The sequence below is a fragment of the Rana temporaria genome, chromosome 9 (assembly GCF_905171775.1).
Source record: "Rana temporaria chromosome 9, aRanTem1.1, whole genome shotgun sequence".
In the NCBI taxonomy this organism is placed as follows: domain Eukaryota; kingdom Metazoa; phylum Chordata; class Amphibia; order Anura; family Ranidae; genus Rana; species Rana temporaria.
In genome coordinates this window covers 19362528-19415304 of record NC_053497.1, presented here as the reverse complement: position 1 = coordinate 19415304, position 52777 = coordinate 19362528, and the positions used below count along the sequence as shown (strand labels likewise).

Sequence of the window (52777 nt, the reverse complement as noted above, 5' to 3'; positions counted from 1 at the left end):
CCTAGGTGTGCTCAGTGTTTCACGGGCTGCTGTTCTGCCACTTCTCCCTCTCTTTTAGAGGCTTTAAGAATAGTGGGAAGAAGAAGGGCAGAACAGGCAGACTGAATATTTATAGGGGCTCAGCCAATCCCTGGGAGGTGCACCCAGAAGGTGGACGGAAAGCCCATAAATGGGCCGAGGCCTGGGCAGTGTTCCTGGGTCCAGTCCGGTAGGAGGAGACCCCTGTGGGGGGGGGGGGGGGAAGTGCTAGAGACGCTTATGTGAAGACTAAGGCTTAGCTGGGGGGGGCCTGTTTGCAGATCCATTGTCCAGGGATCAAGCTAGTCAGGGGGGAAATCACTGGAGAGAGCCAGGAGGAAGCTGGTGGGAGAGAGTCCAACTGTCCTCTGGTGGTGTGAGCCTACATCGCCCACACTAGCAGGGCTGAGGATTTTGCCAACATGATGCTCAGGGATGGACTGGCCATTGGGACTACAGGGAGTTTCCCGGTGGGCCGATGGCTCAGTGGGCCGGCTTTAGTGACAGCGGACCGCCACCCCCCTCCGCTCCTCTGTCTCTCCCTTCCTGCAGCACTCACCTCCTCTCCCTCCCCGCAGCGCTCACCTGGGGGGGGGACAAAGAAGCAGAGGGAGTACCAGGGGGGACAACAGAGGAGCATGGGGGAGGGGACTGACAGCTGACTCAACAGCTATGGCCTGGGAGTTTCTCACTTCTGCCTAATCTTGTCCCATAAGGGGGGCATCAAACTGATTCTTTGCCCCGGGTGAAATAATGTCTAGCTTCCCCACTGGTACTGCCTATAAGAGTACCAGTACCAGCCAATATAGAAAGTAGAACAGCTAGTGAAGGGGGAGAGGGGGCTTGGGTGGCCGGGGGGGGGGGGGGGGTGCGGGAGTTGTCCGGCCACCATGGGAGAGACCTTTCAGAGTGGGCCAGTCTGGATGAAGTCCAGGGCCAAATGTTTGTCCCAGTCCAGCCCTGATGATGCTCATACATCTGAGGGGCGGTGCACAGTTTGGCCTGTTCACCCTGGGCTCTAGGTCAGTGGTCCTCAACCCTGTCCTTTAGGGGGGCCCACCAACAGGTCAGGTTTTATGTATTACCTTGGGGAGATGCAGACTAGAATACTGCAATCACTGAGCAGCAAATGATTGCACCTGTGATGTAGGGTGACCACATTTCCAAACTGCCATTCAGGGACACCCCTCGTCCCCCTCACCTTCCCCAAAAAAGATGAGGGGGGGGGGACGGGAGAAATGTAGTCTCGGGGTTGATGGGGAATTTGGCAGTGGGTTATTTGCCAGCTGAATGTGCCACTTGCCATTAGATGCAGTGCCGCTTGCCACCCATAGCCTGCTGCCAGATGCAGTACTGCTGTCACTCCCTTTGCATGAGGCCCGTGCATTACAGGAAAGGAGTGGAGTCGCAATCTGGAGAGTGAAGATCACACCAGTCCCTGCTGCTTGCCGCTAGGTGCCGGAGAAGGAGAAGGTGCCGAGGTGGGTGGGGATAGTAGCGCTGCACTAGGCGCAGGCCTCGCTCCCGGCCTCACTGTCTGAGAGTAAATTGTCACTGGTTGCAAGATGCCAGGCAGCGTCAGACCCTTGCAACCAGTTCCGGAAATATAGTTATTAGTTAGTAGGGGGTAATTGTGTCTTCTATTTCATTCTGGGACACTGTATTGTCCCGGAATGAAGGTGCCCGGGACCAGGGACAGACATGTCAATTGCGGGACAGTCCCGGGCAATCCGGGACACGTGGGCACCCTACTGTGATGTATTTCAGTTATCTTGCAAACCTGGCCTGTTAGTGGGCCCTGAGGACAGGTTTGACGACCACTGCTCTAGATGACCTTCATTCGGCACCGTCTTGTTCCCCTGTTTAGAAAGCCAGCTCCATAAAGACATGGTTTGACCAGTTTGGCGTGGAGGAATTTGACTGAAAAAAAAACAAAAAACATTTACAACCCCTTTAACCTTTGTCACCGAAAGTGAAACCTGCATTCTAGGTTGTCACCAGAAGAATAGAGGATGAATCTAACAATGGGGACACTAGTTCTGGGATTTCCTCACTTTGGATGGATTTTCTCTCACTTCCTGTTAGGACCATGAGACAGGAAGAGAAGGCGAATCTCCCTGCACAGCCAAAAAAAATTCACAGGGCTTATAACCCTCCCTTCACAACCAAAAACATAAATAAATGTTGCACCTTAATTGCCTGCAGTTTCCTGCTTGTGTTTCTTACCTCCTGTGTTCCTCTATCCTGATCCCATCACATGTGTGGTTTGGCTGTGCTCACTTATGGGCGTTGTCTGCTTTTCTGTGGACTTTTATTTCCTTCCCTTACATACCTTCCTGGCCCACCTCCTAATTTGCTTGCCTAGATAAGCCATGCTCAGTGGAGAACCACATTGCCTGTTTGTGTAGTGCTTGGCTAGCTGGTGCCTGCCTGTCTTGAGCGCGGCCCCTGCCTGTCTTGAGCGCGGCCCCTGCCTGTCTTGAGCGCGGCCCCTGCCTGTCTTGAGCGCGGCCCCTGCCTGTCTTGAGCGCGGCCCCTGCCTGTCTTGAGCGCGGCCCCTGCCTGTCTTGAGCGCGGCCCCTGCCTGTCTTGAGCTCGGCCCCTGCCTGTCTTGAGCTCGGCCCCTGCCTGTCTTGAGCTCGGCCCCTGCCTGTCTTGAGCTCGGCCCCTGCCTGTCTTGAGCTCGGCCCCTGCCTGTCTTGAGCTCGGCCCCTGCCTGTCTTGAGCGCGGCCCCTGCCTGTCTTGAGCGCGGCCCCTGCCTGTCTTGAGCGCGGCCCCTGCCTGTCTTGAGCTCGGCCCCTGCCTGTCTTGAGCTCGGCCCCTGCCTGTCTTGAGCTCGGCCCCTGCCTGTCTTGAGCTCGGCCCCTGCCTGTCTTGAGCGCGGCCCCTGCCTGTCTTGAGCGCGGCCCCTGCCTGTCTTGAGCGCGGCCCCTGCCTGTCTTGAGCGCGGCCTCTGTACATGCAAGTGGTTTCTGCATCATCAGCTGGATGTACCTGGGAGGCCATGACTTGGTTCCAGATTGCTGCAAGTCCATCCCCACCATCAGGGCCTCTGGTGAAGAATCAGGCTGGGGCTTAGACTCTGTGCCCTGGAGAACCCTGAGTTGGTGAACTACAAGGGCTCACTACCACAGGCTCCTGACACCCGTAAAAAAAATAAAAATTAAGTTCCCGTTGCAGGATTTGAATAAAGCAATGGAGGGTTATAACTTTGGTCTGTTTTTCTGCCATCTGTGTCCCATTGGGGAGATTTCCTTTCACTTCCTGTCCCACAGCTGAACAGGAAGTGAGAGAATTTTCTGGTTGTCACCAGAATTAATGATCCTATTGAAATCTCCTACTGGTATGAGCGCCGAGTGGGAGTGTTGCTACTCTGGGGGCCACAGTGAATAGCGAAGGGGCGACACTGAGTGTAGGAGGGACCATTGAGTGTAGGAGGGGCTACACTAAGGGTAGAAGGGACCAGAGTGTAGGAGGGGCTTCACTGTCATAGGAGGGACCACACTGAGTGTAGGAGGGGCCACACTGTGCATAGAAGGGACCACTGAGTGAAGGTGGGGCTACACTGAGGGTAAGAGGGGCCACACTGTGCATAAGAGGGACCACTGAGTGTAGGAGGGGCTACACTGAGGGTAGGAGGGGCCACACTGTGCATAAGAGGGACCACTGAGTGTAGGAGGGGCTACACTGAGGGTAGGAGGGGCCACACTGTGCATAAGAGGGACCACTGAGTGTAGGAGGGGCTACACTGAGGATAGGAGGGACCAGAGTGTAGGAGGAGCCACACTGCATAGGACTCGGGACCACAATGAGTGTAGGAGGGGCCACACTGTGCATAGGAGGGACCACTGAGCGTAAGAGGGCCACACTGAGCATAGGCGGGACCACTGAGTAGAGGTGCCACACTGAGCGTAGGAGGGACCACTGAGCGTAGGAGGGCCACACTGAGCATAGGTGGGGCCACACTGTGCGTAGGAGGGACCACTGAGTGTAGGCAGGGCATGACTTCCTGCATTGCAGCAGGGAATTACGCTGAGCATCATTCAATAGACTGAGGACATCTAGTGGTGGAAAAAGGGCACTGCTGGTGGCATCCCCAGTGAAGGGCTCAGAATTGCAGCCAAAGGTGTTTTATTTTACACAGGTAGGGGGACACTAAAAATAAAACAGTTTCCCCCCTTTATTTAGTAAACCGCCTCACTATATGAAATCAGCAGAAGACAGGACTGAATCTGCTCTGTCATGTGAGCAGTCTAACTGGGGGAGCAGAAATCTGCACATGCGTATTAAAAACTTTGATCAGCAACTCCGGAAGGCGATGTGCGTTGTACGTGGTTTCCATAGATATTCGGACGCTCAGGCGCTGACGTATTAGTGGCGCGCCAGAAGCGGAAGCAGGTTGCCCCGTCGCGGATCGGTGACGCGTAGAACTGAGACTCCACGTCACAACTATCCACAGTGGAACCGGAGACATGGCGGAGAACGAAGAAAACCGGGAGGAGAGCGGGACGCGGCTGGTGAGAGCACTATGCATGTGATGGGCGGCTGTGCTGCATGACAGCTGTGCAGGCGCCATTAAAGGGACTCTGTCACGTGTACAGAGGTAGAATGACAGGTTCTCTTTAGAGGGACACTGCCGCCTGTACCATGCAGCTGGTAAGAATAGATTCTGGGGGTCATGTGACCTCCCCTGGGAGGGGCCCAGCGACCTAGCAGGCCAGAGTGTGGTCACATGACCAGGGGGTGACAACACAGGTACTCTTTCGGGTCACCTTCATCACTGGGGGGCCTGCATGAACAGAATCTCTTTAAACTCCCCCAAACCCACCCATAATCCCCTCCCCAGCCCAACCATACTCCCTCCCCACCATACTCCCCAACCATACTCCCCCTCCCCACCATACTCCCCAACCATACTCCCCCCACCATACTCCCCCTCCCCACCATACTCCCCAACCATACTCCCCCTCCCCGCCATACTCCCCAACCATACTCCCCCTCCCCACCATACTCCCCAACCATACTCCCCCCACCATACTCCCCCTCCCCACCATACTCCCCAACCATACTCCCCCCACCATACTCCCCCTCCCCGCCATACTCCCCAACCATACTCCCCCTCCCCACCATACTGCCCAACCATACTCCCCCCACCATACTCCCCCTCCCCGCCATACTCCCCAACCATACTCCCCCTCCCCGCCATACTCCCCAACCATACTCCCCCTCCCCGCCATACTCCCCCTCCCCGCCATACTCCCCAACCATACTCCCCCTCCCCGCCATACTCCCCAACCATACTCCCCCTCCCCGCCATACTCCCCCTCCCCGCCATACTCCCCAACCATACTCCCCCCTCCCCGCCATACTCCCCAACCATACTCCCCCTCCCCGCCATACTCCCCCTCCCCGCCATACTCCCCCCTCCCCGCCATACTCCCCCTCCCCACCATACTGCCCAACCATACTCCCCCCTCCTCACCATACTGCCCAACCATACTCCCCCCTCCTCACCATACTGCCCAACCATACTCCCCCCTCCTCACCATACTGCCCAACCATACTCCCCCTCCTCACCATACTGCCCAACCATACTCCCCCCCCACCATACTCCCCAACCATACTCCCCCCCCCACCATACTCCCCCTCCCCGCCATACTGCCCAACCATACTCCCCCTCCCCACCATACTCCCCAACCATACTCCCCCCCCACCATACTCCCCCTCCCCGCCATACTGCCCAACCATACTCCCCCTCCTCACCATACTGCCCAACCATACTCCCCCTCCCCACCATATTGCCCAACCATCCTCCCCGCCATACTCCCCAACCATACTCCCCCTCCCCGCCATACTGCCCAACCATACTCCCCCCTCCTCACCATACTGCCCAACCATACTCCCCCCTCCTCACCATACTGCCCAACCATACTCCCCCTCCTCACCATACTGCCCAACCATACTCCCCCTCCCCACCATACTCCCCAACCATACTCCCCCCCCCACCATACTCCCCCCTCCCCGCCATACTGCCCAACCATACTCCCCCTCCTCACCATACTGCCCAACCATACTCCCCCCTCCCCACCATATTGCCCAACCATCCTCCCCGCCATACTCCCCAACCATACTCCCCAACCATACTCCCCCTCCCCGCCATACTGCCCAACCATACTCCCCGCCATACTGCCCAACCATACTCCCCTCCCCACCATACTGCCCAACCATACTCCCCTCCCCACCATACTGCCCAACCATACTCCCCTCCCCACTATACTGCCCAACCATACTCCCCTCCCCACCATCCCCCCCCCTCCCCGCCATACTCCCCCCCCCCCCCCCGCCATACTGCCCAACCATACTGCCCTCCCCACCATACTGCCCAACCATACTCCCCTCCTCACCATACTGCCCAACCATACTCCCCTCCCCACCATACTGCCCAACCATACTCTCCTCCCCAAACCCAACCTAATCACACTCTCCTCCGTAAACCCAACTAGGGTGACCACATTTCCAAACTACAATTCAGGGACACCCTCCCTTCCCATAAATCAGCTTGTGCTGTAACGAATCACAGCACAGTGATTGGACACAAGAGGCAGTGATTGTGCTCGTCCAGGCTTTCCCGGCCAGGACAAGTACTGTCAGTGAGTAAAGCGGTGATGTGGCGGCCTTTTTTGGGGGCATCAGATTGGCCGCGGGGGGGGTGGCTGTGTCAGTTTCATTCCGGGACACTGTATTGTCCTGGAATGAAGGTGCCCGGGACAGACCTGCAAAATGCGGGACAATCCGGGACACGTGGTCACTCTAAACCCAACCATACTGTCCTCCCCAAACCCAACCCAACCATACTCTCCTCCCCAAACCCAACCCAACCATACTCTCCTCCCCAAACCCAACCCAACTATATTCTCCTCCCCAAACCAACCCAACCATGCTCTCCAGCCCACCCATGTTCCCCTCCCCAAACTCAACCCAACCATACTGTCCTCCCCAAACCCAACCCAACCATACTCTTCTCCCCAAACCCAACCCAACTATATTCTCCTCCCCAAACCAACCCAACCATGCTCTCCAGCCCAACCATGCTCTCCAGCCCACCCATGTTCCCCTCCCCAAACTCAACCCAACCATACTGTCCTCCCCAAACCCAACCCAACTATATTCTCCTCCCCAAACCAGCCCACCCATACTCCCCTCCCCAAACTCAACTCAACACTACTACCGCCCTAACCCAATTATACGCCCCCCCCCCTTTACCTAACTTCACTTCACCATACTCCCCTTCCCAAACCCAATCCAACTCAACCATACACCCTATACATTACCCCCCCCCCCCCCCGACTCATCCCAGCTATACTAAATTCATTATTATTATTATGGATTTATATAGCACTAACAGTTTGCGCAGAGCTTAACAAAATGTAGGATGACATTAGTCGTATTACAAGAGGAATCGGAGCACCCTGCTCATTAGAGCTTACAATCTAAAAGATCCTTGGTCCTTCCCCCAAACTCAATCCCAACCCAGCTATACCCCCAACTATTCTCCACTCAACTGAACCATACCAAGTAAAGTAACGCAGTGCAGAATAGCAAAAAATGGCCTGGTCATGAAGGCTGTAAAACCCCCCAGAGCTGAAATGGTTAAGATAAAATGTGCTGATAGAATATAAAATGTCACTCAAGTTTTATGAGCTGGGATTAACGACGTGTGTTCTTCTTCAGTTTGCAGGACTGTCTGATGTCTCTATATCTGGAGATATTCCCGTGGAGGGAGAGATCACAGTGCCGATGGCCTCCCAATCACAGGATGACGATTTCTCCACATTGGACGAGCCCGTCAAAGACACCATTGTACGTGAGACAACCGAAGCAGAAAATAAAAACCTAACAACTAAAGATAGGAACTGTATACACCAAACCTAAATGTATTTACATGTTTAACTCTCCCAATGCTGGTCCCACTTTATTTAGCTTTTTTTTTTTTTTATTTGGTAAAAAAAACGAAATGTTTTAATATTACAATGCTAAAAGTATTGGGACACCCCTCCACATAATTGGATTCAGGTGTATAAAATCACACACCCGCGCATGCAGATTGCTTCTACAAACATTTGTGAAAGAATGGGCCACTCTCAGGAGCTCAGTGAGTACAAGCGCGGTGCAGCGATAGGTTACCACCTGTGCAATAAGTCCATCATGTGAAATGTCCTTGCTACTAAATATTTCACATTCAGCTGTTAGTGGTATTATGACAAAATGGAAGCAACTGGGAACAGCAGCCACATAAAATGACAGAATGGGGTCAGCACATGCTGAAGCTCAAAGTGTGCAAAAGTCGCCAACTGTCTGAGGAGTCAATTAGGGCTGCAACTAACGATTATTTTCATAATCGATTAATCGGCCGATTATTTTTTCGATTAATCGGATAAAATCATTAAAAAAACGTAATGTGGAATTTTTCGTTTATTTTACGGTAATAATGAAAAAACTGAGTGTTGCACTCAAACGGCAGATTAAAAAACGTTTAACATTACACAACTTTGCAGCAGTACTATTCCTCCTGGGAACGCCAATGCTGGGGCACTATTCCTCCTGGGAACGCCAATGATGGGGCACTATTCCTCCCGGGAACGCCAATGATGGGGCACTATTCCTCCGGGGAACACCAATGCTGGGGCACTATTCCTCCCAGAAACGCCAAATGCTGGGGCACTATTCCTCCCAGAAACGCCAAATGCTGGGGCACTATTCCTCCCAGAAACACCAAATGCTGGGGCACTATTCCTCCCAGAAACGCCAAATGCTGGGGCACTATTCCTCCCAGAAACACCAAATGCTGGGGCACTATTCCTCCCGGGAACACAAATGCTGGGGCACTATTCCTCCCGGGAACACAAATGCTGGGGCACTATTCCTCCCGGGAACGCCAATGATGGGGCACTATTCCTCCGGGGAACACCAATGCTGGGGCACTATTCCTCCCAGAAACGCCAAATGCTGGGGCACTATTCCTCCCAGAAACGCCAAATGCTGGGGCACTATTCCTCCCAGAAACACCAAATGCTGGGGCACTATTCCTCCCAGAAACGCCAATGCTGGGGCACTATTCCTCCCGGGAACACAAATGCTGGGGCACTATTCCTCCCGGGAACACAAATGCTGGGGCACTATTCCTCCCGGGAACACCAATGCTGGGGCACTATTCCTCCCGGGAACGCCAATGCTGGGGCACTATTCCTCCCGGGAACGCCAATGCTGGGGCACTATTCCTCCCAGAATACCAATGATGGGGCATTATTCCCCTCCCAGGAACACCAATGGGGCACTATTCCCTCCCCCACCCAGGAACATCAATGATGGGGCACTACTATTCCACCCACCCCCCGGAACACTAATGATGGGAGTTAGGAGGATGGGTAATTGTTATAGGAATGCATGTCATGTACTCATAAACTAGACAAGTAGGTTTTTCTACCTTTCACAGACGGTGCAGCTCGGCTCTCCTCACCGCTGCTTCTAGCCTCTGTTCCCTCGAGGCAGCAGCGGGCGGGGCTGAGATCAGTGGGGAGCTGACGTCAGGAGAGGCGTGGACATGCGGCGCGGACGTGCCTCGTAATACGGCGGCGCCTTGTACACATACGAGGCACGTCGGCGCTGCATGTCCTGTGTAATACGGCGGCGCCTGTTATCACGGGACAGGAGGATTTTTTGAATGGGCGGACGGAAGGTGCGGACCAACTAATCGATAATGAAAATCGTTGACAACGATTTTCATTATCGATTTTTATCGATAATATCGATTAATCGTTTCAGCCCTAGAGTCAATAGCTACAGACCTTCAAACTTCATGTGGCCTTCAGATTGGCACTACAACCGTACATAGAGGGCTTCATAGAACGGGTTTCCATGCCTGAGCAGCTGCATCCAAGCCTTACATCACCTAGTGCAATGCAAAGCGTTGGATGCAGTGATGTAAAGAACGCCGCCACTGGACTCTACAGCAACGGAGACATGGATGAGCGAGTTTGGGGGTGGAGGAACTTGAGCTCAATCCGACAGAATACCTTTGGGATGAATTAGAGCGGAGACTGTGAGCCAGGCCTTCTTGTCCAACATCAGTGCCTGACCTCACAAATGCACTTCTGGAAGAATGGTCAAACATTCCCATAGACACACTCCTAAACCTTGTGGACAGCCTTCCCAGAAGAGTTGAAGCTGTTATAGCTGCAAAGGGTGGGCCAACTCAATATTGGACCCTACAGACTAAGACTGGGATGCCATTAACTACTTAAGATTCTGACCTTTATGCAGGTAAAGGACCTGGCCAGTTTTTGCGATTCGGCACTGTGTTGCTTTAACTGACAATTGCGCGGTCGTGCGACGTGGATCTCAAACAAAATTGGCGTCTTTTTTGTCCCACAAATGGAGCTTTCTTTTGGTGGTATTTGATCACCTCTGCGGTTTTTATTTTTTGCGCTATAAACAAAAATAGAGCGACAATTTTTGAAAAAAATCTATATTTTTTTACTTTTTGCTATAATAAATATCCCCCAAAAAGATATAAAAAAAACTTTTTTTTTTTTCCTCAGTTTAGGCCGATACATATTCTTCTACCTATTTTTGGTAAAACAAATCACAATAAGCGTTTATCGATTGGTTTGCGCAAAATTTATAGCGTTTACAAAATAGGAGATAGTTTTATTACATTTTTATAATATTATTATTTTTTTTTTTTTTTTTTATTTTTTTTACTACTATCAGCGATTTATTTTTTTTTTTCTCGTGACTGCGACATTATGGTGGACACATTGGACAATTTTGACAAATTTTTGGGACCATTGTAATTTTCACAGCAAAAAATGCTATAAAAATGCATTGTTTACTGTGAAAATGACAATGCAGTTTAGGAGTTAACCACTAGGGGGCGCTGTATTGGGTATGTGTGACCTCATTTGTTTTTTCTAACTGTAGGGGGGCAGGGCTGGATGTGTGACGTCATTGATCGTGTTTCCAGCAGCAATCGGGACTCCAGCAGCGATCAGGTCCCATGGCCGCGGTCACGGAGCTTCGGCTGGGCACTTAAAGAGGACGTACCTGTACGTGCTTGTGCCCAGCCGTGCCATTCTGCCGACGTATATCTGCAGGAGGCGGTCCTTAAGTGGTCAAAGTTCATGTGCGTGTAAAGGCAGGTGTCCCAATACTTTTGTAATATAGTGTGTGTGTGTGTGTGTGTGTGTGTGTATATATATGTATGTATGTGTGTGTGTGTGTGTGTGTACACACACATATTCGCGCACGCATGTTTATGTATATATTCCAAAAGAGAGCGGCACTCACGGGTCTTGAAAGGTGAATGCACAACACATAATGAAGGTTTTATTTCGACGAGGCACAAGCTCGTCTTCCTCAGGACGCCAGTATACCAATCGAATACTTTCTGTTCACCAGTACCCATTTATCATTGTACTTTTTTTTTTTTTTCTCAGATGCGGGACCTGAAAGCTGTGGGGAAGAAGTTTTTCCATGTGATGTACCCTAAAAAGAGCACAGCCCTTCTCAGAGACTGTGAGTATACTGGAGCGGGGGGGGGGGGGGGGATTTACTAAAACTGAAGCACTGAGAATCTGGTGCAGCTGTGCATGGGAGCCAATCGGCTTCTAACTTCAGATTGTTCAATAAAGCTTTGACAATGAAACCTGGAAGCTGATTGGTTTCTTTTTTTTTTTTAAAGTGTATTTTGTGCGTGTACTCGAGAGAGGAGCTGGACTGCAGGAGTTGGGAGTAGGCAGGCCTCCCCCAGAGGCAATCTGCCACCTTTCTCCATGCCCCGGGTGGCAATGGTGGGTGTGTGAGGGGGTCCTCCCACACAGCCCGCCCTAACTGCTCCGCTTTGAAGCCCAACGGGGCAGAGGGACTCCCTATAAGGGAGTGAGAGGATTTGCCCACTCAACCAGCCCCATTAGTCCTTCGCCTCTCTTTTTAGAGACCGCGTGGTCAAAGTGCGTGATGTTGGCCCAATTTCGAGTGCGTGTAAGTGTGGTGGTTTTTGTGGGAGGGGGGTGGGCGTACTAAGCGCAGGCTTACCTCGCATAGCACACCCACCGGGAGCCGGGCTGAGACCACCAAACTCAATTCACATGTAGCCGAGACCGGGATACGAACCCCTAGCTGCAGAGGTGAATGGCTTGTCAGCGCAGTGCCAATCGTGTTGAGCCACCGCAACAAAATATTTTTTTTATCGGGACTGCGACATTGTCAGACACTTTTTACACTATTTTGGCACCATTGTCATTTATACAGCGATTAGTGCTATAAAAATGCACTGGTTACTGTGTAAATGGCAGGGGAGGGGTTAAACACTAGGGGGGGGGGGAGAGAAGGGGTTAAGTGTGTGATTCAAAATGTGTGTGTGTGTGGGAGGGGGTGGGCTACCAGTGACACGACACTGATCACCGCTCCTGATAACAGGGAGCAGACGATCAGTGTCCTGTCACTAGGCATCTCCCCGTTCTGCCTCTTCGTCTCACAACGGCAAATACAAAGGGACATACAGGTACACCCATTTGCCTGTACGGGCCATTCTGCCCACATATATATGTGTGTGTGGTGGTCGGTAAGTGGTTAAGGGGGTAAATCTCCGGGCCTGAAGTGGTTAATTTCTTGTTTTTATAATGGACTATTTCTGATGGTATTTTCCATGTAGACCAGTTGTGTGTTCTGCTGTATACAGTATCTGGAACACCGAGGACATCTAGTGGTGAAAAGGAAATACTACAGGGACAGCATCACAAGGCACCAGGACAGAACTATAATTTGTTTGTTTTAAAAACCTGCTATGAGGCTATTTAATAAAAATTGGCCTGGGTTTTCAGTTTTACTTTAACATTTTTAAAGGTTAACTGGCTTTTCATAAAATTGGCCGTAGGCAGGGTGTTTGTGAGTGTAGATTTGTCCATGTTTAATGCGGTGTACTTTGTTCTCTTTCAGGGGATTTATGGGGCCCTCTTGTGCTCTGTGTCTCACTTGCATTGTAAGTATTTTATTTATTCCGCCCCCCCAATGTATGCTGCGTGTTTTTACCATTTTTTTATTTTTTTTTATACAGTGGAACCTTGGATTACGAGTATAATCCGTCCCGGGAGAATGCTTTTAATCCAAAGTACTCGCAAATCAAAGCGAGTTTCCCCATTGAAGTCAATAGAAACGAAGATAATTTGTTTTGCATTGACTTCTATGGCATATAATACTGCATGTGGCCAGAGGTGGGGGGACGACACCAGAGAGCCCCGGAATTACTCGGGGACAGCTCGGCTGATGTCGAAAACCCTCAGGAACAGAGTTTTACCGAGTATTTCCGAACAGCTCCAGCGCCCCCGCATCTCTGGCCAAATGCGCTACTGCACACCGCTGTGGCTTGAATTCTGCTAGTCAACACTCGCAAACCGAGTCGGGATTTAAAAAAAAAAAAATCCTCGTATTGCGAAACGCTTGTTAACTGCGTTACTCTAATTCCGAGGTTTCACTGTATAAGGATTTTTTTTTTTGAGTAATGAGGACTTCACTAATACAGCCATTCTGGCTAATTCTTTATTCTACTGAAAGTAAGCCAATGTTTGTATGTTTTATCTGCAAATAATTAAAGTATGGCTGTTACTGATTAAAATTTGTCGTGTTCGATTAATCTTTTTTTTTTTTTTTTTTTTTTTATTGATTAATTATAACGCACATACATTTTTCGGATCACCACCATATATAGTCCCCACTGTAATATCCACAGACATCTCCCTCACTGTAATATCCCCTGCTGTGGGGAGGAGCCGCGACAGCCGCCGAGGGACACCAGAAGACCATGATTGGGGCCACAGTGTGCAAAACAAACTGCACAGTGGAGGTAAGTATAACATGTTTGTTATTTAAAAAAAATCTTTTACAACCCCTTTAAGATGGCTCCATTCACTTACATTGATTTTCTCATGCAGTATGACTTGGGGCGACTTGAAGTCGGATCCAAAGTCGTCCCTGTGTGAATGGGCTCTTGAGGTCCATATTTTGTATATGTAGTGCAAGGAGCTGGCTGATTGAAAGAAAGTGTTTAGGTCTGACCTCCGTATTATATGGTTTTGGTAAATCTAAAGGACAAAATCTAAAGAAAATTGTATCCAGCTTAAGGCCCCTTTCACACTTATGCGACTTGTCCTGCGATTTGTGATGGCAAAGTAGCATGACAAGTCGTTTCCCATGATTTCCAATGACAACCACTCATATTAGTACGACTTCAAGTTGTTCTGACTTCAAAGTCATCCCTGCCCTACTTTGGTCCGATTTTTGATGCCACTTACACTGGTATTCCCTGAAATCGCGGCGAAATCGCATGACTTTGAAGTCGCAGTAGTGTGAAAGGGGCCCAAGTCATTTATCTGACTGTCAAGCTATTAACCACTTCCAGACCGCTGTACGACTATATACGGCGGCACTTTAAAGATACATATCTCGGTAACGCCAGCAGCTGCTGCCACAACCGAGGTATCTATCTTTACTGTCAGCGGTTCTGGTAACGATAACGGCGGTCTCCGCGGCGGATGCGCCGCGAGATCGCCGTTATCGGTGGCGGGAGAGGGGCCTCCCGCCGCTCTCCCGCGTCCTCCGCCGCTTACCGGAGCCGTCGGTAGCGGCGGAGGAGATCGCGACCGTTCGGGAGCTGAGCGGGGACGAGACTGAAGGAAAAATCTCCTTCGCCCGTCCCCATAGCTCGGCTGGGCGGAAGTGACGTCAAAACGTCAGTCCCGCACAGCCTCTTAAAGAAACAATATTTTTTTTGTCATTTGAAAAAATGACATTTTCCAATTTTTTTTTTTTTTTTGCATTTTAGTCTAAATATAAGATCTGAGGTCTTTTTGACCCCAGATCTCATATTTAAGAGGACCTGTCATGCTTTTTTCTATTACAAGGGATGTTTACATTCCTTGTAATAGGAATAAAAGTGATCATTTATTTTTATTTTTTTTTTCCAGTGTAAAAAATAATAAAATAAATAAAAATAAATAAGAAAAAAAAAAAAAAATTTTTTAAAGCGCCCCGTCCCGACGAGCTCGTGCGCAGAAGCGAACGCATACGTGAGTAGCGCCCGCATATGAAAACGGTGTTCAAACGACACAAGTGAGGTATCGCCGCGATCGTTAGAGCGAGAGCAATAATTATAGCCCTAGGCCCTAGAATTTTTTAAACGTCGCCTATCGAGATTTTTAAGGGTAAAAGTTTGACGCCATGCCACGAGCGGGCGCAATTTGTAAGCGTGACATGTTGGGTACCATTTTACTCGGCGTAACATTATCTTTCACAATATATAAAAAAATTGGGCCAAATTTATTGCTGTCTTATTTTTTAATTCAAAAAAGTGATTTTTTTCTAAAAAAAGTGCGCTTGTAGGACCGCTGCGCAAATATGGTGTGACAAAAAGTATTGCAATGATCGCCATTTTATTCTCTAGGGTATTAGAAAAAAAAAAATATATAATGTTTGTGGGTTTTAAGTAATTTTCTAGCAAAAAAATATGTTTTAGTCTTGTAAACGCCAAATCTGAAAAACACCCAAAGTAGAGAAGTGGTTAAGATTTGTTCTTTTTCTTCTTCCATAAGAATGCTACAAGGTGGTTACGCCAACAGCAAAGAAGACGGAGGACCCCAGTTTGCGGAAGTTTTTGTAATCATCTGGTTTGGAGCCGTGGTCATCACACTGAACTCCAAGCTTCTCGGGGGAACCATGTAAGACCTTCCTGCCTATTAGTCATGAAACACATATTACTATTACACTATGTACACTCACCAGACACTTTATTAGGTACACCTGTTCAATTGCTTGGTAACACAAATTGCTAATCAGCCAATCACGTGGCAGCAACTCAATGCATTTAGGCATCTAGATGTGGCGAAGACAACTTGCTGAAGTTCAAACTGAGCATCGAAATAGCATTTTGTTGCTAAATGACCGGGCCACTTTTTGCGATTCGGCACTTGCGTCACTTTAACTGACATTTGCGCGGTCGTGCGACATGGCTCCCAAACAAAATTGACGTCCTTTTTTGGATTGGGTTGAGCTTTCTTTTGGGTTTTTTTTAACCTGCGGTTTTTATTTTTTGCGCTATAAACAAAAATAGAGCGACAATTTTGAAAAAAATAATCAATATTTTTACTTTTTGCTATAATAAATATCCCCCAAAAATATATAATAAAAAAAAAAATGTTTCCTCAGTTTAGGCCGATGCGTACTCTTCTACATATTTTTGGTAAAAAATAAATCGCAATAATCGTTTATTGATTGGTTTGCGCAAAAGTTATAGCTAATCAAGGTGGTGATATCCTCATCCAACAAGACGGAAGCATCCCTCCTTGATTGAGGTGGTCGTTTATCGTTGACGGCAGGCTGATGCACACGCTCTAGAGATCTCTATAACCTGAGATCCTCTCAGTCTGGTAAGCGGCAGTAATATTACACTCTTTTGGCTGAAAATAAGACCAAGGCTCCTTCCAGATACTCCATTGAATATTGCAGGAGCTATTGGATTAAATCCTAGAAGTGTCCTATTTTTATGCTTTGGGACTTTGTTCTTTTTTTCACACAATGAACATTTATCACATAATTTACTTTGAATACATTTGCCTCCTTGTTGTTCACTGTTTTTTTTTTTTTTTGCATATTTTTATATTCACAATCGTCACTGATTTGACTATTTCACATAGGGATTTCTATAATGACACTTTATTGAAATTTTGGTTGCGCGCTTGTTTATAATTTATTATATCTATTTATATGCGAAAGTTATAGGGGCAGATCCACAAAAGAAGTACGCCGGCGTATCTAGTTATACGCCGGCGTAATTTCAAATTTCCCGCGTCGTATCTTTGTTTTGAATCCTCAAAACAAGATACGACGGCATCCGGGTTAGATCCGACAGGCGTACGTCTTCGTATGCCTTCGGATCTTGGATGCAATTCTTCGGCATCCGCTGGGTGGCGTTCCCGTCGTAATCCGCGTCGAGTATGCAAATTAGCTATTTCCGACGATCCACGAACGTACAAGCGGCCGTCGCATTCTTTTACGTCGTTTCCGTTCGGCCTTTTTCGGCATATAGTTAAAGCTGCTATTTGGTGGCGTACGCAATGTTAAGTATGGCTGTCGTTCCCGCGTCAAATTTTAATTTTTTTTATTTCGTTTGCGTAAGTCGTCCGTGAATCGGGCTGGACGTAATTTACGTCCACGTCAAAACAATGACGTCCTTGCGACATTTAGCGCAATGCACGGCGGGAAATTTAGGGACGGTGCATGCGCAGTTCGTTCGGCGCGGGGATGCGCTTCATTTAAATGAAACACGCCCCCTACTGGCCAATTTGACTTGCGCGCTGTTACGCCGCGAGAAATACACTACGCCGCCGTAACTTACGGCGCAAATTCTTTCTGGATTCAAAGCTTTGAAAAGCAAGTTACAGTGGCGTAGCGTATCTCACATACGCTGCGCTCATGCAAATGTACGTGAATCTGCCCCATAGCGTCTACAAAATAAGGCATAGTTTTATAGCATTTAAAAAAAATTATATTAGTATTGGCGGTGATCTGCGATTTATTCGTGACTGCGACATTATATCGTACAATTGTGACACATTTTTGGGACCGTTGTAATTTTTACAGCGATCAGTGCTATAAAAATGCACTGGTTACTGTGAAACTGACACTGGCAGTGAAGGGGTTAACCACTAGGTGGCACAGTAGGGGTTGAGTGTTCCCTAAGGCGTGATTCTTACTGTAGGGGGTGCGTGGCTGTGTGCGTGACGTCACTGATCGTGTTCCCGATGACAGGGAACACGATCCGTGACAAAGTCACTAGGCCGAACGGGGAGATGTTGTGTTTACACTAACATCTCCCCGTTCTATGTCTCCGTGAGACGATCGCGGGTATGCCCGTGGCGATCGAGTCCGCGGGAACCGCAGGCGCACTCACGGAGATCGCGGTGCGCGCCCGCAACAACCGCTTCTTAAAGGGGACGTATATATACGTCCTTCTGCGTGCGGCGGGCGGCAATCGTTTAATGTGGTTATAGCTCATTATAAATTACTTGCCTTAGATCGAAGCCCCCTGCAGCGGTCCTCGGGGGGGGGGGGGGGGGGGGGGGCCCTCTGGCGGCGAAATCCCCCCCCCCCCCCCTGGGTATTGTGTGTCTGGTGGTGTGATTGGCCGGCAGCCGCCGGTAACGGCACACGGACTGAAGTAATGGCACATACGTGCCATTGCTCCAGTTTGCCCCAGTGCGCATGTGCCGATGACATTGGCACATACAGGGGATATCTCCTAAACCGTGCAGGTTTAGGGGATAAGGAGATATGCTGAGTAGCTACAGGTAAACCTTATTATAGTCTTACCTGTAGCATAAAGTGGTCTGTAAGGGTTTACAACCACTTTAAGTGACTTTGAACGTGGCATGGTTGTTGGTGCCAGATGGTTTGAGTATTTCAAAAACTGCTGATCTACTGGGATTTTCACACACAACCATCTCTCGGAGTTTACAGTGAATGGTCCAAAAAAGAGAAAATATCCAGCGAGCGGCAGTTGTGTGGGGGGAAAATGCCTTATTGTTGTCAAAGGAGAATGGGCAGACTGGTTCCAAATGATAGAAAGGCAACAGTAACTCGAATAACGACTCCTTACACGGAAGGTATGCAGAATAACATCTCTGAATGCAAAGCGCATTGAACCTTGAAGTAGATAAAGCAGCAGCAGAAGACCACACCGGTAGTGCTGCGCTATATGTGGAGGATGGAAAGGTGGAAAGGAAGTGAAGGGTGGTCTGACTGTGACAGTACAAACAAAAATGGCATCAAAAAGAGCCGATCAGTGAGCGGGCTGACAAAATTATAACCATTCTAAGCAAAGGTGCAAATAGCATAACTTCATACGTTCTTCTTAGTAAAATGGAATACACAATCAATAAAGGTGATGAGAAGTGCAAATAAAGATATACAATCTGTGTAACACAACACCCAAATAACTATGATGGGCTCAGTGATGAGCTAGTGAAAAAAAAGTCCATAAAGCAGTAAACTTGTGATAAAGATCGATAAAGCAAAACTTTAACAATAACAACAGAAATCTAAATAATAATTGAAAGTCCAAAATTGGGAAGTGCTGGTGTGGGTCCGAATAAATAATGTGAAGGAAAGGTGGATATCCAGTGATCCTTTTAAGGTGACTGAGGGTGTCCTCTTACCTTACTGCTGTAAGGTAACAGCATATGAATCCAACCACATATGGTTATCCAAATGGGCTCTGGTCCAGGGAAACTGGGTCCTCCTTGGAAGTCGCGTCCCAGGATGGCCAATGTCTCGCGCCCAGAGGGATAAAACCACCAATAGTGTGATATCGTTTTAAAACTTTTAATCAGCATAAAAATATAAACGAGGGTACTCACATGGTTAAAATTAAATCAGGCATATAAAAAAGAGGGGCAATCGTTCGCCAACGTCGCCTCCGGTACCTCTCAGTGGGCTCTTACGCGTATTCGTCACGAACGTGACTTCTTCAGGACTCCTGAAGAAGTCACGTTCGTGACGAATACACGTAAGAGCCCACTGAGAGGTACCGGAGGTGACGTTGGCGAACGATTGCCCCTCTCTTTTATATGCCTGATTTAATGCTTTATGGACTTTTTTTTTTTCACTAGCTCATCACTGAGCCCATCATAGTTATTTGGGTGTTGTGTTACACAGATTGTATATCTTTATTTGCACTTCTCATCACCTTTATTGATTGTGTATTCCATTTTACTAAGAAGAACGTATGAAGTTATGCTATTTGCACCTTTGCTTAGAATGGTTATAATTTTGTCAGCCCGCTCACTGATCGGCTCTTTTTGATGCCATTTTTGTTTGTACTGTCAGTCAGACCACCCTTCACTTCCTTTCCACCTTTCCATCCTCCACATATAGCGCAGCACTACCTTCCCCATTATTAATACTTATGGTCTGATACACCTTCCAGTGCCGCAGCTATACCTCACCCCACCCCCTCCCCACCCTCCCCTTGATAGCGCGGTAATACCCACTCTCACAGAAGACCACACCGGGTGCCACTCCGGTCGGCTAATAACAGGAATCTGAGGCTACAACTCACACAGGATCACCAAAATTGGACAATGGAGGATTGGAAAAACAAAAAGTCTCGATTTCAGATGTGACATTCAGATGGTAACCACTTGCTGACCAGCTGCCATCATTATGCGGAGGCAGGTCGGCTCAATCCATCAAATTGCCGTAGCTGTATGTCAGTCCCTTTTTAACAGCTATAGCACAGGTGCACGCAGCACGGCGGGGGAGCTGATGCGCTTGGCTGGCAGGCACGGTGTCCGCCGACCTCCCACGATCAATCCGGATCTGTCAGTGTAAACAAAGCCGATCCCCGTTTTGTCAAGGTGGTGTACTGAGTGATCGTCTGTACCTAGTGATTAGGAACAGCGATCTCTCTGTGCTCTGTCAGTCCGCTCCCCCCACAGTTAGAAACACCTCCCAGGGAACACCTTTAACCCCGTGATCGCCCCCTCTAGTGTTAACCTTTTCCCTGCCAGTCACATTTTTACAGTAATCTGTGCAGTTTTATAGCACTAATCGCTGTATAAACTAAACTAGTCCCAAAAAAGTGTCAAAAGTGTCCGATCTGTCACAGTAAAAGAAAATAATAAAAATGCTATAATACAGGGACGGTTATGTGGAAAGTAGTCTGCAGATGATGCTCTTATAGTTTGTTCATTTTATTTATATATAATTAATTTTTATTATACTTATATTGTATTGGTGGTGTTAACACTAATGTAGTTTATTTACTCACCCTATGGATGTATCATTAATCAGCACATCTGATTGCACTTGATCTTTGTATTAGGTATCACATTAATTAGTTGTTTTAGCGCATATGTATATTATTTCACTATAATTCTATCCCCTATTTTGTAGACGCTATAACTTTTGTGCAAGCCAATCAATATTGTGATATTTTTGGTTAAAGTCGCAGAACACATATTGGCCTAAACTGATGAATACATTTTTTATATATATTTTATTATAGATATCTATCCTCTATCCTCTATCCTCTATCCTCCATCTCTATCCTCTATCTCTAATCTCTATATAGATATATATTGTAGTAAATAATATTGTTTTAAAAAATAAAATTGTCGCTTTTTCTATAAAGCAAAACATTTAAATTGCAGGTGATCAAATACCACCAAAAGAAATCTCTATTTGTGGGGAAAATGTTTGTTTGGGTACAGCGTAGCATGACCGTGCAATTGTCAGTTAGAGCGACGCAGTGCCATATCGCAAAAAATGGCCTGGTCGTTAAGGGGGTCCATCTTCCGGGCCTGAAGTGGTTAATTTCTCGTTTTTAATAGACCATTTCTGATGGTAGTTCCCATGTAGACCAGTTGTGTGTTTTGTGTCTCTTTGCAGCTCCTTCTTCCAGAGTCTGTGTGTGTTGGGGTATTGTATTCTGCCCCTCACCGTGGCAATGCTGGTCTGCAGATTGTTGCTTCTAGCAAGTGTAAGCATAGTGACGTTCGTCCTGCGGCTGGTCGTGGTCGTTGTTATGTTCGCTTGGTCTACATTTGGTAAGTACCGCAGTTTCATTTTATATAACTCAAAATACGAAATTTTTAATAAAAGATTTGAACAGCGTCACTATTTCTATTTGCAAGAAGCTGTATTAAAGGGTTAATTCGCCTTTTCGGGAAAAAGGAAAAGGTAAGTGAACACCCCTCCCAACCCCCAGTCCTCAATGTACCTACCTCTGTGGAAGATGATCTGTCAGTGTCCATGCAGCGAGTGTAGCGCTCCAGGGATTTGAAAGCCCTGCTCCTCCCCCTCCCCTCATTTTTCGGTAGGGCTTCCAGTGACTCTTGATTGTTCACATGACCAGTTTGACCAATCGGAACGGCTCTGAATGCTCTTATTTGATCATTAGGACTTGCAAGACAGAGGAAAAAAAGACTTAGCAGAGCGGGGATTTCAAATCCTAAGACTGCGACACTGGCTGCGTGGGGAGAGATGATGGCGCTCTAAAAACTGCCGATCCCTTGGCTTTGCTTCCGTCCCACTAAACCAAAAGGGTGCTGGCTATGCACAGGTACATTGGATAGAAGAAGATCCTGGACTGTCGCACTCCTTAAAACAATGGGGCAGATCCAAAAAAGAATTACGCCGGCGTATCTCTTGATACGCCGCATAATTTCAAATTTTGCGAGTCGTATCTTTGTTTTTTATCCACAAAACAAGATACGACGGCATCGCGGATCGATCCGAGAGGTGTACGTCTTAGTACACGGTCGAATCTCAGGTGCATTCTTTCGGCGGCCGCTAGGTGGCGTTTCCGTCGAATTCCGCGTCGAGTATGCAAATTGGCTAGTTACGGCGATCCACGAACGAACGTACATCCAGCCGGCGCTTTTTTTTACGTCATTTGCGTTCGGCTTTTTCCGGCGTATAGTTACACCTGCTATATGAGGCGTACTCAATGTTAAGTATGGCCGTCGTTCCCGCCTCGCATTTTCACTTTTTTACGTTATTTGCGTAGTATGACATCACCGTCGTAAGCATTGGCTTGTTCCGGTTTAATTTCGAGCATGCGCACTGGGATACCCCCACGGACGGGTCATGCGCCGTTCAAAAAAACGTTGTTTACGTCGGGTCACGACGTATTTACATAAAACACGCCCCCATCACATCGTTGTGAATTCTGCGCCCTTACGCCGCCAAAGATACACTACGCCGCCGTAACTTACGGCGCGCATTCTTTGTGGATTTGAAAAAAAAATAATAAGTTACGGCGGCGTAGTGTATCTTAGATACGCTGCGCCCGGCGGAGAAATGCGCGGAGGTACGTGGATCTGCCCCAATATCTTTGTTGTACAAATGAAATCCAAAAACAACCAAAATGATACAGTCAAAACAAAGTGAACAACAGGAAAAAGGTGGCTGACATGTTTCACATCATGTGATGCTTACTCATAACTGGCTGCGTGGGCACTGATTATCACCCCCAGAAATAAGCACAGCGGGGGCTGGGAGGTAGGGTGTTCACCTTTTTTTTTTTTTTTTTTTTTTTTTTTTTTTTTTTTTTTTTTTTTCCCGATAAGGAAAACTTACACTTTAACCACTTGCCAACGGGCCCATAGTAACTTTCACGTAGATAACGGTGTTATGGCAGAAGCTAGTTGCCATTACCCTGGTATCGTTTTTTTACTAGGGGCGATTCTGCGGTGGGAGAGGTGCGATTCTGCGGTGAGGCAGCGGGAGAGGTGCTACTCCCCGGAGTCGTCGGTACAGCCCAGGAGCGATCCAGTGTGGCCGTTTGCTGGACAGGAATTTGAGTGAGGGCAATATGGCCCCCACTCGGCTCTATGCCCTTGGAAGACCGGAGTGACCTCTGACATCACTTCTGGTTCTCGGGCCAAAACAAATGCAAAAACTATTTTATTTTTCTCTTTTGCTTTTAAACGTAAATTAATTATTATGAATGTACTATTGTGGTGATCTCTGATTGGTCACAGTGATCACATGGTACAGACAATCGCAGGTAATCGGAAGAAAAAAAAAGGTAAAAGTGTACCCCCAGTACTATGGGACTATTAAAGGGGTTGTAAAGGTAAAAAAATGTTTTCGTAAATAGCTTCCTTTACCTTAGTGCAGTCCTCCTTCACTTACCTCATCCTTCCATTTTGCTTTTAAATGTCCTTATTTCTTCTGAGAAATCCTCACTTCCTGTTCTTCTGTCTGTAACTCCACACAGTAATGCAAGACACACTCTCTACGTTGCAGATAGAGAAAGGAGCTGTGTGTTAGTGGGTGTCCTGACTCTCCCGTAGTCCAAGGGAGGGGGTGAGCACGACACTCCACACCAGGGAGAAAGCCTCGCATTACTGTGTGGAGTTACAGACAGAAGAACAGGAAGTGAGGATTTCTCAGAAGAAATAAGGACATTTAAAAGCAAAATGGAAGGATGAGGTAAGTGAAGGAGGACTGCACTAAGGTAAAGGAAGCTTTTTCCCTGTTAAAAAAAAAAAAAAAAAAGATAAATTAAGCTATTTAGGAAAAACATTTGTACCTTTTATAGCCCCTTTAAGGCAGACTCAAATGTAATTTTGATATAATAAAAACGTGCAATGTTTATTTTTACATAATAAAAACATTGGCGCATACATCGCCATCAATTTGTATAAAACGGGTTTAAACATGGGTTCATCAAGACCTGGTTACTGGTGTCGTTTTCTCTTCTTGTTATGCCCGACGCATTTCAGGAGCAAAGTCTATCCCTTCTTCAGGGTCAGCCTGCTGACTGGACAGTGAAAAAACAGCAGCATACTGATTAGGTCATCTTTCGGCTTCCCCCCCCCCCTATCCGTATGCTCCTGGTCAGCACATACATGCAACCCACCTGATTGGGTCCCGGTCTTGCCACTTCCTCTCCTATTTCTGAGCTCTACTGTACAGACATTATATATATATATATATATATATATATATATATATATATATATATATATATATATATATATATATATATATATATATATATATATATATATATATATATATATATATATATATATATATATATATAAATATATATATATAAATAAAATCAGGGCTCGACAAATCCCGGTCGCCATGGCGACTAGTAAAATTCTTTTTTTTTTTTTTTTTTTTTGTGAGCTGGGGCCATCTGGTGGTGAGCCGTTGGTATTACAAGTTATTACCACCAGATGTGAGCTGGCGCCATCTGGTGGTGGCCGTTGGTATTACAAGTTAAGCATTACAAGTTAAACAGCAATTCTAATGTTGATTTTCACTGCCATCTTCTTGCCTCTAAATAGAACCCCCAAACATTATATATATTTTTTATCCTAACACCCTAGAGAATAAAACGGCGATCGTTGCAATACTTTCTGTCACGCCGTATTTGCGCAGCGGTCTTACAAGCGCGCTTTTTTTGTGAAAAAATTACACTTTTTTTTATTAAAAAATAAGACAACAGTAAAGTTATCCCCATTTTTTTAATATTATGAAAGATAATGTTACGCCGAGTAAATTCATACCCAACATGTCACGCTTCAAAATTGCGTCCGCTCGTGGAATGCCGACAAACTTTTACCCTTTAAAATCTCCATAGGCGACGTTTAAAAAAAAATCTACAGGTTGCATGTTTTGAGTTACAGAGGAGGTCTAGGGCTAGAATTATTGCTCTCGCTCTACCAATCGGGGCGATACCTCACATGTGTGGTTTGAACACCGTTTACATATGCGGGCGCTGCTCACGTATGTGTTCGCTTCTGCGCGCAAGCTCGTCGGGATGGGGTGCATTTTCTGGCTCCTAACTTTTTTACCTGGCTCCTAGATTCCAAGCAAATTTGTCAACCCTGGTGTGTATGTGTATATGTATATGTATGTGTATGTATATATATATATATATATATATATATATATATATATATATTACTTTTTTATTTTTATTTTTTTTATATGAAGCCTTTATGTGTATTTTTTTTTTTTTTTAGCCTCAACTGCCTTTTTAGCGGAGAGTCAGCCACCAAACCGCAGAGCCCTGGCCGTCTATCCCATCTTCCTCTTCTACTTTGTGATCAGCTGGATGATTCTGACCTTCAACTCTTCTAAGTAGTTCTGGGGATCGGGGGGGATTCTATTTTCTAGTTGGATGGACTTGAATAAGCTTGGAGGACGAGCTGAGAAGGACCACCTATGGACAGGTGTCTAACTGACCAAAGTCACCAGTGCTGAATGGAGCTGCCCAGACTCCGGGCCTGTGCTTGCTATGTGGCGTTTGTATATAACCCTCCGCATATAGTTACTGATTCCTATTTTCTACAGCTACAGATGCTGTAAGTGGGTGTAAGCTCTTCATTCAAGACCTGCTGGGGCAAGGGATAAGGCCCTAATCCATGGTAGGCAACCTGGGGCCCTCCAGCTGTTGCAAAACTACAAGTCCCATCAAGCCTCTGGGATTAATTGTAACTGCCAGCCTTGCAATGCCTCATGGGAAATGTAGTTTCACAACAGCTGTAGGGCCCCAGGTTGCCTACCCCCTGTCCTAAACAGTCTACTTTATGTTTACATAAGGTATGCAATGTAAGCATATTTCACTACTGATAATTGGCATCCTTTTTATGTTTAAAAATGTTTTTCCCCCTAAAAAGATGAGAATTGAAAAGGGTGCCATCATGTCCTAGTATAGCAGAAGGGGTATTACATTTGTAGATGCCCAATGTAGCTCTTAAAATAAACCTTGCACTAAAAGTTTCACTAATTACATTAATCCCCGCCGCCCCCTTTACAAATGGCTACCTGATACTTGTTAGAGGGCTTTTTCACATCTACTTTGATCTCTTAAGAGCGATCCGTGTTTGGATCTCTCTTCAGAGAGGATTTGGCAGTCAGTGAGGAAACGTTTAACCCCCTTGAACTAAACACTAGCGTGCCACAACTTGACGAGCGGCACTATAAACTTGAACGGGTCCAGACCCCTTCCGCCGGGGTCCCCCCCTCCTCGGGAGGGCCCGTCCCCCTTCTACCCATCGTGGGGCCGCGCGGCTGTCTGTGGCCTAGCCATGCAAGGCTGTTCGCGCGGCCCCCCGCCTGCGGTCCTTGTGCCATGTTTCTGGACTGGAGAGGGCGGCATCACAATCCTTATGGCAAGATCCTGGAATGGATAATCCGAAATCTTGCCAGCTACAGCACATTGCAAGTCTTCTTTTCTCAAGATTTGGGATCCTCTGCGTTCCAACATTTCACCGGAAGGATTGTAATGCCACGTTCCCCTGGTGCATATTTTCACACGTGTTATATATATATATATATATATATATATATATATATATATATATATATATATATATATATATATATATATATATATATATATATATATATATATATATATATATATATATATATATATACACATTTTTTTTTCTTTACATAAAAATGTATTTGTACAATATCATATATACATTTTTTTTTTTATATTATATATATATATATATATATATGAGTTGCATCTTGATATAGCGCGCTCATTTACCCCGTAGGATCCTGACACGCTGGTACATATACTAGGGCCAATTTAGACTGGAGCCAATTAACTTGCCAGCGTGTTGGAGGAAACCGGTGTACCTGTAGGAAACCCACACAGGCAGAACGTGCACACTCCAGACAGATGGTGTCGTGGTCCGGATTTGAACCAGCGACCCTTTTTGCTGCTAGGTGAAAGTGCTAACCACTACACGTGTGTGTTATGTACATAATTAATTAATATAAATATATATATAAAATTATAATAATTTTTTTTTTTTTTTTTACACGGGTTTCAAGTATCAAATTCTAAAGGGGTGGGGGACCTGATGTAATAAGTAAACCCTTCCCTGTTAGTGCAAGGTGTATTTTAAAAATCATTCCCATGCACCTTTATTAATCCATAGCTTACTCTGCCCACATAGCTGTACAATCTTCGTATTGGAAAATTCTAAGACTTAAAGTGGAAGTCCATGCAAAAACTAAAATCCCTGCATCTATAGACACCACAGATCTAACACTAACTTCTCTATCCATGTAAAAAATAAATGAGTATACGTACCTTTTTGGGAAGCCGATCTGACTCTCTCCGACCTGATCTCCAGCACCGGAAGCTCCGCAGAGGAAACGGTTGACAATGGCTGTGAAATGAATGGGAAATGATGTCGCACATAGACTTACTATGGGGGTTTTGTTGTCGCTGCCTCCTCTGCACCCATTTCCACAGTGAAGCTGTAGCTGACAGCTCGGCGTGGGATCCGGTCAGACCGGCTTCCAAAATGATACGTATACTAATTTTTTCTTTACAGGGATGGAGAGGTTCGTGTTGGATCCGTGGTGTCTATAGATCAGGGGTCTCCAAACTTTTCAAACAAAGGGCCACTTTATTGTAGAGCTGCACGATTAATCGCGGAGAGAATCGCAATCTCGATTCTCCCCGTGGGATGACCCATGATTCTTCTGTTTCACGGCCGGTTCCATGTAACCAGCGTGGAACGCAAATGGCGCCGATATCGGAACCGACGTCAGCAGCCTGCGCCGCTGGATGGATAACTGGGCTTCTTTTGCAGATCTGTACAACTGTAGTGTGTATCCATGCGCCACCCAGTGGTTGCCAGCGGTACTGCTTCTGATGTATAAAAAAGAGACCAGTGATATGTCTATAATGTTAAAGACCATATAACTCCTATGAAAAAAGCAGAATCAAAGTTTGATTCTGCTTTTTTCATAGGATTTATATGGTCTTTAACATTATAGACATATCACTGGTCTGTTTTTTATATATTCATATTTTCAGATAAATCACAGGTTTGTTTATTTATTGGGGGGGGGGTTTCTGGCATTCAGTTTTTGAGAATCGTGATCTTTAGTCTAAGCAAAAGAATCGTGATTCTCATTTTGACCAGAATCGTGCAGCTCTACTTTATTGTCCTTCAGACTTTAGGAGGGCCGGATTGTGGCCAGCAGGGGCAGAAAATGTCACGGGCCCAACATCAGTGAGAATAAATATGGCCTCAGGGTTGGTGGTCAATAGGAGGAGGCGTATTCCCCCTATTAGTAGGAGGAATAGTATTCCATCATTGGTATCGGTGAAATATATAGTGCCCCATTGTTGGTGTCAGTGGGAGAAATAGTGCCTCATATCAGTAGAGGGAATTGTGCCCCAAGGCTAGCAAAGGGCCACAGTTTGGAGACCCCTGCTATAGATGGTGTCTATAGATGTAGGGATTTTAGTTTTGCATGGAATTCCACTTTAACAATTAAAGTGCTGCCACCAAATGGAGAATATTACTAGGTAATTGGGAAGTTTAAAGTGTAAATCGAGGCAAAAGTATTGGATAATGTGGGGGAAAGAATTAGAACCCCTGTCAGATTTTTGCTACTATTTATGGCGCCTCTAGAAGGATCTCTCCTCCCTTACTGTCCTGATGATAACATTTTGACAAGACAGTGAAAAATGCAACAGGGATGCAGTCGGCAAAAAAAATAAAAAAAATAAAGGATAAAGATCTGTACAGAAATATAAATGCGGTTACCAATAGATTAGCATATAACAATATCTTTATTTTTGCAAATATGCACAGATATATAAAAAAACAATTGCACACGCTATAAAAAGGTTTTGGGCTCCTGAACTATTTAAAGTTCAATAACGCATCGTGTGTTACCTACAATCTTCAAAGCTGTTTGTATTGGCTGTTCTCCTAAATGTGTAGTATCAGTCTCCAGAAACCAAACGGGGCTCATTCATATCAGTGGAGCGTGCATGATGGTGCGCATGATGTGCATGTACACAAGGATGCATCGAGATTAATTTATTAAAGCTGGAGAGTGCAGCTCTGCATAGAAACCAATCGGCTTCCAGCTTTTTTTTTTTGGTAGTCAAAGCTTAACCACTTAAGACCCGGACCAAAATGCAGGTAAAGGACCCGGCCAGTTTTTGCGATTCGGCACTGCGTCGCTTTAACTGACAATTGCGCGGTCGTGCGACGTGGCTCCCAAACAAAATTGGCGTCCTTTTTTCCCCACAAATAGAGCTTTCTTTTGGTGGTATTTGATCACCTCTGCGGTTTTTATTTTTACTTCTGCCTATTTTTGGTAAAAAAAAACGCAATAAGGCCTCGTACAGACGACCGGACAGTCCGCTAAAAACGGTCCGCCGGACCGTTTTCAGCGGACATGTCCGGCCGGAGATTTCTGTCTGATGGTTGTACACACCATCGGACAGAAATCCGCGCGTACACGATCCGCGGTGACGTGGCCGCGACGTGCGCGGCCCTGGAAGTTCAAAGCTTCCACGCATACGTCGAATCACTTCGACGCATGCGAGGGATGGCGGCCGATCGGACATGTACGGTGAGTCTGTACAGACGACCGAACATGTCCGACAGAGAGGATTCCAGCGGACATGTTTCTTAGCATGCTAAGAAACATTTGTCCGCTGCAAAACGGTCGGCTGGACAAATGTCCGCTGGAAACCTGTCCGGTCGGCCGTACACCAGTTTCAGCAGACATGTTCGGTCGTGTGTACGGGGCCTAAGCGTTTATCGATTGGTTTGCGCAAAATGTGTAGTGTTTACAAAATAGGGGATAGTTTTATTACATTTTTATTAATATTTTTTTTTTTTTTACTACTAATGGCGGCGATCAGCGATTTTTATTTTTATTTATTTATTTTTTCGTGACTGCGACATTATGGCGGACACATCGGCCAATTTTGACACATTTTTGGGACAATTGTCATTTTCACTGCAAAAAATGCTATAAAAATGTCTGTGAAAATGACAATTGCAGTTTGGGAGTTAACCACTAGGGGGCGCTGAAGGGGTTAAGTGTGACCTCATATGTGTTTCTAACTGTAGGGGGCGGGCTGGACGTGTGACATCGTTGATTGTGTTTCCCTATATCAGGGAACACACGATCAATGACGGCGCCACAGTGAAGAGCGGGGAAGGTGTGTTTACACACAGCTCTCCTCGTTCTTCTGCTCCGGGGACCGATCGCGGCGATCGGGTCCACGGGTGCCACGGTCACAGAGCTTCGGACCCGCGGCTGGGCACTTAGAGGACGTACAGGTACGTGCTTGTGCCATTCTGCCAACGTATATGTGCAGGAGGCGCTCCTTAAGTGGTTAATTGAACAAGCTGACGTTAGAAGCTGATTGGCTACCATGCACAGCTGCACCAGATTTTGCACCCTCCAGTTTTAGTAAATCAATCCCATTGTGTCCAGGCATCTCTGTGCAACCAGCAGTTGCTGTCAGATTTCTTCTCTGTACATATCAATGGCAGGCACTTCTGCTGTTTCGCATATCATCCGTACAGCGGCATGCAAAATCGAGCCTCTGACCAACCCTGGACACAGCCAGTGTCCGCCAAGGTCAGGGTTTTTGTAGAGTTTTGGCCGCAGGTAAACGGCTAGTTTGTATGCAGCCATAGCACAGAGTGTTGCTGCCATCTAGAGGTGGCGTTGAGCAGTATCCATGCACATATAACAATATACTAGAGGTCAGCTGGTCGGTGGCCTGTTGCTAATGGGCAAGTGAGCAAAGCTTGATTTGTATTTATGGCCACTTATGTTTCCACCCGAGTTCCTGTCAGCCCCCAACGATGTATCTCCCACTTAACAGGCCGTGTCCCTGCCATACCAGGAAGAGGGTGTCGATTGGCTCGTTCCCATCTGCTATGCTAGGAATTGTAGTCTGATAGGTAGATTCAGGTAGAGTTAGGCCGGCTTATCAGTAGATAAGTCGACCTAACTCAGAATCTAAGCCGACCTATGTTTAAGCGTATGCGCAAACAGAGATACGCTTAAACATATCTAAGATAGGACGGCTTGCGTCGTCCTATCTTAGATTGCAATTTTTCGGATGGCCGCTAGGTGGCGCTTCCATTGCGGTCGGCGTAGATTATGTAAATGAGTTTGTACGCCAATTCACGAACATACGCCCGGCCGCCGCAGTCGATTTACGCCGTTTCCGTAAGGCCTTAGGCGGCCTAAAGTTCCACCTATGAGGTGGAATAACAATGTTAAAGTATGGCCGCCGTTCCCGCCGCGAGGTTCGAATTTTTTACGTCGTTTGCGTAAGTCGTCCGCGAATCGGGAGTTGCGTCGTTTACGTCGAAATCAATAGGCCCGTACGGCGTACTTAGCCGCAATGCGCACTGGGAAATGTAGGCGCATGCGCAGTAGCCAAAAAACGTGAGGTCAAGCCTCATTACCATTAAACACGCCCCCCTCCAACCCATTTGAATTAGGCGCCCTTACGCCCGCCGCGTTAATACTACGCCGCCCTAAGTAAGGAGGCAAGTGCTTTGAGAATCATGTACTTGCCTCTCTTACTTAAGGCGGCGTAGTGTAAACACGCTAGGCTACGCCGCTGCAAATTAGCGCGCCACTACCTGAATCTACCTATGAGAACCTGAAGCAAGACTGAGACCAGTCCTGCGCCGGACTACCGATCCCAAAAGCCCCCTGTGCCAGGCCGGATCGGTTGAACTAAAGCAGCCAATCAGCTTGACGTTCCTGAGATTTAAGACCAGTGGGATATGGTTAGGTTAGTTATGTGGAAGATGGAAGGAAGGTTGGGACAGTTGCACGAAGACTCCAATGGAGGTCATATTGGTGAGCAGGCAACAATTGGGCTGCACCACCCAGCAACCCCTTGGAACCAGCACTAGGAAAACTTGAAGCTGGGTTCACACCTATGTGAATTGGATGCAGTTTTCCTGCGTCTAATTCCCATGACGGGAGACTGTGACTGCCTCTCAATGGAGCCGGTTCACACCTCTCCAGGGTGGCTGCAAAGAGGATTGCACAAGGGTACTGTGTGTGTTTGGCTCAGTTTTAGTTCCGAATTCAGGCCAAAAATTTGGTCCGATTCATCCCTGAAACGGAGAACAGGGACGAAACGGAGAACAGGGACGCACCGGACCTCGAGCCGCATTTGAATTCAGTGTGAACATAGGGCTGAGATGAGCTGGTTCTAAGGCTAAGGATGAGCTCCGGCGTGTTCGCATAGAACACGTGCAGAGCCCGCCAGGAAGTCGGCACCCACGCTGCGCTAATCACAGCCAGGCAGACATTGTCCGATGCTCGGCTGCAGAGATCGGGAAATGTCTGCCAGGCTGTGATTAGCGCAGCGCCGTGCACACTTCCTGGCGGGCTCTGCACGTGTTCTATGCGAACACGCCGGAGCTCATCCTTACTCAGCCCTGATGAAGGAGGATTTTGTTAGCTCTGAAACGCGTTGGACTTCTTATGTTGACTGCTACGTCTAATAAAGACCATTCTGGTAGGTCGGGCCTTTCGTCATTTCTCATCTTCGGAGCAGTAAAAATCTGACAGGTGTTCTAGCCTTTTGTGATAATAGATGCTTATGAAGTACAATGGTGTCAGTAGCAATGCAGAACATAGCGCACCTCCTATGTGCGCTGGGGGAAAGTTGTCAGTTTTTCAGCTACTGTCTGTCTATATTACTGTTGTGCATTTCTGGGAAAATTACAGAAACGTGTGATAAACTCTGTGGGGGGTCGAGGGTCTTGTAGAACCGCATTTTTAAGTGTGGAATGTGACAAAATGGCTGCCAACTGGACCCGCAGCAAATGTGTAAATCTAGCAGTTCATGTCGAGGTGGAGAATCGGAAGTTCTTCCCACAAGTGGCTTTCACATGCAAAGGTCAAATTAAGGGAAATCTTGCTGTGCAGGTGTTCCGTCAGAATTGGTAATGAAAGTGATGTTCCGTCGCCGCCATCTTGCTACACCCCACACTCCTCAATTGTAACGATACACCGAGAAGGGGGCAAGCGGTGATCTTGTTACACCCACCGGTGTTTTGCATCTCACAGTTATTTTTAACAGAAAACGGAGCATATTTGGGTAAATATAGTATTTGGAAATCCGACAGACTGTTTACATTGTTGAATTTTAAAAGCAGAGGTGTTCTGTCATATTAACCTCCTGCGGCTGACGGCTACAGCGCGGACCTGAAAATCCAAGTGGACGTCTATTGACGTCCGCCCCTTTGCTCGTTCCCTACGCGCAGCGGGGAAACTCTGTGCTGGCCGTGTCCCTTGATACAGCCAATCGCAGATCGCCGTGAACGGCCAATCGGAGTGGCCGTTTGGTAGGCGATCTGTGCAGCCAATGAGAGATGATCTCATATGTAAACATATGAGATCATTTCTCATTGCCGGCTCTCACAGACAGCGTCCTGTCAGGGAGAGAGGAGACCGATCTGTGTCTCTTGTACATAGGGACACAGATCGGTCACCTCCCCCAGTCACCCCCCTCCCCCCACAGTTAGAACACTATACAGGGAATACATTTAACCCCTTCCTCACCCCCTAGTGTTAACCCCTTCAATGGCAGTCACATTTATACAGTAATTAGTGCATTTTTATAGCACTGATCACAGTATAAATGTGAATGGAGCCAAAAATGTGTCAAAAGTGTCCAATGTACTGCCATAATGTCGCCGTCCCAATAAAAATCGCAGATCGCCGCCATTTCTAGTAAAAAAAAAAAAAAGAAATAATAAAAAAAAAAAATTCTGTCCCCTATTTTGTAGGCGCTATAATTTTTCGCAAACCAGTCACTTATTGCATTTTTTTTTTTGTTTTTTTTTTACCAAAAATATGTAGAAGAATACGTATCGGCCTAGACTGAAAAAAAAGTTTTTTTTTTTTTTTTTTTAAATTGGGATATTTATTACAGCAACAAGTAAAATATATTGTATTTTTTTTCAAAATTGTCGTTATTTTTTTGTTTATAGCGCAAAAAATAAAAACCGCAGAGGTGATCAAACACCACCAAAAGAAAGCTCTATTTGTGGGGAAAAAAGGACGTCAATTTTCTTTGGGGGCCTCCTTGCACGACCGCGCAATTGTCAGTTAAAGTGACGCAGTGCCGGAAGCTGAAATTTCACCTGGGCAGGAGGGGCGTATATGTGCCCAGTAAGCAAGTGGTTAACAAACCTGTGAGGTCTTCAGGTTTGCCGCTGCTTTTAAAATTAAACATGTAAGCAGTCCGTCCGATTTATAAATCCTGTATTTGACCATTTAAGCTCTGTTTCCTGTTAAAAATAACTGTGGAATGCAAAACACCAGTGGGTGTAACAAGATCACCGCTTGCCCCCTTCTCGGTGTATCGTTACAATGGAGGAGTTCTGGGTGTAGCAAGATGGCGCCAACGGAACGTTTCTTCCATTGCCAAAACACCAGTGGGTGTAACAAGATGTCCGCTTGCCCCCTTCTCGGTGTATCATTACAATTGAGGAGTTCTGGGTGTAGCAAGATGGCGGCGACGGAACGTTACTTCCGTTACCAAAACCCCAGTGGGTGTAACAAGATGTCCGCTTGCCCCCTTCTCTGTGTATTGTTACAATGGATGAGTGTGGGGTGTAGAAAGATGGCGGCGACGGAACGTCACTTCTGTTACCAAAACACCAGTGGGTGTAACCAGATGTCCGCTTGCCCCCTTCTCTGTGTATTGTTAAAATGGAGGAGTGTGGGGTGTAGCAAGATGGCTGCGATGGAACGTCGCATCCGTTGCCAATTCTGACGGGTCGCCTAATCTGACAGAACACAGGCCATGGAAGAAGGAATTGGAGCTGTTTGACCTGCCGATACAGTTGTATTTTTTGTCCATCCAGGCTCTGCCAAGAGGACGACACCACCTACAGTTAGGCCCCGTTCACACTTGGGCATAGCGAAAACGCCACACAGTACGGTCTGGAAGATGACCACTTCCTCGGTTACAGCTAACGAATACAGTGGTTTCATCTCCCAGCATGTGATTGGACAGTGAAAGAGTAGCAGCAGACTGTCAAGGTCACCATTCTCTTTTTCCAATTGGCATGTTCATTGTCACTACTTTTATATTCTGCTTACCTAATAGGCTCCCAGTCATATTCCTCCCAGTCATATTCCTCCTGCTGTACAGGGGATTTTGAGAGGCTAATATGACAAATTCGGGTGCCTATACCCGTTGAATAATTAAAGAAAATACATTAATGATGTATTGAGGAGTACAGAACGCCAATTTTTTTTTTTTTTTTTTTTGTCTGCCTGGAGTTCAGCTTTAAGGTAAAAAATTGGTAGAGGGCGGCGTTGCGCTTCTACCAGGCAGGCACTTGGCATACGCTGTACACGAGCTGCAGATGGGGCTGTGTATTGCTTTTCCCCATGTAGGTGTAATGTCCAATCACTACTGTGCAGCTTTCTTTGATGAGGTGATGGAACATTGGGAGGGGGCAGATGAGAATTTCTTTCGGTCTATGATTGTTTAAAAATGAAAAACTAATATGCAATCTATTTTTTAATTTATTAAAGTTTGTTTTTATTTAAAAGGACTGTCTCCTTTATTGTGACTTCGATATTATAATGTTACCGTACATCCAAGAACGTTTGTTAAGATATCGTTTTTATTCATAATGGTGGGGGAAAGAGAAAAATGTCTTTAGTGGGTGGTTGGGGACAGGGGGGTAGTGTAGTGGGTTGCCTGTGAAACGGATTCGCATGGCAGGAAAACTGATTGATGGGATATACACTAAATTACCAAAAGTATTGGGACGCTTGCCTTTTACATGAACTTTAATGGCATCCCAGTCTTAGTCTGTAGGGTTCAATATTGAGTTGCCCCCCCCCCCCCTTTGCAGCTATAACAGCTTCAACTCTTCTGGGAAGGCTTTCCACAAGGTTTGGGAGTGTGTCTATCTATGGCAGGGGTCTCCAAACATTCTAAACAAAGGGCCGATTTATTGTCCTTCAGACTCTTGGAGGGCTGGACTTTGGAAATTTTCCTGGCATCAGTGGTAGTAAACATCAGGTATTATTAGGGGGAGGAATAGTGCCCCATTGCTGGTATCATAGGGAGGAATATTGCCCCATTAGTGGTGTCAGTGGGAGAAATGGTGCGCCATTGTTAGTGTCAGATAGCAGAATAGGGTATTGTATCATTGGGAGGGATAGTGCCCCAAGGGCCTGATAAAGGCAAGCAAAGGGTCGTATCCGACCCCCGGGCCGCAGTTTGGAGACCAGTGGTCTATGGGAATGTTTGGCCATTTTTCAGAAACACATTTGTGAGGTCAGGTACTGATGTTGGGCAAGAAGGCCTGGCTCGCAGTCTCTGTTCTAATTCACCCCAAAGGTGTTCTATCGGGTTGATGTCGGGTCATGTTCCTCCACCCCAAACTTGCCCATCCATGTCTTTTATGGACCTTGCTTTGTGCACTGGTGTGCAGTCATGTTGGAACAGGAAGGGGCCATCCCCAATCTGTTCCCACAAAGTTGGGAGAATGAAATTGTCCAAAATGTCTTGGCATGCTAATGCCTTTAAGAGTTCCCTTCACTGGAATTGAGGGACAAGCCCAACCCCTGAAAAATAAAAAACACACACCATAATCCCCCCTCCACCATTTTTTTTTGTACCAGTGCACAAAGCAAGGTCCATTAAGACATGGATGAGTAAGTTTGGGGTGAATGAACTTGACTGACCTGCAAAGAGTCCTGACCTCAACCCGATAGAACACCTTTGGTATGAATTGGAGTAGAGAGTGCGAGCCAGGCCTTCTCAGCCACATCAATGCCTGACCTCACAGATGGTCAAATATTCCCATAGACACACTCCTAAAACTTGTGAACGGCCTTCCCAGAATAGTTGAAGCTGTTATAGCTGCAAAGGGTGGGCCAACTCAATACTGAACCCTACAGACTTAGGCCTCATACACACGGTTTGATTGTTGGACGACCGTGCGTCTGACTTTTGTACAGCATACTAACTATTCGCAAATTGTCGTTTGACAAACACGAACATAGTGTCGTACTATGAGTGTAAAAAGAGGAAGTTAATTTCTCAAGCGCCACCCTTTGGGCCCCGTCTGCTAATTTCATGTTGGTAGAAGTTTGAGCGTTGATTCGCGATATTCAGATCGTACAAAACAAATGCCTTTTATATTTCAATAAGTTTATTAGAGAACAAAACAATAGTCAGCATACACAGGCCGATCATCAAGAAATTACAATTTCCAATGAAGGAAAAATAAAATTAAGAGCAATTCAATACATTACACTGCATCAATGCCTCGTAAAAAAATATACAAAAAAAAAACAAAACAAACAAATAGGCAAGAGGTTCCGCAAGCCCCAAAAGGAGCTTGGCTATCCTTATAAATCTAACACAAGTAGAATAAGGATTGAAGAACGATACCGTGTAATACATAGCAAGGAATCTTTATCAATTTCCTGAGAAACTAAAGAACAAACTAGATTCAATATGACCTAGCATACCATATAGTCAAACACCATCAAGCATTAAAGGAGGAAAAGAGAGGGAATGAAGGAAAAAAAAAAAGAAATGAATGAGAAGAGTATGAGAATAAGAGAGCAGAAGAGGGTAAACTCAGAGCTCATTGGAGAACCAAAATATACTGGATCCAGGGGTCCCAAATCTTCTCGAATTTTTCAGATTTATTATGGAGTATGTGAGTGAGTTTATCATTTACCATAATCCAGTTCACCTTATTTTTAACAAAATCCAGAGGGATACCCGATGTTTCCACTGACGAGCTATTGCGATTCTTGCCGCTAACAAAATATACAAGATTAATTTCACTGATGTCCTAGGCACCTCATCAGGCCATCTATGAAATAAGGCTATCTCGGGGGATCTACGGATATTCACCCCCGTCACTGAATGTATCAAATTGAAAATCCTGATCCAGAACCTGATCACCGTAGGGCACTGCCACCACACATGATACATTGTCCCCAGTTGACCACAATGCCTAAACAAATGCCTTTTAAAATACTTTTGGCATAACTACATCAGTATCACCAGCGAAGCAGCTACATTATTATCCCATTAACCAGTTAGCAACCGCCCTATAGACAAAATACGTCTACAAGGCGGTTGCTTAACTCTGGGAGGGCGTCAATGTACGTCCTCCCAGAATCGCGCGCCCTGTGGGGCGCGCACACGGGAGTCTCCGTGATCGCCGGGTCCTCCGGACCCGACTGATCACGGATCACGGTAAATCGCCGCTGATAGCGGCGGTTTACCACGTGATCGCTACGTCCAATGACGGAGCGATCACTAGTAAACAAACCGGCGTCATGTGATGACGCCGGTTCCTCCCTCTCCTCTCTGTACCGAACGGTACAGTGTGAGAGAGGAGAGGGGAGAGAGTGGAAGCAGCAGCAGCTGCTGCTGCGGACTGGATCTGTGACACATGTAGTTACAGATCCAGCCATCCATCCCTCCCTGTGCAATACTCTGCAATGCCCCCATACTCTGCAATGCCCCCACACTCTGCAATGCCCCAAAATACTCTTCAATGCCCCAAAATACTCTGCAATGCCCCTCAATACTCCGCAATGCCCCGCAAAACTCCGCAATGCCTCCCAAAACACCACAATACTCCGCAATACTCCCCAATACCCCGCAATACCCCGCAATACTCCGCAATACCCCGCAATACCCTGCAATACCCCACAATACTCCGCAATACCCCACAATACTCTGCAATACCCCACAATACTCCGCAATACCCCACAATACCCTGCAACGTCGTCTATGGGGATTTTTAAGTAGCGAAGTTTGGCGCCATTCCACGAGCGTGTGCAATTTTGAAGGGTGACATGTTGGGTATCTATTTACTCGGCGTAACTTCATCTTTCACATTTATGCAAAAGAATGAAGAAAAAATACTAAATTTGCTAAATTTTATAACAGAAACAAAGAAAAATTATTTTTTTTACAGAATTTTCAGTCTTTTTTCTCTTATAGCGCAAAAAATAAAAAACCCAACGGTGATTAAATACCACCAAAAGAAAGCTCTATTTGTGTGAAAAAAAGGACGAAAATTTCATTTGGGTACAATGTTGTATGACTGAGTAATTGTCATTCAAATTGTGAGAGCACCGAAAGCTGAAAATTGGTCTGGTTATTAAGTGGGTTTACGTGCCCAGTGATCAAGTGGTTAATGAAGATGAGAATGTGCGCTGCATTTCGACATTTCATCAATTGCCCAGTCACGATTGTTAATTTTAGATTACGAACAGTAGTTTACAAGACCAAACTCTTCCCAGTCGTTCCTTGATTCCGATCATGCGTGTTTGTACTTTCGACTTTTGTGTGACGATTTGTTTACTGACCATCCGAATCACATGTCAAGTTCACATACGCCAAAAATATTATAGCCTGCACATCCAGCTTTTGTCTGATGTAAAAGTCAAATTGTCTGTTGAATGCACCGTACTAACAATCCAAAAATCCGCAGACAGCTCGTCTAACGTATTTTGTCTTCTGATTTTCGTATCGTGTGTACCAGGTCCACAGCCTGGTACGCACAATCGGATTTTCCGTGGACAAAGCGTAGGACTTTTGTCTGAAGGACGTTGGCCATGAACTTGTATTGCATACAAACGGCAAAGAATTGTCGGCCAACAAAAATGAAATTTACGTATTTTTTCCAGTCTTTAGCGCCACCCTTTGGGCAACTTCTGCTAATGTTGTGCTATGGTTAGCATTGCTTCCGAACATGCGTGTTTGTACTTTGGATTTCTTTTTGAAGGACTTCTGTACACGCGATCGGATAATACGACAACACACATTTGTTGTATTTACTGTATTTGAAACTATGAAGGTTTAAAATCCACTTTGTGGAAAAAGTAGTGGTGACATCAGTGGCGGAATTATCAGGGTTGTGAATGGGACCTGTAGTTCCACCAAGGCCGGGGGGGCCCGCCACCTGTTCGTGTGAGGAGCGCGACCGCCGCCCATGTGAAAGGCCCACCCAGGGCCGTTACAAGGATGGGGCGAGTGCCCTGGCCTGGGCAGTACCATTTGCTATAGGAGAGGGGGCGCAGACTGCAGGTGAAGTTCTGCCATGGCCGCCAGTGTGTACAATTCACCTGTGTCATAGCCAGCGGCACTGTACAAATTGTGTGCCGAATGCACTCCTGCAAGCTGTATCCATCACCCTCTCCCTGTCAGCTTCACTGTTTCTGTCTCCTGTTTACTCCCCCTACGGAGGAGTCTCGTAGTCCCTGCCAGCCGTGTGACGTCACTCACGGCCAAAAGGCGAGGTGGGAGGACTCAGAGGAGCGCAGGAAGCTGTGTCGGCGTAAGAATTCTTGACTATTTAAAATAATATTTGCTTATTTCAGAGCTAGGGATATCACATGATCAATAAAAATGTTTTTTTATTTTATAATATGCCTAAATCTGCCCTCTGAACTGCTTCACTTAAACACAAATCCCTGGGAGGAGAGAGTGTGTATCCCTGGGTAAGAGATTCAGCTGACCCTGTGATCGTGTGATATCCCTTGGAGAGGTGAACCAGACCGTCAAGGAGTGTAGGATTCCTGCTGTGAATTAACCTTCCAGAGTTTGAGCCTGTCAGATTAACCTCCATATGCTAAGCCCATTTGATCTCTGTAACAGAGATCCATCTGAGTCGGTAAGCGGCCAATTCATATATCTTTACCTAAAGGAAGTAGAAGCTGAAGATTTTCACCCCTGTTCAAGAGTCCAACAGAATCTGTGCAGTCATTTTATATTGGACTCTAAAGTGATTATTGCAGTGTATGCAATAAGCTATATGCATTGTTCTTATATAGTGCATTTGTAATATTCCAACCTACATTGCTGGAGTGGGTGCCAATCCCTTCTATATATCTATGGTTAAAAATTCCTTAGAGTTTTTTCACCAGTCACTTTGGTGTGGTTACTATTTTTACCATTTTTCATATACACACACATTCATATTTTCTCTTGTTAATGCGATTTTTTTAGGTTGCGCATTATTTTTTTACTCTAACACATCCAAATACCTTTGGTAACATAGTGTGTGCATATATATATATATACCGTATTTATCGGGGTATTGCGCGCTCCGGCGTATAGCACGCACCCCTAAAGTGGACCCGACATTCCTGTAAAAAAAAAAAGATTTTAGTACTTACAGTTTTGGTGTCTTGCGCGGCGGCCTCGTCGGGTCCGGCGTCCGTCTGCGGCTTCGGGTGTCCTCTTCGTCGGGTCTGGCGTCCTTCTGCGACATCCTCCCCGCTCGATCCTCGCTTTCCCGCGCTGAGTTTGAGAACTGTGCCAGCATATACCGAGCGCAGTACACTCGTGTATAGTCGGGCAGGCTCGGCTCCTCCCGCGCTCACGTCCTGTACGTCCAGGACGTGAGTGCGAGAGGAGCCGAGCCTGCCCGACTATACACGAGTGTACTGCGCTCGGTATATGCCGGCGCAGTATTCAAACTCGGCGCGGGTATCGGCGTATATCGCGCACCCACGATTTTGCCCTGATTTTCAGGGCAAAAAAGTGCGCGGTATATGCCGATAAATACGGTATATACACACTCACTCTCTCTCTCTCCCCCCCCCCCCCCAACATAAATCATAGCCTATATTCCACCACATAGGTCGGTTCTAACTACTAGAAGGAATACAAATAGAGAATGCATGGAAGTGAGATGAATAGAGGGGGAGGAACAAAGAAAAAGGGAGAGAGAGAGAATAAGAGAACAAGAAAGGTGGCTAGAGAGGGGGATGGGGGGGGGGGGGACATAAAATTAGGATAGAGAGAGACAAAAGGGAAAGAAAGGAGAACAGAGTGGCACATTCTAAAATGTACCACAAGGGGTTTTAATACTGTACGGGTGGAAGGGACTCGGGGAGCGATATATGTCCGTGGGTTAGGGGCGCAAACTACTTGCCTTACCTTGGGTGCTGACAAACCACACTATGAATTTTCTTTTATTGTTAGGGGTCCCCACAACTTGGGAAATTTTATAAAGGGATCACAGCACTAGAAAGGTTGAGAACCACTGCTCTAGAGTATCCCATGTACAGTTAATAGATAATATAACTTTAGAACATGACTGGGAAAGGATTTGGTAAACACCAGTGGCCCGTAAAGCTGTTAAGCCTCATTTCAAAGTTTGTATCACATCAAGACCTTGAATATTGCACAAAGACAAGCTGGCATCACAGTCCAGTCTTCAGTTTGACTTGGTCACATTTCTCACCATCTCATTGAAAGTAAAGCTGGGTACCATGCTCTTGGGTGCTCCAATCCACCTAAATCCAGGATTCTTTAATCTCCTGGCTACCAGTACCTTGGCTGGGCTTCTAACAGCTCTGTTCTCAGTGCTTAAGGCTGCTCAGCTGTCGGTTCATTACCAGCCACTCATTGTTTCCATATTGACTCACCTGGTTACCATTACCTGCCTCATCAGTACAGCCTACAGCCAGCCCCTTTCTGGCTAAACTGCCTTGTTCATTCCTTTTGTGCCTGCACCTTGGTCAACGTCTCCTAATGCCGCGTACACACGGTCGAAATTTCCGATGGAAAAAGTCAGACGGAATTTTTTCATCGGATATTCCGAAAGTGTGTATCGGACTTGTTGTACGTCACCGCGTTTGACGGTCGGAATTTGGTGTGTCCGTGTGTATGCAAGACAGCTTGAGCAGAATTCAGTCAGAAAAACTCGTCAGTTTATTCCGACAGGAAATCCGATCGTGTGTACGGGCATAAGCGTTCCCGTTACGACTTTTGCCTGGCTGACATTTCTTCTGGTTCCTGGTCCTGATCTTTGGCTTCTGGACAATGCCGATTCCTGGCTTCCTAATTCCAGCCCATCTGATTACCTGTTCTGGCTCCTAATCCTGGCTTCTGTCTGACCACATTTCTGATCTGTAATGTTTTTTACTTTTGCACTAAAGGTGTGATTTTTTATTTTAAAGGTAATTGTATTAATGTTTTTACAAAAAGACAGTGCATAGTATAACCCATCAATGTACATACAAAAGGTGACTTGATATCACATATGCTACAGGACATTTACAAATGCAGCAATTTAGAAATTGGATGAAAGGTTTAGCACCGGGAAATTTTGATAGGTAAATAGTGCATTTTATATACAACTATATGGATCAGACCAAAATGAGGGACAAATGAGGAACAATGGGGGACAGAGCTCCAAATCAGGGACAGTCCCTCAAAAACAGTTGGGAGCTATGATTACGTCATATGTACAGATGTTATAATTATTTTAGATTTAAATGCTTTTTTTTTTTTTAGGGAGGTGATAAAAAAAAAATCATTGCTTGATGAATATTGAGAGTCCATTATTTTTATAGTCTTTGCATCAGCCTGTTCTCCCTCACTAGACAACACCGTCAGATACTTTTGTGCTTCTGTTATTCAGTTGCAAATGAGTAATTTCCAGCAACATCTGAAAGAAAAGAAACTCTCCAACAAAGATTAATTAGTAATGTCCTTAAACAAGTGCTTGAAGTTAAAACAATGTAACTATTTACTAGGGCTGTCACTGATCAAAATTTTTCTGTTCGATTAAGCTTTTTTTTTTATCGATTAATCGACTAATTTCGATTAATTATAACGCACATACAGATCCAACTACTTTTAGCTGATCTTTTTGCAGGCTGATTCCCAGTGCAGCTTCCAACCACTGGAAAAATGGATAGCAGGATAAAAAAAACACACAAAGGCAGCGCTCTAGCATTAAAACTTTTATAGTCTTCAAGTAGGTAACCAAATACATATTGCACTGGAGATAAAATCGATGTAGCTACATAAACTGTAAAAATGGTGCGAGTAATACCAAACGGTACCAAAAGCAGTCATAAAAACATGTAGCCAAGTATGATGCTGGTATAAAAATGTGTACAACGATACCACTGCTGAATCCAGATGAGGAGAGGTTAACATCAGTCCGTCGGCATGTAGATGTCCCATGAAGGGAACTATCACAACTCCCAGTGGATGGCTGTAGAATCCCAGGTTGATAGAGGGAAGTGTAACAGCCCTTTGTGTGTGTCAGATAGGAAGGTCCCGCCGGCATGCAGATATGAAGGCACAGCAAAGGAGCCCTTCAGATGGACACGGCAAGCCCCGCCGATGTCCGTGATGTCACCAGATCTCCGTCGGAACTCCCTGAAGGCCCAGAAGGCGGCAGAGAGGTGAGTACCAATCAAAAGAATTTTAATCGATCAAAAAGATTTTGATCGATCAAAAAAATTAAAGATTAATCGATTAATTAAAAGTTAATTTGCACAGCCCTACTATTTACATTTTTACAGTTCAAAGAAAATGTACCCCCCACTGTCATAGAAGTGTAATTTGTATTCAAAAACAGATCTGAAGGACCTCACCTTTTGCTAGGTCTACATTTATGACACCCTATAACAGTGATGGTGAACCTTGGCACCCCAGATGTTTTGGAACTACATTTCCCATGAGACTCATGCACTCTGAAGTGTAGTTGAGCTTCATGGGAAATGTACTTCCAAAACATCTGGGGTGCCGAGGTTCGCCATCACTGCCCTATAACCTCTTCAGCTGTTTATAAATGTAGTGCCTGGCTATTTTCAGAGTTAAATTTAGGGGAAGGACTCAGAGAAGTAGTTGGCTCTGAGTTCATCTGATTGTTAAATTTGGGTCTCTGCTTTAGCTTGGCTGCACTGTGGGCTGGCTTTTCGTCTGGGGACTCCTGTCACCCGGCAGTGTGGTCAAGTGCTCTGAGTGCCACTCCTTAGCGGCCAGTGCAGTTGATCCCTCCGCTGTGCATGCTGGGGAGGGGTATAAAGGGGGCAGACGCCATTACCTCGAGGTTCTTCCTTGTGTGGTGCCCATACGACACCCCCGCATATGGCCCTCCTGCCCGGGGTCTGCGTGGGTAAGCAGTGTTCCTGGTTCCGGGACCACGTTGGCCCGGAGCAATTGATCCACTGTGTGGGCCCAGTAGTCAACTGGGTCCCCAACCTGGAAGGGGTCCCGAGCTGTCCGTTCAATTGGAGGAAGCCGACCGGCAAGGAGTCTGTCTGGGAGATACCTAGCACAAGGTTGGTGTCCCAGGAGGGGCCCGTCCATTCATCGGGACCCCCTGAGTTCTGACAGCCTGGATGTTGATCACCTGTCAGCTACTGACTGACAAAACCACCTGAAGGAGATCCGGGTGCTGAAACTACCAAGAAAGGATTCCGGACCATAACTGTCTCCAATCTTGTAGGAGGGTTTGTGGCAGAGACTTAACCCTATGTTCGAGTGACAGCCTGGCTGCCAGGCTTGTGAGAGAGGCCTGTCCAGGTGTGCTATACCCACTCCGACTGGAGTGGCAAAGTAAAGTGTCATTGGGAGCAGGATTGTTTCCCGTATTCAGTTATACCTGAATCTACTGTCTCCTATTTGCTATTCCTTCACCTTTCTACTATTTAACCGTTTTTTCCCGGCTGGGTAATAAAAAGCACAGAAAAGACACCTGTTGTGTGGACATTCCATTTACTACAACTCTCATCAAGTACCCTAGACGGCGGCGATACAGAGGTAACGTGCCACCCAAAACAAACCAGCAGCTTCTTCGGGGGTAGTGCTACATGAAGATAACTTTTTTCTTTACAGTTCCTTTCTAATTCATCCCCCTGCCATAGGGGTGTAATCTGTATTCAAACACAGATCTGAAAGACCTTCACACCTCGTGCCGCCTCTATACCTCTGGTATCCTGTAATCTTCTTAAACCAGTTCCCGACCGCCTCACGCAGATATACTGCGGCAGAACGGCTCTCCTGGGCGAAATCCTGTATAATATTTTATATATATATACACACACACAACTTTGCCCAGGACAGCCACCAGAGGGCATGCACCCCCCGCTGCACAGCAGGGAACCCGATGCCGGTGGGCGCCATCACCACCGGCCCCGCGTTCACGAGAGCCAGCATGGGGATTTGTGTGTAAACGCACAAATCCCTGTGCTGTCAGAGGAGACATATCATGAGTTCATACAAAGTAGGAACAATGATCTGTCATCTCTTTTAATTAGTCCCATCCCCACAGTTAGCACACAGTGAGGGAACACACAGTTAACCCCTTGATCACCCCCTAGTGTTAACAACTTCCCTGCCGGTGACATTTATACAATAATCAGTGCATATTTATAGCACTGATCACTGTAGAATTGTCAATGGTCCCAAAAATATGTCAAGTGTCCGATCTGTCCGCCACAATACTGCTAAAAATCTCAGATCACCACAATTACTAGTAAAAAAAAAAATTCATAAATCTTTCCAAGTTTGTAAATGCGATAACTTTTGTGCAATCGCTTATTGCGATTTTTTTTTTATCAAAAAGATGTACAACAATACATATTGACCTAAACTGATTAAGAAAAGTTTTTTTTTAAATTGGGGGATATTTATTATAGCAAAAAGTAAAAAATATTTTTTCCAAACTGACGCTCTTTGGTTTATAGCACAAAAAATAAAAACCGCAGAGGTGATAACATTGGCAACAAGACCAACAATTTTGAAATACAATATTTTTTACTTACTGCTATAACACATAAAAAAAAAAAAATCAAAGCTGTGCTCACAAAGTGTTTTAACTGAAAATCCTCCCAATCACTCAAGTATTGATCCCCTTCTACTGTTTTTATGTCTTGTCTTAAACTTATTTTACCTTGTGTGATGATATCTTTATTTTTTAGCTCCCAGTTGCTTTCCCAACTGTGTCTTATTGCCTGGTGGAAAAAAATTAGTGCCTGCTAGTGAAATTAAAGGGGAGTTGTACTCCCATTTTTCCCGCCTATATAGCGTGTCCCATATTTTAAATACATTCTTTGTTATATTGCGAGTGTCCATGCCCAATTTTCTAGCTTTAGGTGGTATCCACACGTTCTTATTTAATTGTGTCATGCTTAACCACTTCCGGACCGCCGCATGTACATATACGTCGGCAGAATGGCACGGACAGGCACATCAACGTACCTGTACGTCCCTGCCTAGACGTGGGTCGGGGGTCCGATCAGGACCCCCCCCCCCCCGGTACATGCGGCGGTTCCCGTGGCTTCAGGAGCGATCCGGGACGAGGGCGCGGCTATTCGTTTCTAGCCGCCCCCTCGCGATCGCTCCCCAGAGCTGAAGAACGGGGAGAGCCGTATGTAAACACGGCTTCCCCATGCTTCACTGTGGCGGCTGCATCGATCGTGTGATCCCTTTTATAGGGAGACTCGATCGATGACGTCAGTCCTACAGCCACACCCCCCTACAGTTGTAAACACACACTAGGTGAACCCTAACTCCTACAGCGCCCCCTGTGGTTAACTCCCAAACGGCAACTGTCATTTTCACAATAAACAACGCAATTTAAATGCATTTTTTGCTGTGAAAATGACAATGGTCCCAAAAATGTGTCAAAATTGTCCGAAGTGTCCGCCATAATGTCGCAGTCACGAAAAAAATCGCTGATCGCCGCCATTAGTAGTAAAAAATAAATAAATAATAAAACTATCCCCTATTTTGTAAATGCTATCAATTTTGCGCAAACCAATCGATAAACGCTTATTGCGATTTTTTTAACCAAAAATAGGTAGAAGAATACGTATCGGCCTAAACTGAGGGGAAAAAAAAATGTTATATATGTTTTTGGGGCATATTTATTATAGCAAAAAGTAAAATTTAATTCTTTTCAAAATTGTCGCTCTATTTTTGTTTATAGCGCAAAAAATAAAAACCGCAGAGGTGATCAAATACCACCAAAAGAAAGCTCTATTTGTGGGGAAAAAATTACACCAATTTTGTTTGGGAGCCACGTCGCACGACCGCGCAATTGTCTGTTAAAGCGACGCAGTGCCGAATTGTAAAAACCCCTTGGGTCATTTAGCAGCATATTGGTCCGGTCCTTAAGTGGTTAATATAACCTCCATCTGTACCCACTTCTTTTTGGTGTGTGTATTTGTCCATTCTGCTAACTTTGCCAATATTACTGCATAGTAATATCTTTTTATGTCTGGGAGAGCCACCCCTCCGCTTTTTTTTTTCCTACTAAGGAATGTATAGTTTACTCTGGCCTTTTTGCCCTGCCAAATATATTTAGATATTACTGTTTTAATTATCTTAAAAAACTTTGTGGTATACACCCGCTGGTATCTACGCCACTTCCGGCACCTTCTCCGTCCCCCCACTGTCTTCTGGGAGACACACAGATCCCAGAAGATAGCGGGGACCAGTGGGGTCATGCATGAGCAGTAGGGAACCAGGAAGTGAAGCCACAAATCTTCACTTCCCGATCCCCTTACCGAAGATGGCGGCGCCTCCACCTGAGAACCTGAGGGACACATCGGCTTAGGTGCCGACATCGTGGGTACCCTGGACAGGTAAGTGTCCTTATTTTAAAAGTCAGCAGCTGCAGTATTTGTAGCTGCTGACGTAAAAAAAAAAAAAATACATTAGTCGGAACTCTGCTTTAAGTCAAACTCCAGGCTGGTAAAACAAAAACAAAATAATGCTGCTCTGTATTTAATAATACATTTTTTAATTGTTAAGCTATAATTTAATGTTATATTTATATAATGTTATTTTTTTTTTAAATATTTCTGCTCTGGGCAAAAAAAAAAAAAAAAAAATCTTCAATTTCCCAACTTTTCCCAAGTCACTCTCTCTGTGTTACAACACGTAGAGGAGGAGGAATGTAAATAGGAGGAGGGGTTCCAATGAAGTTAAATTCCCCGGTTGCTCAGTTTGTTCTCAGAGCAGATCGGAGTCCAGAGAGGAAGGAGGAATTACAGTTATCATGTGGGTATCATCACTCATCGTGCTTTGGGCAGTGGCCTTTGTTGGCAGCGCTGATGATCACTGTCCAGGTATGTCTTCTATATACAATGCAGGGCTGATCCCCTCATCTTTATAATGCCTCTTCTTATAACTAGCTAGATACTGTCTATAGGGTATTGGTTAAACGGGTCAGAGCGATATATAGGCTGCCTGGGAATCATACTAATGAGGCTGTCACTCTCGGTATATTCATTTTCAACTTGGATTAGCTTTGGATGTGTATGGTGTGAGTCCCTACATCAGAAATCTCAGCACAAATTTTGAATCACTTCTTATTACACCAGTAAAATTAACAACTCCAGGCAAGTGTTTCTCCAAGGTTCCCTGGGGTGCCATAAGCACGAAACCCAGTTTACCCGGGTTCAGATATAGATTAGAGGACTCTGATCAGGGGGGCGACTCCAATGTGATGGAGGGCCTCTGACTGTGGTGATGGGGGGGGGTGGTCCTCTGATCTTTCGGGAGGACTTTGATGTGATGGGAAGACTCTTGTAAGAGGACCTCTAACATTATGATTTCATCTAATGTGATAATGGGGGGGAACTCTGATGTATAGGGGGTTCTGTCATAAGAAGACCCCTAATGTGAAGGAGTGCTTCTGATGTGAAGTGAATTTCATCAAGGGGGTTGTGTGCATCATCCCAGGCTCAGGTTTCCCATTGAGAAGTCCGGTTTTGGTCCGCCCTCACCTGAAGTATGCTGTCCAGTTCTGGGCACCAGTGCTCAGGAAAGATGTACTGGAAATGGAGAGAGTAGAAAGAAGGGCAACAAAGCTAATAAAGGGTCCGGGGAATATTAGTTATGAGTAGGGATGAGCCCAATGTTCCAGTCAAACAACGAACAATTTGGGGTGTTCGCGGCAAATTCGAAAGTCACAGCACACCCTTTAAATGTCTATGGGAGAAATCAGAAGTGACAATTTTAAAGGCTTATATGCATGGTATTGTCATAAAATGTTTGGGGACCCGGGTACTGCCCCAGGGTGCACGTATCAATGCAAAAAAAAAAAAGTTTTAAAAACTGCATTTTTTTTTCGGGAGCAGTGATTTCAATAATGCTTAAAGTGAAACAATAAAAGTGAAATATTCCTTTAAATTTCATACCTAGGGGGTGTCTATAGTATGCCTGTAAAGTGGGGCATGTTGCCCGTGTTTATAACAGTCTCTGCACAAAATTAAATTTCTAAAAAAGAAAAAAAAAAGTAATTTAAAACTATTAACGGGAACCCCGAACCAAAATTGAAAAAAAAAAAGTGTGGGGGTCCCCCCAAATTCCATACCAGGCACTTCAGGTTTGGTATGGATAAAAAAAAATGGCGTGGGGGTGCCCCCCAAAAAACACAATTTTTAAAACTTTTTTTTTGCATTGATACATGTCCCCTGGGGCAGGACCCAGGTCCCCAAACACTTACAATACGGCGCATATAAGCCTTTAACCACTTAAAGACCCGCGTATTGTAAATGTACGTCCTCTTTTTAAACATGGATATCTCAGTAACGGCAGCAGCTGCTGCCACAACTGAGATATCCATGTTTTCAGCGGGCGGCCGTGTAAACGATAACGGCGGATTCGCCGCGAGATCGCCATTATCGGTGGCGGGAGAGGGCCCCCCCCCTCCCGCCGCTTTTCCGCGCCCTCCGCCGCTACCGACGGCTCCGGTAAGCGGCGGAGGAGATCCGATGCTGCCGCCTGGAGAGTGAGGACTTGAGTGAGGGCAAGATGGCCCCCACCCGTCCTCATAGCTCTGCTGGGCGGAAGTGACGTCAAAACGTCAGTCCCGCCCAGCCTCTTAAAGAGACAATTTTTTTTTGTCATTTTTTTAAATGACAAATTTTCCTTTTTTTTTTTTTTTGCATTTAAGCCTAAATATGAGATGTGAGGTCTTTTTGACCCCATATCTCATATTTAAGAGGACCTGTCATGCTTTTTTCTATTACAAGGGATGTTTACATTCCTTGTAATAGGAATAAAAGTGATCATTTTTTTTTTTTTTATATTTTAGTGTAAAAAATAATAAAATCAATAAAATTAAATAAGAAAACAAAAAATTTTTTTTTTTAAAGCGCCCCGTCCTGACGAGCTCGCGCGCAGAAGCGAACGCATACGCGAGTAGCGCCCGCATATGAAAACGGTGTTCAAATCACACAAGTGAGGTATTGCCGCGATCGTTAGAGCGAGAGCAATAATTATAGCCCTAGAGCTACTCTGTGGCTCAAAAAATGCAACTTATAGAATTTTTTAAACGTCGCCTATTTAGATTTTTAAGGGTAAAAGTTTGACGCCATGCCACGAGCGGGCGCAATTTTAAAGCGTGACATGTTGGGTATCATTTTACTCGGCGTAACATTATCTTTCACAATATATAAAAAAATTGGGCCAAATTTATTGTCGTCTTATTTTTTAATTCAAAAAAGTGAATTTTTCCAAAAAAAGTGCGCTTGTAAGACTGCTGCGCAAATACGGTGTGACAAAAAGTATTGCGATGACCGCCATTTTATTCTCTAGGGTGTTAGAAAAAAATATATATAATGTTTGGGGGTTTTAAGTAATTTTCTAGCAGAAAAAACTGTTTTAGTCTTGCAAACACCAAATCTGAAAAACACCTAAGGTCTTTAAGTGGTTAAAATTAGCACTTTTGATTTTTCATGTTCGTGTCCCATAGGCTTTAACGGTGTGAACAAATTTTTTGCCTATTGTCAAGTTCTGGTGCGAACCGAACCATGGGGGTGTTCGGCTCATCCTTACTTATGAGGAAAGGTTGAGAGTACTGAACTTATTCCCTCTGGAGAAGAGACGCTTGAGAGGGGATATGATTTAAATTTACAAATACCGTACTGGTGACCCCACAATGGGAATAAAACTTTTTCGTGGAATGGAGTTCAATAAGACAAGTGGCCACTCATTAAAATTAGAAGAAATTAGGTTTAAACTTAAACTATGTAGAGGAATCTTTAATGTAAGAGTGGCAAGGATGTGGAATTCCCTTCCACAGGCGGTGGTCTCAGCAGGGAGCATCGATAGTTTCAACAAACTATTAGATAAGCACCGGAACAACCACAACATACAGGGATATACAATGTAATACTGACATAAAATCACACACATAGGTTGGACTTGATGGACTTGTGTCTTTTTTCAACCTAACCTACTATGTAACTACATATTTTTTTTACAATTTAGTCTCGAGTGCCTCAATATTTGCACACCTTTTAAAAAGGACACTGCTCTAGGCAAATCTTTTTTTATTTTGGATGGAGTGGGGAAGTCCTTAGATCTTCTTTCAAATGTTGCCATTTATGTCCCCATTAGGGAGATTAGCCTATGTGTACTGGTGACCACTATCTGTCACGTACCTGGTTGGAGGCCAAAGTGCCAAGAGGGCTCCCCTTGCGGCTAAGCTCAGTACACCCCTGAAGATGGTACAGAAGGTTTAGTGTCCAAAGAAGCACAGGTTGCTGGATGGTTACAGGAAAGTAGAGCCAGTG

At 45.7% G+C, this 52777-nt stretch overlaps 2 protein-coding genes across 2 annotated transcripts in view; both read left to right on the top strand.

Moving 5' to 3' along the window:
- The first annotated feature begins 4386 nt into the window (after positions 1 to 4386).
- YIPF6 (Yip1 domain family member 6) lies at positions 4387 to 26384 on the top strand. Its single transcript, XM_040322900.1, has 7 exons — positions 4387 to 4536; positions 7751 to 7879; positions 11515 to 11593; positions 13016 to 13058; positions 15664 to 15789; positions 21518 to 21675; positions 25618 to 26384. Exons 1-7 carry the CDS (start codon positions 4492 to 4494, stop codon positions 25737 to 25739), a joined length of 702 nt encoding a protein of 233 aa, XP_040178834.1. The 5' UTR covers positions 4387 to 4491; the 3' UTR covers positions 25740 to 26384.
- A 22807-nt stretch (positions 26385 to 49191) lies between these two features.
- Positions 49192 to 52777, top strand: part of LOC120913161 (ficolin-1-like) — a 58674-nt gene continuing 55088 nt past the window's right edge. Inside the window, exon 1 of the mRNA XM_040322899.1 lies at positions 49192 to 49321. Within this exon, the coding sequence (XP_040178833.1) occupies positions 49252 to 49321 (70 nt within the window). The 5' untranslated portion in view covers positions 49192 to 49251. The remainder of the gene's footprint in view (positions 49322 to 52777) is intronic.

What these genes read in the sequence shown, in the direction of transcription:
- YIPF6 (XM_040322900.1), top strand. Translation starts at nt 4,492, where the DNA reads ATGGCGGAGAACGAAGAAAACCGGGAGGAGAGCGGGACGCGGCTG. An exon ending in AGGAGAGCGGGACGCGGCTG is followed by an intron (nt 4,537 to 7,750) that starts GTGAGAGCACTA and finishes GTTCTTCTTCAG; the next exon opens with TTTGCAGGACTGTCTGATGT. An exon ending in CACAGCCCTTCTCAGAGACT is followed by an intron (nt 11,594 to 13,015) that starts GTGAGTATACTG and finishes GTTCTCTTTCAG; the next exon opens with GGGATTTATGGGGCCCTCTT.